Raw genomic sequence first — 71,544 nt, 5'->3', positions numbered from 1 at the left:
GGTAGGTTTAATAGTAACATTGAAGGACTACTCACTTGTACATGTAGATGTCTTTCCCAGGTAAGAGTCTCTTTCTGCAGAGAAAACATTGATGTAGAAACGTTGGAGAGTGCTGAGAAGCGTTCACTGCAGAAGGAGAGTGTTTGTTCATGCTGCTAAGCACCGTCGTTTTGCTAATCACTTGTGGAGTTTTCTTGCTAGCATTACCTTTCTGTGCTTCTAACACTACACTCAGACCCAGCATCTTTCATTCTACGTTTTCTTTCTCACTCTTTTTCTAGCACTGAGAAAATGGAAAATGGAAGATGATGAATGTTGTGGAGGAGATAGTAGAGAAGTGAAGAAAGAGGGGTCAATGTGGTGGGTCCCATACAGCTACGGAGCAGTAACAAAGATCAATGATTTGACTGCTTTAGCTATTCAACTGCCACGTATCTGTTTTTTTTTTCATTTTCTTATTTCTTTTAGGTTAATGTTGGGTTGAAGGTTTTGTCTGCTAGTGATAATGTTCTGCTTGAAACACTTTTCGCTGATGCATGCATCCATCTATTATTAATAAAAACAATAAAAACATTTTTATCTATTCTTTTTATTTCTTTCACAAATATTATTTATTTTATAACATATGTAAATTTATTTACATTTTCTTCTGTGAATATTTTTCTGTAGTTCCTGTTCTTCCAAAATTTGAAACTACTATTCTTAACTTCTTATATTTATTTTGGAGTATAGCATTTATTTACATAGGTTTTAATAAATTTTTTAAGTTTGGTTGATGAAGTTTGCTTAAGTCAATAATAAAATTAAAATTGGTTTGATTTAATTTAGGTCAAATATTTATAAAATGTTTAATTTGTAAAATTATTATCACGTTACTTTTTATACTTAATGGAATAAAACTTGTATAATATATCACTGTAAAAATGTTTTTTGCATTTAGTGTTAGAAATAGAAAAAAGTTCTAATATTATGATAAAATTTAAAAATTAAAACATATTTAACTCTCTTTAATATAATTATTATTTATTAAGGTGAGTTGGGCCTTAAACTTAAAGATGAGTTGATTAAATTTGCTTCTGTCATTAGTAAAGTTAAAATTGGTTTGGTTCAATTTAGATCAAATATTTTTTCCTTGATTTGATTTATTTTGCAAATTTTTGGATTGATTTATTAAAATTCATTATAATATAAGTTAATTAAATTTTAAGTTTTTGGTAAATTTAAGATATTTTTAATTAAGTTCTTATTAAAAAAATTGTCTATTAAGGATTTAAAATTTTATATTTTTCATTTGAGTTTGTATTTTAGCTTTTCTGTTAAGTAAGTGATATTGCTCTAGTTACTTTGCTTCACATGATATTTAATATTAAAAGACATAATTTTATGATTAATATAACATGTGATTTTTATTGGATAAGGATAAACGAAATCAATGAAGAAAGTAAAATGAAAACATAAATATGGTATTCAAAGAGGGACAAGGTTGCACACCAAAACAAACATGGGATGAGATTGAAAATGTGGTGTGAAAACGAAAATCTGTTGAACGGTGTTAAATGAAACCGAAGAGGAAAGTTAAACAAATACTTAAATACGATGTTGAAAGACTGTAAGACAAGGATGAAGTTTGGTGTAGTATCCATTTGTTAATGTGTGAAAAAATTATGAGCATTTAAGCTTGTCTTTCTTCAAGTTTTAAAATTTGTTGACACCAAAACAGTTAGATAGATAACAAGAATTGTGATACAGAATAATTCTAGAAAAGGGAGATTTTAATAGAGTTTTTAAAACATTTCACAAAGCTCTTTTGAAGTAGTCAAATCATCTGTAATAAATTTTAAACACTTAAAGTATTTCAAAAAGAGTATTTAAGAAAACTTTTAGAAAGAAAACAACTTATATTTATATTGGTTCGTTTCAAACTGAGTTACGTTATGTTATCTTTTAAATACTTTTAAGGAATTTTACTAATCTTGAAATATTATAATACGAGTTTAACCACTTTTAGTTTTACAACTAACTCAACTAGTTAGAACAAGTTTCACAACTCCTGATATAAATTAGTCCAATTGACTAGAGCGTTTAACTCCACTAAGTTAAACTTGCAAGTGTTTGAATTTGCTTATGAATTTGAAAACAACAAAGTATTTTCGAAAATACAAAAACATAACATAACTCTTGTAGAGAGGATATGAATTCAATATAAAGTAGTTCTGAAAACTTGTAAAGAAACTTTTCTTTTTCAAAGGAGTCTTAGACGATACGAGCTTTAAAGAGAAAACAACAACGTGAACGTATGCAAAGATAATTGTTGTGTTTCTTCTCTTCCTGCAATCCTTTTTATATAAACTACGTTGAAAAAGATCGGTTACTTAGAGCTTTGACCTTCTTATAGGGATATAACCTTATAGTATGAAATTAAAAGCTATGTTGCATTTTGCAAAGATAACTTGTACAAATGAGCAGAGCGTAAAGTACTTGAAGAAACATTCTAGAATGTCTTCCTATTTCTAAACGTTATTTTGATTATGATGTAAGCTTTTGAATAAAGGCTTTGTATTGAAATGATCTGCACACAAAAAAAGAGAGTACAATACAATAGACAAAAGAGTACTAATACATACATGCAATAAAGTGTTAGACGATCCTAAACGTTATAGATATTATATGTGTTTTTGGCTTTTAAACACAGTCTATCGAGTAACTTACCGCATTTAAGATATTTTTTTATGTAGAGCGTTTAGTGTTTTGCATTTTTATCCTAAACAGTTTATTTTATTAAATGTTATTTCTTTTAGGTACTTTGTTAAAGATTAAAACAAGGTTTATTTAGATGATTTTATCTTAACAAAAATTAGTTAGAATATAGTGTGACAATCATGTAAATATTTTTGAAGGGGATAGTTCATGTGAAACAAATTATTTTTCATTATTGTAATGAGTCATTTGATGCGTTGGACATTATTCCAAATTATGTCTCAATATCAAATAAACATAAGAAACATATTTTCTGGTTAGTTTGCTGTACGATGGCGGTATCTCCCAATACTGTATTTAAATTTTTATTTTACTTTCCTCTTACTTATTTTTACACTCAGCTAATATGTTTGTTTTCACTTTATTTTCAATCTCTTCTCATGCTTATTATGTTGTTCAACCCAACATTTTCTAGCCTTCCAACACCACATATATATGTTTTAGTATAGTTTTTCTTTTTCGTTGTCATTTCATTTACTCCTATCAAAAAATAAAAGTCATCTATTATCTTAATCACAAAAACTACATCATCTAATCTTAACAACTAAGCATATGACGTGTTAATATTATCCCTATTTGTAGATTAGATAGTTTTAGATTAATATTCCAATATATGTATGAATTAAATAAAGTCACGGAAATATTACTTAACAATAACATAATAAAATTTGATAAATACACTAAATATAAAAGAAGTCATATTGGAAAAATCTTTAATGCTTCTCAAAATGAATATTCAAATTTAAGATATAAGATTTAGTAATTTATAACATTGTATATTCATATTTAAAAATAAACCTGTATAATTTTGAAGAGACAAAGTGAGGGGTGGACCATCCTCACCTCAATCCTCTTTTGTCCATTTCACATAAATAACATAGTACATATGGGTTATGTTATATATTTTATCTATTAAAAAAATAGAATGAGACAAAAAGTTATAAATGTGATTAACTTTTTTATTTTTACCACCAACAAAACGAGTTCACTTATTACATTTTGTTCTATTTTTGAAAAAAATAACATTAACATTATTTATTATAATTATTATTAGAACATGAATCATTTATAGTTGGAATGGAGAATTGTTGAGAAAGTTTTAAATTGATTTTGGTTAATTTTATTGAAGTGAGAGGCTAAAATAACAGTGACATGAATATTTGGTTAAATTAAATTGTTGTGCAATGTGGGACCGATGTTGAATGTTCATACAATAATCACACAGCTGCTACAATAAATTACGTACCAAAAATTAATTGTGCAATAAATTGGACCACGGATGTGTGGAGAATGTTCAATTTCAAAATCATTAGAATAAGAATTTAAATTTTATTTTATGAAAAATAACACTAGTTTCTCACATTAGATAATTAGTTTAATTGTAACATCTTCATATTGTGTTAGTATTACTCAAGTAGTCTTAATATTAATAAAAATACATTTTAAAATACCTGTTTGACATTCTTTCTTTTATTTCGAATGACGGTTCTAGAAGATATTTTTGTATTCAAGTATTTTTGAATTTAAAAATATTTTTCAAAATATTTATTCTTGATTTTTTTATTATAAATTGAATGTTTTAAAATATAAAATATTTTTTACTCAGAAATATTATTTTTTATACTTCAGATTAGATGTTTTGAAAGATATGTTACGAATCCAAAAATATATCAGAATATTTAATCTGAAAAATATTAAAATTAAGGAAGTGTGTGATTTTTATTATATCTTTAATTAGGAATATTTTGGAGAGTAAACTTTTATTGGGGTGCAGAAAAAAGAAATAGAAAAGTGTAGGAAGAATACCCAGTTTTTGATGGACCCTTCGTGGGCTAACTGTTCTGCTGGTGTGGTAAATAAAGCAGAGTTTTTAATCTGCACCCTCTTTTTTTATTTCAACATGGATCTCATTTTTCTTTTTGTTTTGACAAAAAAATAGTCCTAGCAGAAAATATGTTTGAGAAGAAAATCACATTACATTTTATATTTATTAGAATTTACACTTCCAACAAAACCAAGCACACTTTTTATCTTGTGTAATTGATTTCAAAAATAAAATATGTACTACATTGGAAGTCTAAGTATAAAATAGGCTTACCGTGAAGGTCATACATAATAGGACAATTATTCATCAAGACAATGAAAATCATGTTAAAATATTTGTATCAATTGTTAATACATTTCTTTTAATTCTTGTCTCCTCTTCTTTACTTTTTTACTTTCTAAAAAAATAACTAAATTCAAGAAAAACATAGTTTAATGACAGAATTTGTATCATGTAAAAAAATCCCAAAATAAATAATATTATATAAAAATTAAAAAAATAACTTGTTGCCATCAAAATAAATAATATTAAATAAAACAAAAATCACAATATAAAGAAATTTAAGAACAAGTCACCTAGGATAAATATAATTGAAGTAAAGATCGTTCATGTAAATACTATGTAAAATAAATAAACTACAAGAAGTCGTACATACAACAAATTTCTATATGAGAAAAGAAATCATAACTAATGTATGGAAGCATGACTATTATTAAAAAGAATAAAAGTTAAACCTGCAAGCATATATGTTAAAAAAATATTAGTACAAAGTCATACATAAAAACATGACTTTTTTTAAAAGAAAAATTTGTGTATCTTAGCCTATAAGATTATAGAAAATTGTGTTTTAGAATTAATAGTCTCTTTAAAATAACAAGACTCAATTATTTTAATATTAAAAGTTGATAGTATAAATATAATTTTATAAACAAATTTTGTTATCTTAAAACACACATTCTTTTTAGAAATCTTTTCTCAGAATTCTTTAAGATATTTCACAAATCGTTCATCATTTTGAAGATCGTAAACCGTAGGATCTCTCTTGGTGATGAACTTATCAAGATCATCTGATCAGTTTCTTCAATAGAGTAAGTTGATTTTCAATTTCCTTCTTAGTCAGTTGGTCCTTTTTAAGCATGTGGTTTTTGATCAATTCACATGTAGTGTTTATGTTCATTTTATTAGTATTTGTTGATCAATGGTCTTAATAATATATCTTGATCGTCTTTGCGTTATTCATAGGAACAAATTGTGCTACTTGTGTGTGTAGGAGTGTTTTAGAGGTCATTGAGTCATAGGGAAGTTTAGTTGCTTTAGTGTGCGTGAATTGTATAATTTTAATTGAAATTGGTATGTTGTTGAATCTGATTGATGTTTGTGTTGAATTGAATGGTATGACTTATTGATTGAAATGAGATTTTGGTTTGTGTTTTGATTGTTGTGATTGGGAGAACTGAAGAGCTACGAAATTGTACAAATTGGTATGAATTTGATGTATAAAAATTATGTTGACCCACTTCTCTGGAAAAAGAATATTAATTTGAACAATTGATCATGTTTCATTTCACTTAAATCACAAATCTAAGGGTGTTAAAATATGGCATGGCGCTGAGCGGTATTGGTGTGGCACTAAGCGCAAGCTTGTTGTGTAAATCTGGAAGCACTTTTGCTCCAAACCATTGAGTGCCCCTTTTCACTGCTAAGCGACCATTTTTGCGAATGTTTTGATGTTGAGCGGTGGTAGGACACTGTTGAGCGCCATATTACATGTAGGTTTGGAACAATTTTAGTTCTAGGATCTTGAGCGGCAAGGTGTCGTTGAACATGACATTTTGCGAGAAGAATGACGCTGGGCAAAAGAACTGTCATTGAACGCCACCTTTGTGAGAGAGGTTTCACACTTAGTGCCACCTCTGAGTGTCAGTTTATATACTTGTTTTGTTTCTTCTTTTTGGCTGTTTGGTACTGATATGTATAATCATTGATTTTTGCTTGCGAGTGTTATAATTGTATGATTGTATATGAGGATCTTTGTTATGATTATGTGTGATATGATTGTTGAGAGAATTTCAAAGACAAATTGTGTGATGGTGATGTTGAGTGCTTTGACATATGGGAGTTTAGAAAGGATGTATTATGATATACTATCAGTCATTCAACTCATATAGAGATGAATGTGGTGGGAGAGAGAATGAGAGGAGGTCTTAGCCTTGGACTTTTGGTCTTAGGTATGAAAAGATTAATCTCGTGAGGAGTAAGGTGATAATGCCTGTGTTTATGACTTTGTAGAGCATAAATACCACTACGAGAGTCACCTTTAATGAAGCCCTATGTCAAAGTACATATCCAAATGATTGAGTCTAAAGTCAATTGTATGTATGTTTTTATACGAGTATCAATACTTTATAAATGTTGAACTAGTATTTGATATGATTCAATTGTCTTATGATATTTTATTTTGCACACTAGCTTATTTTGTTTTCTTCTCTTTTGTGTTTTGTTTTTCTTTTACAATAATCACCTCTCAGTGTGGGCAGAGGAGTTTGGTGTTGACATGCCTTTAGTGGAGGGCGAGGATGATGCAAAGTGATTGTTTAAGTTTTAACTAGTAGCTAATTGTATAAAAGTTTCCTGTCTTTGGAAAAACTTGTGTAGTTTTATGTGTTTTTGCACATATGTTATTATGATTATTAAATGGATAACTTATTAATATTTTAGATGATTTGTATTTATCTATTGTGTATTGTCAAAATTTATAATATTTTATTTAGAAGTTATGTACTATGTTACACAATTTATTCACATTTTTTTTAATTTTATCCATTTATTTTTATAAACATTTAGGATAATTATATCAGTTTGGTACATTTTCTAAGATAGAAAACAAATATGTTGCATCTTCATGGTCTCCAAGTTTAAGAGATTATAAGTAAGTACGGAAGCTTGTATAAGAACTATATTTGTGACAACAATAAATACAGCCTGACGCACAATATGAAAATCACAAACTGGTGAAAAAGTTTGTTAAAAAGATACAGATTTTTAATATTTTTCTTTATTTATTTAGATATTCTTTAAAAGCAAAACCATAACGAATTTATAGATAATATTATCAAACACAACGATCACAATTAAATTTAAAATATTAAACTCTTTGATTTTATAAACTCTATTTCCTTTTAATATTTGACCAAGTCCAATCGTTTTTAGAGTAGATTGATTTTTAAATTTGAAACAAAAAAATTCTTAGTAATGCAAATTTACAAATCACAAATAGAAAGCAAACAGTCAAATAAAGATTAGAAATGGAGAAAGGTAACAAAGTACCAACAATAAAATAATGTCCACGATGTTATTGGTGGAGGTAAAATGTCTAAATACTGTGAAACCTACCTTTTCAGTGCTCCTTTCCAAATAAAAAAAGAAAGTGATGAACTTTATGTTATTCATTTTTCTTATAAATTTTTTTACTAAGGACATTTATTAATATTCCTACTAAATAACTAAAAAAATTTAATTTATATTTCATTGTTAAGAATAAAGCAACCTAAAGATTATATGATGAGGTATTTTTTATAAGGCATGCATATGAAATTTAAGAGATATTTAAGAAGTGAATAAGGCTTGTTGTGTTGTTACTTTGTTGGCGTTTTGTTGTAAGCAGGAATGTTGGACCAAGTTATATCCAATAACTTTATAGGTTAATGATGATGATCATGGTTGTTCTGTTGAAATGAGTTGAGTAGTAACTAATCAAGGAAAGTGGTGATCCCAGAAGAAAAAGAAAAAGAAAAGTTGTTTTGATTTTATTTATGAGTGTGTGGGACATAAAATAGGTGGCAGTTAGCCAGTTAGGTTCCCCTTGACAAGTAACAAAAAGTTGCCCTAGCTTTCGGCTGTCCTCAAAGTGGGGCTATTAGTAGCTGAATTATAGATTAACCATTCCTTCATTTTTTTATCATTTAGCTTTGGCCATTTCTTATATATTTATATCTAGACAAAGCAAAAAAGTCATATTTACTAATCCATTCATATTTCATAAGTTAAGAACTACTATATAGTGATAGGTAGTTATTCCAAAATATGCCTGTTGCTTACAAATTGGTACATTTCTGCCAAACTTGTTCGCATATGTCTATGTCCTGTCTATTCCATTGGAAGTGATGTATTGGTGGGGAAGAGGAGACATGTCATTACATTAGGGAGTTACATTAAAAAAATATTTCTTTTTTTCTATAACATTTTTTCAGCAAAAAAAATAAATTAACATGACACTTTTTTACGTTCATTTGACATATAATATAAAGATAAAATAATTATAAAAGTATAAAATTTTGTATTTTTTAAAAAAAAAAGAAAGAAAAATAATTCTTTAACATTCATAATTTTTTTATATTCATTTGATACTACCATATCTTACTTTTTACTCTCTTTTTTTGTGAGAAAATACAAAAATTTACATTTTTGTGACCATTTTACTCTTATATTCTGTGTCAAATGAATGTAAGAGTGTGTCATGATACCGTTACTTAAGAAGAAAATAAAAAGTAAAGAATGATAATGTCAAATGAATGTAAAAAAAATTATGTGTCAAAGAATCATTTTTCTTTCTCATCTAACTTATTCAATGAGTAATGATTATTTGACACGCTTAAATTTCTTACATTTATTTGATATTATCCTTATTTACTTTTTACTCTCTTCTTTTTTAAAACAATACAAAAGTTTACACTTTTATGACATTTATTTGATACTATCCTTATTTACTTTTTACTCTCTTCTTTTTTAAAACAATACAAAAGTTTACACTTTTATGACTATTTTATCTTTTGCAGTAAATGAATGTAAAAATATGTAATGCTACCATTACTCCTGTTCAAATTCACACTAATTGTTCCACTTTTTTCCTCGATATTAATTATAAACTCATTATTCTTTCACCTTCTGATAAAAAAAAATCATTCTCTCTAACTTAGAATTTGGGACTTAGGAGCTATATAATGCACAGATACCAGAAAAATGTACAGAGTTCTTAAAAACATGAAAAATATATTTATGCATGTATTTGTGATTGACAGACATACATGACACAGATTGAATTATCTGTAAGTTAAGGTTTTCCACAAAACAACACTAAATATAAAATCTCACAAAAGTACAAAGAAATGACATAGGAAAATGATTTTTCGTTTCATAAGAAACCAAAGTACCCTAATATTCCTCTTGCCATGTGTCCCTGCACATGCATACTTCCTCCTAGCTATAACACATGCAAGCACATGCTTAAACCTTCACAGAATAGGGCATCCACCCCAAACAACTCATGCATATCCTACTCGTTTTCAACGAGGTCCAAATTTACTTTTCTCCCAACACTTGTATGCATATGCACCAATTACGTACACTATCTTAAGTTTTATCATATTCAGTCTTCTACTATCAAAATCCTGCTTTTCTCACTGCTTTTTCTTTTACTCAAGAATTTTTACGCGTTATTAGCTAAAGAATTTCCATGAGAACTGTTCATTCAATGTATTGATATATATATATATATATATATATATATATATATATATATAATTGGTTTGTGAAAGCTTATTCCATTAATTTCTCTTGTGGTTTCACATGGATCATATTATGGAATAGAAGATTAATCTGTGTCAAAATATCAGACCATTTTGAATTATAAAAATGAACAGAGGTTACATAATTTTCTTCACTGGTAACTTGTGCTTAAAATGTAACTTGATGATTATGTTTACTGATACAGATACCATTGAAAGAAGAATTGAAATTACATGAATATGTCTTATACTAATCATCAGTAATCAGATAACCCTACTATTACAATTTGCAGCAACGTCACCAACTATAGCTTGGCAAGGGGGGAAAAGTAGAAGAAAATATATTGGTTATGCAAAAACATATACAAAAGCATAATCACAATAAAAAGAAGTAATAGAGTGTAGTCAAGATTCTTAACATTTGGTCCTTCCACTGGTGTCATGATTCTGGCTTGTATATTCCCCTGATGCAATTGGGTGTAGCAAGAAGCATCACTTTAGGGATCTGTTCTTCTCATTGAGAAAGACAAGACCTTCTTCACATTTGACTAGTGTTTGGTCTCCATGTTCCGTTGTGTCACATGAAGTCTTTCCCACCAAGCTTTTTGCCTTCAAGGACTCCCTTTCCCAATCTGTGTTGTATACCACAACTAGAATAGAGACCACACATGCTATCTGTGCTGCCAACAGCCCATAGCAAAGACCCACCAACCCTAGTCTCCAAAAAAATGCCATCACTATAGCCACTGGTGCCCCCACCAAGTAAAATGAATAGAAATTTATCCCTGCCCCAACACCAGGCCTAGCACTTCCCCTAAGGATTCCACAGCTTGTGGTTTGAGGACAGTTTGCTAACTCACAAATCCCAATTATGGGTAAAACACTCATGGTAAGTTCCAACACCTCACTATCACTGGTGAAAACCCTCCCCCATCTCTCTCTCCCTAATGTGGTCCATAACAAACCCAATATTGAACTTGCAAGAGCCATTCCTACTGCCACAATTGTTGACAACCTTGCCCTCTCGGGTTGACCCGCCCCGAGTTCATTCCCCACTCTTGTTGACACTGAAGCACTCAGTGCTGTTGGTAAAGTGTACATAAGAGACGTGGTTTGAATTACTATGCCAGCGGTGGCTAAGGCTACTCGCGGATTGTAAAGGTAGCCTGCTAGAATTGTCATGAACTCGTACCACCACCATTCCAAGCACACTCCTAAGCAACTCTGAATTGAAAACCTTATCAGTGTGCCCCACTCTTTGCCTAACGAGGTTGTTGTTGTTGTTACTGTTGTGGAACTGATAAGACTGGTTAAGTTTTGGTCTTGTTGTCGTGATGACAAGGGACGAGATATTAATAAAGGCATGGAAAGTGACCCCTTTGAGACGCGCATGTAGAGCATGTATGATAGGAGGAAGAAAAGGGTGTTGAAGTTGGCAACAAAAGCTGACATAGCAATCCCGGGTACACCAAGGTGGAGTTTGAAGGTGAAAAAAGTCACGACAGGGATGTGTATGAGAATGGACAGCAAGGTGCACCACAGTAGAGGCCATGTTGTCCCTTTGCTACGTAAATAGATTCGAATTGGGTGAAGGAAGCTGTTGGCAATGAGGTCTGGGATGGAGAAGCGGCAATAGATGCTTGCGACTTTGGTTATCTCAGGGTTCTGCTGAAGCCATAGCATCAGAGGCTCCAGCTTCAGCCACAGGAAACAAATGGGCAGTGAAGCTGCCAGTAACATGAAAATTGTCCTTTGTAAAGTTAGAGAGACCAAACACAAGTTTCTTGAACCAAAGGCTTGCGTGCAAAGAGGTTCCATTCCCATGGCTAAACCTGAGAGGACAGAGAAACCAGTTATGTTGGTGAAGCCTATGGCCAAAGCACCACCGGCTAACTCAAGGCTTCCCAACCTTCCCATGCACACAACTAACACCATGTTTTTGATGTATCCGACAAGGCTCATTGCTGCTATTGGAACTCCTATGTCCCCCATTCTCTTTAACTCATCCACTACCTACCAAACATAACACAAGGAAATTAATGCCATTCTATAGCTATGCTTAATTGCACTGTAATAAAAGCTTTATGATATGCTGACAGAGAAACAATACAAGTGAAGGAGTGAAAATCATGGAAGAGAGTGAAAGCTTCTGAAAACATATATGTGAGGTCTCGTTCGTACCTCAGCAGTTGTCGGGTATGTCTTTTGGGGTTTCTCCTCCGCAACCATCTTAGACATTTGGTTTTTTCTCTTTCTTGTTTCTGTGTGGTGTGAGACAGTAGTATATGATAAAGAGAAACAGTATTAATGAAATATCGGGTGCCTTTTTTCTCCTCAAAGAAAACACTCATCCAAGTACAAAGTGAAGGGGACAAGAGGGAGAGAAGTGAGGGAACAAGAAACTTGGGTGTGAGAATGAGGAGTAAGCTGAGAAACCTTTATATAAGGGTTGGAGATGGTGGGGTATGTAGCATGGTTGATTCTTTAGAATTTAAAAAGCAATATTACATTATTGATGATTCTTATCATCATCAATAGAAAATAATTTCAGAGGCCAACACCCTTCAACTATACATCTCTGTACAGAAATGTTAAGATGTTACCTCAAAAGTTTATACTTTAAAAGAAGGTCCTAAAAAGCTTATAATCTTGCTTGTGACTTCCACATGATAGTCAAAATCAAAGAGAAACTAAAGTGAAATTTTAATGTACTGTTTTTGCAGATAGAGAAACACGCAAACAAGAAAAACTCTGCATAAAGACGGATCCTATATTATATCTACTTTCATAACATCTTATGTTTTTATTATAAGTAATATTAGACAATTTAAAAATTTATGAAATTTCATGATGACCATTTTCACATAAATTCCACATCATCTTAGCCATCATATATATACTGGTGTGGAATCGGCTATATTGAGATTATGTCACCTTAACTAAAAATCAAAACCTCATGTTGAGTTTTATCTATATTTAAACTATGACTTTTTATAGTTAAGAGTATAAGAGTTCAATATAAAGTGATATATATATCCTGTAGAATATACTGCGTATAGAAGAGTAAAAAAGCATAAAGAGCTTATTTAACCCGTGCGGTATATGCATTAATCAAGTGATACCAGAAACCTTCTTTCTTTACTGCTCCTATTTTGTCATTTCCCATATATGTAGAAGCATAGACACCTTCTCTACCCCATAAGAAATGCATATATGTTGTATTACCAGAAATTTCATCTCCACGTTTAAAAAGAAGCTATTTATTGTGCATGTGAGTCAGACTACTGCTATTATAGCTCTACTGAGGTCACAGTTGACGTGTTTCGATGCTGATACAATCCATTATATGATTTTGGGAAATAACACATCTGGCTTTCTTCACATCTACTCCCTCTCTCATTCCTTTTCATTTCTCATGCACAGACGTTAAGAATGTGATAAGTGTTTGATTTTCTTAATGTTCTCTATTATTACTGTTTATTAATTTAAATGAGATTTATAAACAGTAAAAGTGGTAATAGTTTGTACTTTCACATTTGCTTAACAAGAAGTTTAATACTTATATATTACTGTCCATAGAATAAGTGCTAAGTTAGTCCATGTTAACTTTCTTCTATAACACTACTTATCAATGAAAAAAAAACTCTTGAATATCAATAACTTCATGTTATAAATATTTACTTTGAAATCAAGTTTACTGATAAATGTGAATTTAGGTAAGAGGGTTTTTAACAAATTAATTCAATAATTAAAATTATAAAGTGAATGCAAAAAGGATATAATTAGTAACCCATGTCTTGAATTTGAAATCTGACAGATAAAAATATAATTTTGTAGAAAATTGTGATAGATAAAAGAGAATGGATGAAAGAATAACTAAAGAATATGCCAACAAGAGTTTAGATAGAAATTAAGGAATTAAAAAATTGAGTATAATTGTCACTAAGAAAATATCATATAATTCAACAATTAGATTTCTTAAATTCTTTTTATAAATAAAAAATGTTAAAAATATTAAGTATATACTGTGAACCTCTTTTTTCTCTATGCATGTAGTGATCTGTTCATAACCTAAATTTATACTCACTTTCCACTTCATAACCTAAATTTATACTCACTTTACACCTTTCTCTTTTTTCCAGTCCTTTTCTTTTTATGTCTCACATCACATCTATTATTATTTTTCCTCCCATTTGTCTCTTCATCCAACAGAATTTTTTTATATCGCAGGACGTGTTTTTGTACTCCGAGAAATGATAAACGTGAAAAGATAAATCGATTAAGAAAAAGTCGAGTCTTGTTTCTCATTTGTTTTTCACACTTTTCGGTACGAAATACATAGATTAGCATAATTACAGTTTTCCAGGTTGTCTGTTTAACTGTAGATTTGATTTCTGATCAACATATTCATACACGAAAATACATTTTATTTATCACTCTAACTTGACCTAATTAAGACTGCTACATATAATTAAGACCTCAAATGATTGCTTACACTGTTGTGTGTGTGTATATATATATATATATATATATATATATATATATATATATATATATATATATATATATATATATATTTTTATTGAGAGAAGAGAAGACTTTGGGAGAATGGGGTTGCAGAATTTGTTAGTATAAGGTCATATCAGTAAGCTATGAGGAGTAGGGCCTCTGAAGCTAACAGCATTAGGGTTTTGGGGCCTTGGGTTCACATCAGAAAACTGACTCTAATGAAATTAGATTGTATCGTAAGCAAAAAATTGCCTTTTATCACATGTTGGCACCAAGATATTTTTGACATAGATCCAAAATCTCAGAACTGCTGAAACGTCTTTACCATTTCAGCACGCACCTTGTCCACAAAAGTTACTACACCCACCTAGTAATTCGTATTGTACACCCTTAGCTCCCACCATTTACGCTGCCAGCGACTACTTGGTACGTATTTCTGTACATGTTTTTTTCCCTTTAACTTCTTCCATGCACATCCTACACGTACACACATATTCCTTAGGATTCAATCTACGACAGGGACAGGTGGTTTTACACCAATGAAGGCATTATTATAGAACGTGGGCGGTGACTAGTGGAGTGGTCGAGCTTTTGATACATAAGTATAACCGAAGCATGTCGTGCTTATTTTAAGCTGCATGGCTAGTCAAGCATGCATTATTCTTACTCTTTATGACCACATTGTTGAACCGTGACAAATTCATTCTCTTCAAATTAGGCGTGGGATTAAAGTGCTTCCTATACCTTTCAAACTCCATCACAACGCTTCTTTATTAGACCTTTAACTATCTCTCTTTCATACTTAGCATCACTCAAACTTCTCTGTAATTCAATGTTTATCCATTGCCACCCAAAAAGTGCTCCTTACCTTGTCAAACATTCTGACTTCGACCAATTACAAACAATTAATCTCTGCACCCTTTCAACTATTCCTGTCTCCGTTTTCTGAACCAATTCCCTTTAATTATGAGTTCTATAGCTTGTTTCACCCCCCCTCCTAGCTACTACCTACAAGGATCTTTTATGGAAAATTAAACTTATCAGGTTCACACTGTGTATCTTCTTCTTAGATCTATCGCATCATTACTCTCTAGATTGCTACTTCACTTTTACTCACACCTAACCACCCAATTCAGATAGTGCTTTCTTAGTTTCACAGTGCATTGTCTAACGTATGTAATTCAAAATCCTTATAAATCATCTCACCTTCATTAATCTATATTTGTATCTATAAATGTTACCTTTTACTGTTGTGTTTCGAGTTTAACAAGAAACAGAAAAAAAACACGAGGTAATGTGACAAGAAGTAAGAACAATTAGCTAGTATTAGTACGAACAGTTAGCTGTATTCTGGTATCACACAGTTGTGATGATGTTTATAAATCGGGACCATAATCAGAGAGGATAAAGTTATTATTCTGCCTGAATTCGTTGATCCTGTATTTGATTTTTATTTATAAATATATTAATGAAAAAACCGTTTTTTAATTCTTCTTTAGATAAACGTTTCCTCTATAGATGGTCCTTTTTGCTAATTATGTGTTGAGTTTTTCTAAAGAGAGAAAAAAAACAAATGAAAAGCCGTAACATGGGGTAATGTGACAAGTAAGAAACAGTTAGCTAGTGTTAATAAAAAGAACAAGTTGTGGTTATATTTATAAATTATAATAAAATAATCAAAAAGGCAAAAAATTATTCAGCCGAAACTCATTGATCCTGTCTCTAATTGTTATTGATAAATGTATTATAAGAAGATCCTTTTTTTTATTATTTCTTCTTTAAATGAATTGTTCTAGTAAAATTGTTATCCTTTTCGTTAATCATGTCTTGAGTTATACAAAAATAAAGATAAAGGAAAAACCCTAAGATGGGTTGACAGCAAGTGGGAACAGTTAACTAGTCTGCTATCATATAAAGGAGAGCCAAGTTGTGAGATATAATCAGACGGCATACAGAATTATTCTGTCTAAATTCATAGATATAATTTTTTTCTAATAAATACATCTCCCTAAGCAGACCATATATACAGTGAATTCCAGAACACAGTGTCTGAGTATGGCAGTGGCTAGGTTTAGCTGTTCAAATCAAAGAGCAAATAATGCTAAAGTTCTTACTTATTTTCATCACTTTCAAGTTAACATCTTTTAGCACAGAAACACGATATTTCCTCTGTGCAATGTTGTGTTAACTAGTGTGTGTAATATTAGAGACTAATTACTGTTATTACTGATTGTCACACTTAAATGGAACCATGCATGTGCGATGTAGTTACACCAAATGCAGAGGGAACCATCCTGAACTGTTAGGAACCCCACAGAAAAATAATCTTGTCGAGAGTTTGCATCTCTGGCAACTTTTAATCTGTAATGTGCGATATTAAGATGGGATTTTATACCTTCCTAGGGCAATGTGATGTTAACATTTATGATGTATGCATGGAGTGGTTGTTAGGAAGGAATAATAACGAATCCAAGTGTCACATCCCTCATGGTTTTTGAATATGTAGTTGTACTGAACGTGGTGACCTATTCGGTCCCAAAATCTTGGTCATTGTATTGAAAAATTCGAACAACCGACATCTTCTGTTTTCTCATCACCATGAATGACAAGGAGCGCACGTTTAAGCTTCCAATTGAATCATCGCTTCAGGATTTGGTAAAGAGAGATATGTCTATCTCACCTGTAACCAATTACATTATATATGGGGGCCTATCTCATTATACCATTACCCCAGTTTAAAGATAGTTAGATATTATCTACCACCATATTGCTTCTTCTTGTTGTTGCTTATATATATATATATATATATATATATATATATATATATATATATATATATATATATATATATATATATATATATAGATACATATATAGATATAGATGCTGCTATGCTCCACTTGCTTCTTCATTGCTTTTTGGATTGTCTTCTTCTGTTCATCTGTTTTAAAGGTAAAGGGTATGTTCATGGTATACCATATATGTGCAAGCCTGCGTAGAATGCATGTATGGTGATAACCTCATAAGTGAAGCAGAGAATAAACCTACCCTATACCTAGTGTTCTATTTTTCTTCGTCTGGGTAAATTCATGTATAAAATAAAATTTTCTCTTTATTGTATTCAAAATTCATCTTTGAAAACATTGGTTAATTAAGTTAAAATCATTATGAGAAAATCGGTGTATCTATCCCTTGAAGTAAATACCAACTCATGAGAATCTACCTTTAGACTTCAAGATTATAAGAAATATATTTTAAGTACAGTTCAATTTTATAAAAGCAGTTTGTAAATTGAAATATACATTCATTTATATATCGTAAATTTAGTTTATCTTTAATTAATAATAAGACATATATATAAAAGTATGAGAATAAACATTAATAAATAATTTAATAACAGACGATTTTATAAATCAAAATAAACAATAAATTTTATTAAATTAAATTTTGAATGTGTCTGACACTATCTTAAAATATGACTCAAACATTGACTTATAAATAAATTTTATACTTATTCATTATAAACTCATCTTATCTCTTTCTAATATAAAATCTACAAAGCCATTTTAACACATCAAGTTTTAGAACAGCAGTTACAAAGATTGGAGCACAAGGGAGACAGAAAAGATGAACATGTAGCTCCATTATTTAAACAAGTGGTTCAATCAATTGACAGCACTTAGTAGTTTTTTATTATTGTAATTATTGGTTATCTTTTATAAAACAATATTCAGAATATTAACCCGTGACAAAAAAAAAAGTTTTAATTAAGTTCCAAAAGAAGCATTAAAGAGATTTGTGGGATCTTGTGGTAATAATATGTGGCAAGTGAGGGTGTGGGTCCACATGTTTGACATTTTGTCAGAAGATATATCAGAAATTCGCTTTGTTGTGCTAAGTCAAAATGATAATTATTTGTAAGACAAACTGAAAACTCTATGATGGGAAAACATGGTGGATGGAATATCCTTCTCATAGATTATCCACATTGTTCGGTCTCTCTCTTCAGGTACCTTAAAGCTACAGGAATATTGTTGACTCAAAATACGAATATTGGAATGCCATACCTTTTTACCATGTCTGCGTTATTGTCTCCTTCAAACCTTACTCTCTGTCGCATCAAGTGTTTATACGCATTAATTTCACCACTAATAATCAAAATCAATTGCTTTCGTATGCTCACTTAGATGTATAATGATTAGTTGTTAAGGTTAATTACACATGTCTCACATATAAACTTCTTAATTATGACATTTTATACAGAATTGTATATCTAATTTTAAGTTAATATATGATTCTTTTGGTGATCTGGCTTGATTATTTATAATAAACAACAAAAGTTAATTAAGAAAGGGATAATGGTATTTGACAAAAAAAATTTGACAAGATTTTAACGTCATTTACGTGTCATTCTGTGATTGGTTCATGTTGGTGTTTATGATTATTATTATAGATAATGATACTTTGACAACATTTTTTTGACAACATTTTAACATCATCTACGTATCATTCTCTGATTGGTCCAAAATTACTCCACAATCAATAATAATAATCATAAACACCAACATAAACCAATTACAGAATGACACGTAGATAGTGTTAAAATGTTGTCAAAAAAATGTTGTCAAAAAAATGTTGTCAAAGTATCATTATCCTATTATTATTGATTATGGAGTAGTTTTGGATAAATCAGAGAATAACACGTAAATGATGTTAAAATATTGTTAAAGTATCATTATCTTTAAGAAAGTGAGAATTAATGGTTGAGTCGGTTTAAAGTTAAAGAGATGACTTGGAACTTGAACTATATTTATTATATATTTGGTAACCTTTGATTGGCTAAGTTTTTAGATTAAAGAAACAGTTGGACCAATAACTTTTGGCACCCCATTTGTATTGAGAAAAATGTCTGAGATCCTCTTTTAGAACTCTACAATGAAAACAGAATAAACATACATAGATTAAACAAGATTTAACAATTAATGTGATTACCTTTTTGAGAAATAGAACTTAAAAAAATAGATACAACAAGAAAATTTGCTATTATTAACAATTAACATTCATAAAAAAAAATATATGAAAAATATTGTATATAATTAATTATGACCAACAAAAAATGTGTGTAATAAAGTTAATCGTGAGAAGCATTATTAAATAATTTTTTTGTAAGTTTTTATTTGAATTTTTTTAATATTTTATTTTTAGAAATATCTTTTATATAAAGATAAAAATACATTTATTTATTGTTTAGATAAAAAAATATATCAATTATTAATATAAATATTATCACAGCAAGTGTTATATATATTAAAAAAGTGACTTTAAACTTATCACTATTTACATTGACATTTCGGTATACTTCTCAAATGTATAACATTTTTGTTATCTAATTTCTATCAATACCATTAAATCATATCAATGAAGGATATAATGCTTCAAATATAAAAATGATATGTAATTTCAAAACAGGCCGATCTCCACTCAAACAAGAAAATAAACCTAAAAAGGAATTGAAAAAGTTCATTGAAAACAAGAAAATTATATTCAGGTTGACTTTGATATCGATTAAGGAAATACATTAATGGGAAAGTACAGTTCACTAAATCGAATATATTTGTTTTTTTTTATTTTGATGAAGTTCAATAATAATAAAAAAAAAGAGAAACATTAATTTGGTCATTCTACTTAGCTTTCCGTCAAGGAGGAAAACCAGATCATTAAAAATATAATTTTCTATCAAACAAAACTAGAAACTAAAAACTATAAAAGAGCTCTTTATTGTTTTTGGCTCAGTTGTTTTCTTATGAGTTTATTTAACATATAAACATTAACATGTGCATGTTGCTTTTAAATTTAACTTGTTTTTTCTTTTGATTCGAATTTTGTTCTATATTTTATATGTATCTTAGTAAATGATTTCTTTACTTTTCGAAACGTTTTTCGTTTATAAGAGGATTGAGTAGGAAATTCTCAAAAATTATTACTTATTGTTGGTAACTAACTTAATATATGACATACCAAAGAAAATGATGAGATATACGCATTAGTTTTAATCAACTAAGAAATGACACTGAACACTGACAATTAGTAACTACTAATTAGGTATATGCATAATGTGCCATAATAAAGGTTCTATTGCTTATTTATACTAAACTGGTTACACTAATGATATATTAGTTATTATTTATCATAAGTATGACCATTTAGACAGTTAGACGATTTTACATATCAAGAATCTGATCGGTTAGAAAACGTGAATCAAGCGACCTCATTAGTCACATTTTAAATATGGTTTAGAACTAAAGACGATTATGTTAAACCAAAACATGATTATATTATAAGTTGAGCTATAATTAGGTAGATACTAATTCGAAACTCATTTTAAAATCTATAAATATATATTTAAAAATATATAGTGACTTAGCATAGGAGTATCTTATTCAAATAACTTTTACGTTTGATTGAAGGATGACTAGTATAAAAAAATTGAATGAACGAAATAAAGAATTAAGTTGATCTCGATCTTACAAATTGAAACACCTATCATTATATTTATTAACGATAAGATTAATTTATCTAGCTACAAGGACTATTGTTTATGGGCTTCAGAATACTTTTTTGGATCAACTTATGTTAATGACAAGAACCGGAACATTACTTGCATCAACTTATGTTGAAGGCTCCCCATTGAATGAGCAGAACAGCAGTCAGGGTTGTGATTTCATGGTGACATAATCTGGAAACATCAAACTTTCACTTGGAAGAAAAATTACGATAAACTATTCTTTTTAATTTAATATATTATTTAATCATTTAAAAATAATATAAAATATTAACATAATTGCTGGTTGGAATTAACTATAGTATATACAAAACTATAATAAACATGATTATGATATAATTGATGGGTTGTTTTCGAAAAGATTAATTAGAGAGATTATATAAATGGAATTTGAGTTCAATTTTGATATCACTTTTCAATTTTAAAACTTAAACCCATTGCTTAATGCGTTTTTTTATATGATAATGTGATGCGAGACTTCAACTCATACTTACATTCTCAACAAAAACAACAACAAAAATATGGTTAAGATTCTGAACTTTGTGGATATTAAGATAAAGAATCTGGGAATTTGCCAATACTATGATGAGAAGCATAAAATGGAAGAGATAAAAAGTTGTCATAGAAGTTGATTTTCAAGGATGAAAGTCCATCTTCAATAACAGATTTTTCCACCAACACAAGGTACATGGTCTGCATATATATGAGTAAGCAGCATTATGAATAAATAATGCACAACTACAGCGTCCATTCCTCCATTATTAGATTAATATTTAATAACACCATGGTATAGCAGCTATCATCTGAAGAAAAAGGGAACACAAATCATGCTATACCAAAAAGGTTAAAAGAAAAATCTCTAAGGGCAGCAATGAGAACTCCAGTAGCAAACGATATCACAGAAAAAGCGACCTGAAATTCGAGAGAAAACTGTATGTAAGATATATCAGTTCAAGAAAGGAAAAGAACAAAATGCTAAAGTGAAAATGCATCTTTGTCAGTTACCAATACAAAACACAGTACCAAATCAGAAGTCTTAAAACTGCACCAAAATTTAAAGGAAAAGTAATAGATATGTCAAAGAAAACATTTCCTCTCTTTATCTCCTCCACTCTCCAACAAGATATGCTGAATCAGAATTCTGAACTACAACAAGTCTAGCCATTTCACTTTACCTGAGTCAGTCAGATGAAATCTGATCTATTACACAGCCTATATGAAAGGCTAGGAACTAGAGTCATATAAGAACTTAAAGATCAAGGCAACTACCCCCAAGTAAGGGAATTCATTAGGTGAGTCTTGGAGAGAATTAAGACATGGTGGAGGGAAGGAAAGGGTGAGGAAATTCGTATCCAAACTCTACATTGTTATCTCTGGCTTTTTTCTAAATTTCTTCCTACTCTACATATTATTTCTTTCCATTTAATCATTTAGTATTACTGATACATTCGTATGTTAGTCCTTGAGTCATCATGTTATGGTTCCAGTTTATGCATTCACTAGGTAAACTTAAATTGAATAAAAGTTAATGTATTAATCATGGAGGATAGTTAATATATTAGTGGTTAGAGTCTTATGAACAGTCAATGTGTTAGTCCTCAATAATCGTTTTTGTCTAGATCGAATAAACAGAAAAAAAAATATGTGAGTTTATAAATTGTATTGGTGATTGCATGAAACAATAATAACATGTGAATCAAGTTTTTCCAATGAAAAAGTTTGGTTTTCTACATTGAATAGTATGAATAAAAGTTTTCTTCATTGGATGTCCTTAACTTCTGCTTATGAACCACATTAGCACACACTAAATCCGCTCGTCATTGAACAGTCATTCTAGCTTATATGTTTGACGTTCACAGGCTCTAATAAATCCCTTTCCTTAACATTTATCCAAAGAAGCCAATCAAAACCCAGAGAAAACCAGTGCAAACACATACCTGACAACCACACCCTGGCGCAGACAGCGGCGCTCCGGCAAGACGTGACAGCGGCGAACAACTTTAAATGGCATTCATCGCCTGTGAATGTGGTCACGGATTGGGTATGTTGGGGAATAAATTTAGAGTCTTTCACCGCCTAACTGCTCGTAAACTGCCATCAACTGCTCAAAAACTGTCCTTTATAAACTGTCATTTCCTTCACTGCACTGCACTATGAGATTCTCTCAGAAAATGGAGATACTAGCACGCACACTCATTGCCATTTCACTCTGCGCTCTCTCTTTCTTCTCAGTTTATTGTTCTCAATATCTTACTTCAGGTTACCATGAAGCAGCACTTTTAAATCGTTGAAAAAAATAGGTTTTGTTTGCACCATCCTTACTTCTTTTTCTTCATTTGAGACAGATAGATCACAACTTCCCCTGTTCGCTTTTAGTTGGTGGGATGACAAGGGCACATTCCAGGCCGGTGACACAGCAACCATCAAAGTAAAAGTGCTTGAGAATGCTGATAAGATTGACAAAAAAGTTTTCAATCCCACACTAACTGTGAATGGAAAGGAAGGGAACAGTTCCTATGTGTCTACTGTGTTGTCAGATTTCGAAGGAGACCCAAATGAATGGAAGATCTTCTTCACCCCCATCAGGGTTGGATTGTTTAATGTACTCATCAGTGAGGAGCGTTATAAAGTTGATGATTCATCTTTGCATTTCCAAGTTGAACCAGGTTTACTTTTTAAACTGTCTAATAGAACTGAATGATTCATTGGTAGGTAGGTAGGTTTTGATGGAACTAAAACTAAGTACCCTTTTAAATCACTTCAAGGATTCTGTTGAAAGTAAAAGGAAAACATCACTCCTTTGCAAAATGGGAACGAAGATAATTTTATTCATTCTAGTTCATACCTTGGTGTTCTATTACCTATCAGTGTAGGCTACGTTGGTTTTGTATGTGCCAGATAGTAAAGTAATGCTTGATATTATCGTCCTACTGAAGGGAACATGTACCCGTCTGTGTGCGTTGCATCATGGAAAGGAGTGAGACATGAGTACGAAGCTGGTTCAAAAGCTACGCTTATGGTGCTACTTAAAGATGCATTTGGGAACGGTATCTCTAAGACGACTCAAGTGTCCTATTTGCCTGATTTCAAGTTGTCTGTTTTGCATGAAAATGGCGCTGTTGCAAGTGCTCCAGATATCTTTAACATGGGGTGGACTGAGTTTGATTATATAGTCATTGAGTTTATTGTGACGAAAGCTGGAAAGTTCTCATTGAGCTTAGAAGGAGGAAATCAAACCTTGAAGGGTTCTCCATTACCATTGAAGGTGAATCCAGGTTGTGTGCTTTTTGTTTCAATTATAATTAAGTGCTATATATCATATTTGGACCACCTTGATTACATGCTTGAGCTTTATAGACAAACAGTTTCATTATAAATTTCATACGTGGGGTTTGTTTCTTTGTTTCTTCCATATATCATTTTATTACTTTTAAAAGCAAATCTACAATAGCTTGACCTCTCTCTCTTACTCAATTGCCAGGAGCTATAGATGTCTCTAACTGTATCGCCAAATGGAACGTTGCATCTCATGCATGGCAATTGTCTTCCAAGATGGAAATCTTTATACATCAGTTAGATAAATACGGAAATCTGGTTTCTGGACTGTATCCTTTTGATTCTGAAGTTGTTGAAACTGACACAAACTTGTCGATACCAATATCAGATCTCCATTTTCAAGAAGTGGATGCTGGAATTCAGTTGTTTTCGTTTAGCAATTTTGAGCCAGGGAACTTCCTATTGACAATATATGATTCCAAGCATAATAAAAGCATTTCCAACATGCCATATGTTTATACTGTTTTTATAGGTAAAGTTTCATTCCGAGTTTGTCGTTTGTAACATCATTTTGTTTTCACTCTTGTTTTGATCGTTTACTATAACTGATATAAACATTGTATTTTTCCTTCTCCTTCATCTCTCTCTATCTATCTGTCTGTGTAGCAAAAAAGCCGAAGCTGACTTTTCACTATAAGTAGTTTCTTACACTGTAGTTACTTGCATAATCATTTCAGCATGAAAAATCTAATTTCTTTGTCATGTTCCTTTTCAAATAGGTTACTGTGATGGGGTTAAAAGTGTTGTTAATGGATCAGGTTTAAATGATTCAGTAGCTGGTGTAAAGGAAGAATTATCTGTGTATTTGAATGACATCTATCAATATCCTTCCCCTGTCCAAGCAAACATACTTCAAGTACAAATTTCAATAGAAAATGACTCGTACAGAGTTATTCCAGTCATATATCCTGTGCTTGACAATAATGGTATTTTCAAAGATAAACTTCTTGCTACATTCATGTATGAAATTGATTATTTCATTTTTTATTGTTATAATTGTATTTGACATCAGGGAGCAGAATAGCTTCAGGATTGAGATATGATGGTATCGGTCACATGGAAACTGTGCCATCATCTTCAATAGTGTTGAGAAACAATGTAAGGAAGACAAAAGTTAATTTTTGGTGCATAATTAGTAAAGACTCTAATGAAGTTTCACAATGTTTTCAGTCTAATGGGAGTGGGAGCTTTATCATGGCAAGTGATTTTCGAGTCGATTACATACCAGAAAAAAGTGGATTTTATGATATTAATGTATATTGTGGAAACATATTATTGAATGAGGGACATTCTTTCCGAAAAGAGGTAAAAGCAGGTACAATAATGTGCATTATATGAAAAGGAATGATTTTCATAAGGTTGTCCTCAGCTTATACAAAGAAAAAAAAAGTGCTTTTTTATGCACTACTTCATCTCATGGTAAACCCTCCTTATTTGCATGACAATCAAATTATATGAATTGAAGGAATCATAGAAGAAACTCAACCCCACAGAAAGAAGAGTTTTTAGTAAAAGGAGGCTTAGTGATCAAAGGTTTTTTGCTTCCGAAGTAATATAGATATAATTATTCATGTATTTTCCCTCAATTGCTTAAGTTTTTTTATTTGGTCTGTTATAATATCAGTGTTGCCTTCAACTAAGCTATAGTTCTATTGCTGTTGCCTTCATTCTTCACAAGTTGCATTATCCATTCTTCAAGCCTCGAAGATTCTTGCATAGAGGAGTCTGTTACATAAAAAATGATTAATGTGCATTCACGGAACAGCTTAAGCTTATCCTGCAAAATATTTCAATAGGATATAATTTTATTGCAAGGTTTATCTAAGTTTTGCTCTTAATTTTCAGATATATTTATTGTTTTACTCCCAATCATTTCTCATGATATCCCCCTAGCTTGCTGCAGGTGAAGTAAATGTTTCCTTGTCAAGTGTCACGAGCTTTTCTCCAAAGGTGCCAAAGCTGTCCAAAAATGAAATAATTGTCCAGCTTGTGGATTCATATTTAAACCCCGTCCTCTCACAACAATCTAGGTTGAAATTGGAGATTGCTTCTGTTAATAGTTCTGGCTTTTCGACTTTGGACATTACAGACAATAAGGATGGATCATACAGCTGCAGTTACATGGCCAAAGATGTTGGAACTTACGAGATTTGTGCTTCCTTTGATGGCAAAAGTTTCTTATCATGTCCCTTCAGTATCAATGTGTACAGCAGTAAGTTCAAAGAACATGCACCTTATATTTTTATCCTTGTTATTATTTTGGTAAGTATGCTGCTTATTTTACTCAGATATATATGTGTCATAATTATTATATCTCTATATGCTGATATATTGCTGCTGTTAATCTGACCTTTTCTACACACCTTCCATTATCTGACCAGTTTTCAGACCAAGTGAAAATATGTCTGCTTTTAAAGTTTGAATTTTCAAGTTCAGAAATCTGGGGTTGTCTAATTTACTCCAAGAATATCTTTTTTTAAGGATTTTTTTGCTTGGCTTGCAGGTGAGTATTTTCCAAAAGCCAACAATGATACAATATCTATTTGGGAGGACCAATCCGTTGCCTTTGATGTCTTAACAAATGATTATTTTGCTGGTGATAATGCAAGTATAGTTGAATTCTCAAAAGTAAGATATCTTGTGAATGCATACTAAAACCTCTTCATAACAGACTTTTTCTATTATATATATGTTGATTCTGATTTTCACCAGTAAAAATCCTATTTATGATTTACATTTTGGAAGATGATGGATGTTGACAAAGAAATGGTTTATTATCTTCAAATCATTTCATTATCCGTCAGTGATCTAGAATACAGTCAAATAGTAAATATTCGACTCAATATTTATTCTCTGCATAATAAAAAATTATCATTAACTTGCCGTAATTTGTGACGAACTAAGTTTCAGGATTACTGTGCAATGTCCTTTTTAGAGAGATGTGTCTGAAGTTGCTAATAATCATGAATATTTCAATTCTTTGTCTTCATATTTTTTTTAATATGAGAAATGGTTGTTTCTACTGCATTATTTCAGTCAGATCACGGTTCACTTATACAGAATGGAAGGATCTTTCGTTACACTCCTTATAAAGGGTATTATGGAAATGATTCCTTTTGGTATACAATTTCTGATATAAATGGAAATCTTGCTTCTGCTTCCGTGTGCATATTTGTTCTCAATGTTCCACCTCAGTTTGTTTCTGCTCCAAATCAACTGCAAGCAACAGAAGATTCAATAAGTCCTAGATTTGGGTATGTATAAGCTACATATGTATAAATATTTCTTAGAAAATGGTTTAATTGAACTGCCCTTATGTGTACAATCTTGTTGTTCCCCTCTTGCAGTGGTTTCACCGGGTTTGAGATAACTTATTCAAATCCTATGGAAAATATTTCTGTCAATCTTAGTGCTCAATCTGGAATTGTACTTCTGTCTCCTATGGCTATGCAATTTGGGCAAGTAATGTGGAGTGAACTTACATTTGACACAGGAAATGAAACTGCAACCAGTTTAATAATAGAAGGCTCTGTGGAAGTTATTAATTTTGCACTTCAGTCAATTCAGTATCTGGGGTATTTTTTACATATTTTTTTATTGCTTAAATTCACTAAAACAATTCTATTCTTCGAAAAGTTTTGTAAATTCTACGTTAACTAGAGATAAAACATGTTTATAATATATAAGTGGATGCAAATTTCAAATTACAAGTACATTTGGTAAGATTGAGTTATGCTTAAAATTGACTTCTTACATTGTTATCTGTCTTATCTTATCGAGCTGCACTTTCATAGTGACACTTGCCAACATGTTTAATGTTTACAGAATTATATCACATGCTCATGAATCAAAAAATGTCAAGAAACACCAAAATATTTTCTCACTAGTGCTTTTGTATGTCTTTTCTATCCAACTCTGTTGGTCTAAGAAGTAATTCCACATGACTGAGCTTTAGTAAATCAGAAGTCATAAGTCTCATAAAACATGTATTATTACTAGTTTGGAAAACATTTATCACGTAGAAATGTAGATCTGGTTTTCAATTATTGTTTGTTATTACTGTTAATAATCCTGGTGAATTTTGTTCTTCAGAAATGAAAATTTTTATGGAGGAGATACCATTCAAGTCTCAACCAGGAATAAGAACGGAGTAAATTCACTTGGTGTTCCAATTTTTGTTGATCCTATCAATGACCCTCCATTTATTAGAGCCCCCTACTTCATCATATTGAGGAGTAATGAAGATGAGACCCTTATCTTTGACCAAGAGAAAGATAAGTTTGACTTTTTCATTGGAGATCCCGATCTTCTTACCTTCCCTGGTATGGTATTCTTTCAATAAAACTGGTAGTGGTATTGATGGTTATACTAATTGTTTTCTGTATATTTTTAAGAATTCATGGTTCTCCATGTTGTTCTTGACATGATAATGTCAAAAGAAGGTTTGCAGGCTTAACATTCTGCTGATGGATCATATCAGGTGGTCAGGCTCACTTTTTTGTGACGTTCTCCATGGAAGTAAATGATGGATGGTTGGTGACAAACCTACCAGTTCATTTGATCAATACAACGGAATTGAAGCATGGAATTAATTATCAGTGGCAGCCTCTTCAGACATATGTTACTATCTCAGAGCACTTTATGGTCAAAGCTCATGGAATCAGATTTCAGGCCACAGTCAATGACTGCAACAGTGTTATGCAGCAACTGTTCTATCATGTGAGTGAGTGATTCTCTTCAGTTTTTACCATGAACTTTGAGGACCAAACACGGTCTTCAATAGGCTCCCGTCATCAGTTAAATGTAAGAAAAAACATAGACAAAATCATTGTCATGTGTTCCTTCACCACAGGTTCATGACACGTGTAGTAGAATTTATGAAAATTTCCACTGCAAAATTGTCTTGATTTTATACAGGGAGGTGAGCATGGAGCTGTTTTAACAATGACATTAAATGACATGGGAAACTACGGATGTTTTCCAGATTGTGCAGATGGCATGTCAATGCCATTATACACAGAAGCTACTGTAAATTTAATGAGAAAACAACCAATGAGTTCATTTCTGGCTCACAGTAAGTTCTGTATTTCATAAATGATTTCAAAATTAGAGTCCTTCATCTTATCATAATGATTTCCATAATCTGTTTATCAAAAACAGAAACATAGATGTATTTCATTTCTGACTTACAATCTTGTTCCATCTTCTGTAACAGCCTTAGGATCAATCATTGTCATTGAATTTGTTATCATTTTCTCTCTTGGAGCCTTGCTTCTTTACTTCACCTGTAAATGTGCTATTCTTCTTGCACATGAAAGAAGAAACAGAGAAGAAAGTTCTTCAGAGTTATCTAATTCCAAGAGTTTCCCCAGAGAAACTGTAAGTGTGCATATATAGCCAGAAGAATTACTAAGTGTGTTGCGGAACTATTATAATTATTGAGATCAGGATGATAATTATTTTGAAAACTACACTAACATGCAAAATACAGAAAGATTTAAGAGTCTTGGAATATACATAGAACACGTTGACAGAATTTCTTTCATGATTTGGAAGGTAGACATGGAAAAGTTAAAGGAGAAAATGGTTAATGATTTCTTTGCAGAAATAGTGTTTCCTGTTCAGTTAAGTTTACTCTCTTCAGTGATTCAGTAATATTAATAACCAATGTTGGAACTTTCAGGTGCCAAGTTGAAGAATCTATCAGCTAACCAATGTTATTCATGATCTGCTATGTATTTTATCTGTATTTTTATTATGCTAAAACAACACAGTTTCGGAAAGTATGTATAATGTTGTAAAAACAGTTTGAAAAAGAGTATGTGATCGTTATTTTCATGTTGGAAAATTATGTAGTTAATTTAAGTAGAGAAGTGATGAAGTATAATAATATGGTTTTTAAATATTAATTATATTTAGATTTCATTTAGTAATATTATAGAGTAATAAAAAATAATAAATAGAAAATATAAGAAAATGTAAAATTTCTTTAAAACAAGTTGTAATGCATAAATAATAATATACTATATTATTATACCTAAAAATAAAATCCTTGTCATTTTAGTCCAAGATTATTTTGTTTGTTTTCAGATTTATCATTTTATTTTTAAAAGATCTTCAATTGATTTTGAAAAAAATAAATTGTAAATTATGTTTTATTTTAACTCAGTTGAAAAATTTTAGATCCTAACATTAACTGTCTTTCATAAAGTTAACTGATATATACTTATAAACTGAGAACTAATTTAGTATACATCTAGATTTAGCTGGAAAAAAAAATGTAGATAATAACTATATTGTTGAAATTAAAATATTAATTTGAATCCTACAAGTACACAGACAACTAAAATATTAGGTTAGATCTCGTGAGAACAGGATTGGATCTATAAATAGTAAAACAATTATCAATCCTCCAAAAGTTTATTATAAAAAATGCAATATGAAAAAATTGTATAAACAATACAAAGATCTTGTTCTTAAAATTCTCCAACAATTTTTATTTTATTACACAAAATTCATGAACCTAAATTCCCACTAGGTCATGGCAATGCACATGCCATGATAGTTTAGTAATTTGGATTTTTCCTCATACCCTTTCATCATCCATGTTGACGCCAGTGTTTTTCCATGTCCCATGACAATGAAATAATAGGACCTTTCAAAAATAAAAAATCTACCTTTTCCCTCCACCTTTAGCAGCCTCTATGAAACGTTGCCGTTTGGACCCCACAACCTCAATTCCCAACACCAGGACCTCCTAGGGTTGGGTCCAACTTAACGGACAGAAATCTTGGCGCTACGTTGGTAAATGTCACTAACGTGCAAGTAACAAGTACTTTCTAACTACTCTGAATCTCATCATCCTCAATCCAAGAAAAACTGTTAATTAAGAAATTCACAACAACTACCTTGGAATGGTCAAAACCAGTTGCATATATTAAAAGGGAGCAACAAACAAACATCAAAACGATGATCCATCCCAAATCAAACAAACAAACACCTTTGCTTAGGTTAAAAATTATAATAACAAAGAAAAAACAAGAAACACTGAAAGTTTTCTAGGTGACCAAGTATATGGGCATGGCTGAGGTAGACATCCTCCGCTGAAGTTGATGTTGTTGTTCCATGTTGAGTTCTCTTAGACTTATGTAAGGCGTGTCCACATCATCCTTGGCCGGCGGCGTGAGGGTGCCGGCGAGCGGCCCGGAGGAAGGGCGGCTGGAAGTGCGGAGGGGCGTGGCGGAGCCGCTTCGGCTCTCGGTCCAGTACACGGGGCCCGAGATGGAAGCCCGGAAAGCCCGGGCTCGTGCCTGGTGGACGTCGTTTTGGTCAATGTCGTTGTCGCGGGGATGGGTCCAGCGCCACTTGAAAAAGAGGAGGGCGCTTCTCCACCAGCGCTTCTTCCTGGGCCTGTGGGCTTTGCTACGGGATTCGTCCTTGGAAATGGGCTTTTGGAGCTTGAAGTGGATGGAATCTATGGATCTCGCCGTCTCACGCTTGTGCTTCATGGCTTCTTCCAACACCTGTTTTGTAGAAAGCCAAAGTTTGTGAATGGAAAGAAAAAAAAAAAAGACATTTTTCCAAATGGGTGGGAAAGAAAAAGAAAGAGAAAGAGAAACCTGAAAATAGTTTATTTGAGGGTCAAAGCCATAGTCACTGAAATGTTGAGGGTCTGGCATTGGAAAAACTGGAGATTTGTTGGTCATTATGAGAAAATGGGTATCTGAAAAGTATGAACTTTGTTGGTGATATAAAGAAAAAGAGAAGAAGAAGAAGAAGAAAGAGAGAGAAGAAGAAAAGTGAAAGTATGTTTGGTATGGTTTGTGAGTGGCTCAAGAGGAGTTGGTAAACACTAGTAAATGCAGTTTGGCTTCAAAGTTCACACCTTTTGGTATCTTCTATTTAATAACATCATTTATTACCTAAGTTACGGAAAGTGCAGGCAAAAGACAACTACTAATTGCTACATTTTCCAACCCAAATTATACTCAAATGGGACAAATAAATAGCCATGCACAAATTCTCAAACTATTTCTTTTCGGGGATAACTATGAATACAAAATCAATTTTCAATAAACAACCTTATGTTAAATATGGGATCCATTTGCTTAAACTATTTCAAAAAAATAAATCTATAATTCTTTTAAAGAAATTATGTTTTGTTTTGACGAAAATGTTCAAAAAAATTAAATGTTAGTTTTAAAAACTATGCAAATGTTATTTATAATTGAAAATAAACTTTTCCCGTGTCTTTAGTCGTTGTACCAAAATAATAAACCAACAAAGGAAAATTCTAAAATAAGCTAGTGTTTTAATTCTGGATTATTTAACGGATTTCCGTCACATTTCCTTGTCGGGCTATAAGCTTTTTGAAAGTTAATAATATATATTAGTGACACTTTCTTTAAAGTTAAGAAAAAATAAGTTAAATATTAAATGTAGCATCTAAGAAAGCAATTTCTTAATGTAAATCAAATAAATCGTTCATTTAATATTAGAAGGTTTAATCAACGGTCAACATCAAAATTGGTATAAATTTTGGAAGTGTTTTTTTATAATAGAGGGAGAAACAAATAGAGTATTTGAAAAATAAAATTATATATATATATATAAGTTATTACCAAATATGAAATCCGTTGCAAATATCTTTACGAACAATAAATTATTATCAAGTAGGTGGAAGCTTATTAATATTAGAAAATGGTTGATATTATTATAGATAAACAATAACTTTCTAACGGATTTGGGCCCACGATTAGTTGGGCCAGGCTGAATTGCTGGTCCATTTAGTTGTGACTTAGTTAGGTAGGTTGTCAAAAATTATTTGAACTTCACAAATAAATAAACATATATGCTTGGTACTAATCAATTATTGTGATTTACTAATGCTCATTTTCTTAATCAGAACATTCATATCAGTAATATAAGATACTAATAAAAAAAAGGGCACAACGTACTAAAAGGTTTATCAATTTAACAATTAATTAAAAGTTAAATATTTTAGTTTAATCATTCACCAAACTCTTTACTTTTTGGGTATTCATTCATCAATCTTAAATATCTTAAAAGTTAAATATAAGATACAAATCAAACAATATATATCAATATTAACAAAGTCGGATAATTTATAAAACATGGTTAATTTATTTTTGAAATTATTTAAAAAGATTAATTTATTTTAATTTTACAAAATAGGGTGAAGTCGAATAAAGGATGATCAATTTAAAAGATAAAATTATTCTAGCTGACATGACTTTTTTTTATTCAAGATGAAGTCGTAACATATTACATTTTTACTTTTATTTTAAACTAAAGTTGTCATACTTACGTACACTTCAGTTAAAAGAAATTTTATTATAACTGAAATCATATGAGATCTGATGACTTATGTTTTTCTTTTTAACTGAAGTTGTTGAAAACTTTTATGTAAACTTTTTTATCTCGATTGATTTTTATTTAAAGTAAAGTAATTCTTTTCTAATTTTTATTCATAATAAAACTTATTTTTTCTTTTTTATTTAGTTAATATGATGTTTAAAATTGGTTTAATTAATTGAATACACAACGTACAAGAAAAAGTTAGTAACATTAGTAAAAACTCGAGGAAAATTAAAATTAATTAAATTTAAATAATTGAAATAAAAATACATATAAATATTTATTTGTGTGAATCAATGTCACAGCCTTCTTGGTTGTTTTGCATGTTTTTTGTTTTCTCCATATTCGATAAATTGTCATGACAATGCAACTGACATATTATATTGTTGTTCAATATTAATATCATTTTGACCATCGTCGTCTTTATCACCCTATTTTTATAATCATATCGTTGTGAAGACCTTGTAGGTCGATAACAATCCATAGGTAGAGTTAGATTGTAAACAGATAGTGGTGTGGTTGTAGAGATTCCGAATATGTTTCGGTATGTAAGGCCGAGACGTACACCTTTACAATTTCAATTTACCTTTCTGCCTTTTCCTAATCCTTTCGAGTTCATATTATCTATAATTCTTCCTTTTACACAGTCCAAGCCTAAGGGGTGGATACATGTTAAAGACATTCCTACGCTCAAGTTAGTATTAAGTTATCGATCGTTTATAAGCGTTAAGTCTTAAACGCTTAATAAATGTCATATCCTACTTTCTTACCTTACTTCTGTATTTATAGATTTCGTATTGGGTCTTTGAATAAGACTGACCCAATTGAGGCCTAATGTTACTTAAACATGTTTTTACTTTCTTAATCCGAGTAAGAGGTTTTGACCGAACAGTTAAGAGGGTCGTACAAACCATGACACCGATTAAGACGTTCAATATATCGGGTTGTGGTTTTTCTGAGCTATCCTTCTATATCTTTGACCGATCGATAAGATTACACTAGTCGGTTTGTACGGTACAGAATATATTGTGAAATGGGCTTGAAAAGAAGTTAGGTTGAGATGGAAATATGATGTACGTAGAAGGAACATGATGTAAATATGAAGATAAAACATGCCAATTTAAGTACCATACTATGGTTGAAACGATTGAGAATACCTAGGAGAATATCCAATATGATCATATTGTGAAGGAGTTGAAGCTTCTTCGGTATGTCATATTGTTGGAATGTAATTGTTACTTTAATTTGAAAGTCAGATATTAACATTTTAAATGTATTAGAAAATGAACTTACATTGTCGTCCAACGATGATGTTTGTTCTATGTAGCGAATAGTATGTTGTATGTACCATTGCATATATTGTTTCATACCCTATTGAATTCCTCTCCTTCAATTATATGGTTGTATCGATCATTTCATATTTCTATCCATTATTGATGATATTAAGGCCAATTTCTTTCTATTCTTCCTCTCATATCTATAGTATGAAGGTTATCCAAGTTTTATGGTTAATGAAGAATGGATTGACAAAGTCCAAATTGACACCCAGTCCACCTGATGAAACTCTACTATAGCAAAACATTTAAGATGAATAAACACGACTTAAGGGGAGACTTCAACCTTTATCAAAAGTCTTATGTTATTTTTATGATAAGGTGTCCACAAAAATTGAAACAAAATTTGTGTAACCATTAGTGTAACAAAAGAATTTGAGTATAAAAAATATACTTATTGTCAATTAATAACCTCTTTTGGTTTATATGATCATACCATTTATATTGTTTAATAGATTATGTTATTTCAGGTTATTAAATGAAACAATCAATTGTTCAAGCAAAATTATTAGCTATGAGGTTAGAGTTCCCAAAAACGATTTCATGGATAAATCAGTGGACTCAAACATTTGATGTATGCAAGAGATATAAGCACATGACAAACAACCTAGTTCAAAGGCAGTACGTTCATTACCAATTGTTACTCTTGTTAAAACAACATTTAAAAGAACTAATTCTTGGGTTATTAAAAGAGGAATAAAAACAAAATGCATGTTGCAGGCAGGACATCAATACCCCAAAGATGTCATAATATTACTAAAAAAATGAACAAAGATTGACCATGTGTCATGTCCACGGGTATGATTGATAATGTTTTGTGTTTAATGTTCAAGAGATAGCAAATCTCCAACTCCGTCGATGAACAATGTCATACAAAGTTAAGTTAAATGAGTGGTGGTGTGATTATGGAGAGTTTCAAGATTTGATGTTGTCTTATTCTCATGTTATTTCTGATTGTTCTTGTTACCACTTAGAACTTGAAATATTTATTAATCATGCTTATAGTCTAAAAACATTTACAAAGCTTAAGAAGTTCAATTCCATCGTCTTTGAAATGAACATTATTGGTTAACCTATATTGATCCCAACTTTATTCCAAATCCTAAATAATTAAGAAGATAAACTATTACTTATATCCATAGTAAAATGAATCCAACCACTAAAAATAAATCAATAAAATGTTCTTAACGTGGTAACGAATATCAGAATTGGAAAAACTCTCATATAAATAATGATGTTTCATTTTGTATTATTTATTTGCCAACCCTATTAAATATTTTATAATAAAATAATCTCAATTTTATTGCAATAATCTTTATCGTGTCTACAATTAATTAAATTAACTTCAAACATCATATTAATTGAATAAAAAAAATATATTTATTATGAATAAAAATTAAAAAAATTAATTTACTTTAAATAAAATTAAAAACTATTTTGAAATAAAAATATATTTAAATTGAAGTTTTATGACGATTTTAATTTTTAAAAAAGTAATGTTGTTATTTAACTTGATCTTCACTCAGCAGAAGTTGTACTGGCTATGACGATTTTACCTTTCGAAGTCTCTAACCTCCATCCGATTTCATCATGTTTTGTAAAATTAAACCCCTTTAAATAAATTAAAAATAAATTAACTTTGTTTCTTTAATTAACCACCAAAGTCCTAAGTAAAATAAGCTTTATAGAATAAATGACTAAAAATTATATACACGAAATACATTTAAATAAAAAATATATATCAGATTTGACATCAAAATCCACTTATTAGTTTTTGCTATAGATGTCCGAAGAAGAATGAAAAAGAAAAACAAATTGTAATGGATAATCATGTGTAAGAACAAAGTGACGTAGCATTTAGCTTATATTTTCTTTACTTATAACTGTTTTAATCAAATATTATGTTAATCTAAGTATCACTTAGGAGTAGGTTTAATATTTCAACTCGGTAAACGCAATACTACATATTAAATTATTTTTTACAAAAAAAAAAAATTGATAACATAAAGTATTTAAGAGATAAAATCAAAACATTGCGAAAGCAAATTTAGTTTCAAAGTCAAGTTTTACTTGTTTTTATTATCTTAACTCTAGTCATCCTTAAAAATCTTTCAATTTCACTATATTTCATAAATTAAGCATTAACAAATTTAAAAGTTTGTTAGGAAACAATATAAATTTTCTAATGTACTATATTGATATAAATTTTATAATATTACATATTAATAACTGTTTTGATGAGAAATCTTAAAATAATGAATTTATGGCATTTTTATTTTATAAAATATTTAATTTTCTTATATTTATTTAATATATATTTATATTTACATTTACATTTAAATTTTATATATATATATATATATATATATATATATATATATATATATATATATATATATATATATTAACCATGGTTGATCATTGATGAAGATTGATAAGAGACAAAATTATTAGAAACATCATATCCATTACAAAATTTTGTTTGGTTTTTTGTATTGATTGTTTGACTTTCTTTTGTTAAACATTATGTTTTATGGATTATAATAGATTTCGTATATATATATATATATATATATATATATATATATATATATATATATATATATATATATATATATATATATATATATATTCCTTTACTGCGGATTTGTTTAATTTATGGTGATGGATTAAAAATATAGTGGAATGATTTTTTAATAAGAAAGTGTTATTGTGATTGTGATATTTTGTTTAGAATATTTATATTTATATTTATTTGTTCATTTTGGAAATTTTTGTGAATCAATCCAACATGTAATGCATTGGGTTTAAATTTCAATACAATCTTAAGAAGTCTATTCCAACCCAAATTTTAGTGATTAAGAGTACGTGAATATACCTAAAAATGTTGATTGAAAACTCCCATCATACTAAAATCAATATTTTAGAGTAAAATAAAACTGCTTTAGACTAAAAATAGCATTGAAGATTCTAATTAAAATATTTTAAAATCATACATGCACATTTAAATATAAAAGTTCAAAATTTATATTTATTTTGCAAAAAATAGATTTAAAAGCTAATTGATAAGCTATTTTGTGAAAGGTAATTACTATAAACAATTTATAAAATTAAAAAGAAAAGCTATGAAATTATTTCAAGAGATTCATAAAATTACATGATTGTTTTTAATATTACTTTAGTCTAAAACCAATAAAAATCTAATCCAATTTGTTCTTAAATCCTATAAATTTATTTTAACATCTAATATTATAAAAAAACAAAAAGTATTTTATTTTTATATCAAATAACACATTTTATGGAAAAATTTATTGCAAATGGAAGTTAAAGCAAAAAGAAAACTAAGTGAAATTGTATTGTCACACAATCTTAATTAAGTAACTAAGTGAAAACTCCTAAAAACAATAAGAAAACATGACAATCTTATTCTATGAACATATGAACATAAATAAATAGGATATACTTTTTATTAAGTTAAGAACATTACTTAAGAAAAAAAGGTTTTCTTTGCATCAAAGTAAAAAAGTGTAGACAAAAAATTAAGGACTCATTACTTCAGGTTAGGTAAGAACACGTTGACTAACCAATGCACAACTTCACTTCACTTTCTACACTTCAACTTTCCCACACGCTTTGATAAAAAAATAAAAATAAAAAAAAAGAAAAAAGAATGAAAACACGTGTGGGTTCCACTCACCAACGAAGGTGCAAGCCAATTTCCGAAATATAAATTTTGATAAAAAAAACATAAAATTGAAATGGAGAAAGCGCGTCAACTGTGGCAACTGAAGAATTTTGACACAACAAAGGTTGCATATAAAAGGATTACCTAATCCTTCAAACACTTCAGAACCTTCCTGTCTCTTTCTTTTTTCCATTCTATAAACCCAACCCAATCAAAAATCCCTTTTTTATTATTCTTGAATTTTGCTCACTCACTGTCATTCACTCTCAGAAATGGCTCAAGAGGGAGGAAATGAAGCCATACCAAAATTCAAAGAGAGAAGCCCAATCCCAAAAGATTTCGATGAGAAGAGTTACAACCTCAGCGGAAAAATCATGCTTTCTGCCATCGTTCTACTCTTCTTCATCGTCATTTTAATGCTCTGTCTCCACATCTACGCCCGCTGGTACCTCAGACGCGCGCGCCGCCGTCAGCTCCACCGCCACCGCGAGCTCCGCCGAACACAGCTCGTCTTCTACAACGACGCCGGCACCCCCGCCGCGGTCTCCCGCGGCCTCGACGCTGCCGTCCTCGCCTCTCTACCGGTGTTCACGTACGACCCCAAGGCACACCCGGAAAACGCGCCCGAATGCGCGGTTTGTTTGTCTGAGTTCGAACTGGGAGAACCGGGTCGGGTCTTACCGAAGTGTAACCACAGCTTCCACACAGACTGCATCGATATGTGGTTTCACTCGCACGCCACGTGTCCGCTTTGTCGTGCGCCGGTCGAGCGCGCGGCCGAACCGGAGGTTGTTATAACTGTTAGCGAACCGGAATCCGGTTCGGGGGAGAACCTAACCGGTTCTACCTCTTGTCCTTCTTCTTCGGTTGGCTCTAGGAAATCGTCGTTGGTTGGTGTGACCGTTGAGGTGCCTCCGCGGGACGAGAATTTGCGTGACGAGAATACGTCGTCGTTTCGGTCGCCGATGAGTCGCATGTTATCGTTTACGAGGATTCTTAGCAGGGAACGGAGGGGAAACACGTCCCCGTCGTCTAGCGGCGGTGATTGTAGCTCCGCCGCCCAGTCCGAGGCCGAGCGAGTGAGCGAGAGGAGACCCAGTGAGTCTTGACTCGAATGCCGACGTGGCTCTACAAACAAAACCATGTGTAGCGCGTGGTGGTTGGTTTTTGTTGTCGCGTGTGGATTTTAGTGAAGGCGGTGCGTTAAGCGGCGCGTGAGGGTAGGTAGCTGTGACTGGAATGTTGGCGTTGAACATAAATAGGTTTATATTTTTTTCTATTTGTTGCTTACTTTGGAGTTCCTTAAACAATGACAATAGAATACCAAAATTATTTGATAATTCAATGTTTGTATATAGTCGGCAAAGCAGAACAATTTTAAAGATATATTTTCTTTTAATGTGTTATATGAAATTTATTTTATTTTATTTTAATTTTAGTAAAACTTTAATGCTTTAATTGAGTTGATGTTGGACTGATCGACATGAAGCACAATTTGGTATTATAATATTATTTGGAGCAACTTTAAGGATGTAATAATAATTACTTTTGTAATATAACTCTCTTTTTTCTGTTTTTCTAATAATTTTATTCAAATAATTAAAAAATAAAAAATCAAGAGAGACTTCATCAAATTTATATAAAATTATATAGTACACAGATAACAAAAATATGTACTATGAAAAAAAAAGTTAGAAAGTAATTATTAAATTATCCTTATCTTACTCCATCATGAGAATTTAGCATATAAAAGTGACTGTGTTTTGCATTTTTTCTTCATCGAGTTAGAATGTAATGGGAGTTCATCTCTTTCACGTTGTTTTTAACTAAGATTTTGCTATATGTATGCAAATTATTGTCCCTAAATTCAAATCGATGAAGAAAATTATTCAATGTCCTCCAAATCATTATATTGGTACGTGTAAAATTTGTATGGTATGAATAGTCACTTTCTTTAATAGAATGACATTAAATATAAAGAACTCTTTGACAATTTAAAATTAAAAAACATGGTACCACATAACATATCTCGCAACAACCTAAACTAAAACACACTTAGGTGTGTAATATAGAACACCCTTTTCAAAGTAGTAGCAACTTGTTAATTAATAAAATCAAAATTAACTTTATTATCATTTTCTATATTGCTTTTTAATACCATATTTCCTAACATATTGTTTTAATGAGATTTTTCATGTATTAAAAATTTAAGTATGAGGAGGTTGAATATAAATGACGTTGAAAGTAAAAGTCATAATCTTTCAAATAGATTTGTTCGTAAATGATTACTATTAAATCTCTTTAAGACCTTTTAATGGCTTCAACTACCAATAAATTAAAGATTTATTAAATACAAATTCCTACGTAACCGTTTCACTTAAATTCATATAGTTTTTGTTTTTGAACAACTATCTATCTTTTTATTCGAGCTTCCGAAACCATTACTTTTTATGATTTTTTTTTTGTTAAATATGATTTTAACCCAACGTGAAATTAAAATTTGTTACTAATTGACATTTTGGTTTTAAATTTTATACATATAGTCATTTTAATCTAAATACATTAAAAATTTTGTTAATTTATTAAATACATAATTAGATTAAAAGGATTATATACATTCATTTTCAAAATTTAGAGGCTAAACTATTTTTATAAATATAAACAAATTTTAATTTTATATTAGAGTTTAAGAATTAAAAACATATTTAACATTTTTTTATAAAAAACATATTATGTTGTAGATTAATTATAGAAATAGTGAATTTTTCAATTAAAAAATCACAAATAACTTTTTATGAAAATTTTAAAAAAATATATTTTAAGTCCAATTTAAATTTACAAAATTAATTTATAATATAAAATTTGTATTTATTGTAAATATAATTTATCTTGACTTGACATGAGATCTTCAACTTTATATCAAAAATATATACATGAAATTAATTAAATATTAATAAATAATATGGTAGTAATAACAAAGACCTCCACATCTTGAACATTACATATATAACAAACAAAGTGCAACTAAAAGTTAATCTCTTTAATAGTTACTCATTAATGACTGAAATAAATAAATAAATTAATCAAAGAATATATTTGTCAATAATAGTTTGGTAAAAAGATAATATTATTCTTTCCGCAATCATAAGGAAAATTAAATTAAAGGTAGACCATAATGGGTGTTTACTAAAAACTCATACAAAAACAGATTTGTTTAAAATATCACTATATTAGGAATTTAAATTCTCCAGTGAATTTTGGTGTTATCCATTTACTGTACATTCAGTACACTGATTTTGATATATCTAAATTTTTATATTACTCAAAGGATACATCAAAACACCAAGGAAAGCACACACCAAACCAAGAAGTACCCAAACGCTGATCCAAGAGCGCTGATTGGTTCTGCCCACAGCTCTTTATACTGTTACTGAGAATCTCTGGTTTAATTGATCGTGCTGTGCTTCAAAAGCTACAATAACAATTGCCAAGTTCCATTACTTTCTTCTATAGAGAATTTACTGCACAGCAATTGAAACTTATTTCCAGTTTGCAACAAATGCGTATGCAAACAATGTCATATACAATGTTATGGTTAATTAAATAAACCGTGACATTTTATTATATATTTCAGATTCCCGCATGAGAAATTCAAAAGTACTCCCGGAGTATTATTTGTTGTGGTTGAAGATTAGATCTAAATTTAATCCTGCAGTGGTTTCTATATAACATGTTAGATATTTGAATAGTTCTAACTATTGGGCAAGGGCAAAACGTTATTACAATAATAAGAATTTACGGTGTTACATGTGAATATCATTACATCGATGTGTTAATGTCATCAACAATAATAATACAGGCTAAAACTGATGGATGTTAGTATTAAGTGATAAATAAGAGTTACAGAATGACTACTTAACTTCACTAAGCCCAAGACATCTAGCAGATGTCTTGAATCATTTTGGGAGAAGGGTGGAATACGCAGATCTTGCCACTGTCACCCTGCTGAATGTAAATTAACTGGTTCAACATACTGTGATCTACGCCTTCTTTTGGCTTCAGGGGATACCTTTATCGCACTCACCTTTCCAAGCTTTACAGAAAGTTTACAATTTGCTGGTGGTGACACACCAGTAGATCCATTTCTCCTAGAAGATGTGGGAGATTTTTCTCTTTCAAATTTGTTCTTATGTCCTTTTGTAGAGGGTGTTTTTGGAGACTTTGCTCTCTTTTTTGGCAAAGCAAACTGTGCATCCTCCCGTTCCTTACCATGCTTAAGGAGCTTAACATGAAAGGGATTAACAGATGTGTAGCAGACAGATTTCCCATCAATTCCATTTCTTTCTAGAGCTACTTCTCCATTGTTTACCTGAAAATGGTAGAACTTGCATGATGGATTGGAAAAGTAATCCAGTGATAATCTGATAAATTGGACTCTTCAACGTCAAACATCATAACATGAAGTAAAAGTTCAAGAACTGTACTGGATATTGCCAACAAAGGAATTACCAGTTGAAGAAGGGAAGAAAAACTTCGGGCCACGTCATACTTTTCCTGACCCTTGACCAAATCAGAAAAGGACAGGACACGGCTACTGCTTGCTTCAAGGGAGAGCAGAGAGAACTTGTCAAGAATTCTCTCACCATAATCTTGGATATCAAATGGTGGATGTGATTCCTATCATGCCAAAACAGTTCATTCAATTTAAAGAAATAAATAGAGGAAGGCCACCCAAAAGATGAATTCACCTGTTCTTCCAAATTATGTTCAATTCTTTGTTTCCACGTTGAAACCCTAGCAGCCATTTCAGTCTGCTTCTCAGTTTCAGCAATGCTTGCTAGGAGAGCATTCTAGATGAGGAAAAATTATTGTCGGTACTAGTGCAGTGAAAACAGAAACTGAAGAATTTATCATACAGGGCTACAAATCTACAACTCGTTCCTTAAAACTTCTCGGTAAAAACAAACGACTGAGTATAGATACTGTTTAATTGATATTTGACTACATTGGAGTGAATGGTATCTTTCCTCCAAACCATAAAGCATATGCTTATAAGACTTAAATTTCTCTACGGTTTTAGTAAAATAAATTATGACCAGGGCAGGCGAAGGGGGACTGAGACGCCCTTTTTAACATAATTCTAGAATTGATAAATAATTACTTTTATATCCGAACAAGTCATAATGACACTCTTACCAGATGAGAGCGGCAAAGATCTTCCAAACTTGCCTGAGAAAGATCTACGGCTTCATCAACATTGACATCAGCATCATCAAACTCAGGCTGTTAATTCAAGTAGAGATATAAAATTAGTTTCAAATGTCATTAGAATATATAGATAGTCATATTACTAATCTCCTTTCCTAACCTCGTTATTGAAAGGTGCTAGATTTTCTTCCATGAAAGCATTGTCTGGCATATCAAAATCAGGAATTCCACTGTCATGTTCAATGTCATCATTGTCCCCTTCAGTGTTAAATGTTACACCAGTTTCATTCCCCTCGTTAACAAGAGACTGCCTCAGCTGCAATTTTCAAATCACATTTTATATCGTAAAAATTAATATACTGGTAAATAGAGAAACCATGAAAAAGTACCTTCTCATAGAATGGAGCTTGAAAATCCCTTTGTCTTTCATGGGCATTATGTTGCCTCTCCCACAGTTCCACGAGCTCTGGACTGATAGGGCCATGCAATTTTGCAACTGGAAACAAGGAGCTCATAGGAACTGGTTGTCTCACATTAATGTTACTCTTTTTTAAAATTTTCACTGCAGGAACAGCGAAAAGATAAATGCAGATAAGTTACACAGCTAAGGTAAGGCAAGTTGTTGAAAGATTTTGAGGAGTTGGGGGGACCTTTTCTGAATGGCTTCACCCTCAAGTTGCCCTGTTCATGAGGATTTAGAGGTTTCCATGGATCATCATTATCGTCATCTGAATTGTCTGAATCCCTAGATGCCTCACATCCCTGACCCATATCAAATCCATAATTGCAGTCATCAAGACCATCAGAAGCAGGAAAACTGGGCCGGACATTTTCATCATCAAAACCACTATTAAGTTTAGGGGAGCAGTTGGAATTCGCACACTGACTCTTAGCAGCAGATAATCTACGAGCACTTCCACCAGAACGTCCAGGAGAAAGAAAGCTTTTACGACCTGGGGTTCTTCTACTAGCATCATTTCGAGTTTTGGCAGCTTTGGTACCCTCCAAAAACTCATGAACTGCAACAGCATCAGATGTGTCCAATAAGATGAAGTCCTGGTATAGGTCTGTGGTGGACAACTGCAACAAATCATCGTATTATTAGTGAATAAAACTATAAAAAAAACATCATTGTGCAAACAGCTGCAAGCAATTAAGATACCAGAAAAGACTCCAATTCTCCTCCATCACCACCAGCATCCAAGCAGTCACCTTCAAGAACAACTAGATTTGCAGGAGGTTTTATAAAGTGATCCAAATTTACTTCTTTGCCAGTTGTGCCATCCAAGGAATTATTTTCTTCAACTGCATCATAACACAGATGATATAACCATTTGCAAATATTTATACTGAAATGAAACAACAGTTATTATTTTCACACACTTCATGAAATACTGATAGGACTCACAGAAGACAATTTGAGGGAAGGAAGAAGTCCAAGAATTAAGATATTGCGAATAAAATGAATAAATGTCTGATTTTGACAGAGGTCCAAAGCAGAGAGAACCAGGTTCCACCAATAACATGATGACCGAACTTAATTGATGATATTCTGTCCCAGAATCCATTAAGCTAAAAGAATCTTACCATATATAGATTTATAGATTTATAAATGTACATTTTCAACCTTGGTATGCAACAAAACTATTTTGCCGGTAGACTAAATATTGCTACCTAATATTAATAATCATAAGAATAAATCCTTTCTGCCAGGTTCTTATGTGATCATTCAGTCATCTCCATTAAATAGGGTACCTTGGATGCCATCTAAGCCCCAGAATTGATCATTTTCCTCATCAGCAACAGCACGGGAACCCATTTCTTCAGGTTGGACCGATTCCCCATCTTCATGATCTTGCTGTCTGCCCAAAAACACTTAGCGAGATCAAACATTGCTGTTTAATTTTCAAAAGCACAAATAAAAGTCAATCAAAACACACTATTACTTTGCAGTTCACGTCACCTACAATACGCTGTTGGCTTTGTCAATTAGCAGCGCTCCAAAAAGGTTTAATCATTAGGTGAAGACAACACATAATGGGTTTCAATTTTTGTGTTTACAAGAACCAAAATAGATAGGATCATATTACTGACCACATAGTCATAAAGGACAATGCAGTTTCAAGGATGAGTTTTCCCAAAAGCTTAAACTGTAATGTGAAGGTCCACAATTGATTTCATATTCTTTAGCCTAATTGATTTCATAGTGAGGTATAACAGAAACAAAAGATAAAATTACAAACTTTAGTTAGAGGAAATGGATGGGAGGACTGGGGAGAATGAGAAGGCTGAATCCCTTCCTTCCCATCCCTTCCCACCATTGAACCAAACACATGATTAGAGCCCACACACTACTGTTGACAGTGACAGTTCTGACAAAGGTGGATCTACTTCTCAATATCCAAATTTAAATAACAAGAAAACAATGGGTTCTTTAAATGGACACACCAAACAGAGTCAATACATAATGGTGGAGATTTGGATCTCCAATTAATATAAGAGATTTGATGCCAGCTACACACCAAAATCTTAAGACATTATGTTAGTGGGTCTTTCTCCTTATATATTGCTCATCTCATTCATCTCCACCCAATGTGCCATAGACATTGATTGTCCTTTTATAATAAACTATAGAACAGTACCTAACAATCTTCATACATCAAATATTGATCCCAGGCCATCAAATATTGAGTGCAGAGACTTCTCCCATTTTAATTTAACATTATGCTTCACAATTTTAATTGTGCATAATAAACTGTCCAAGTCCGGAACTGAGTACATCAGCCAAACGTTGAGTTCTATTTCTTTCAATTGTTTCCAACCTTCCAATTCTTTAGAAATATCTCAATAAATTGCATCAGACTCAGTGGACTAAAAATAACAATCCAATACACCTATAATATCACTCAACACCTTATCCACTTGGACTTTTGCATGCTTTACCTAATGCACATATACTACAAATACCAGTACCCATTATCTGAGTACTCCTGGCTAGTGGGCACATACCAGATGCACAAAATTTGGGTACCTCACCATTGATGAATCAAATTGAGGTACACAAATTATAGACAAAGAATGATGATATTAAAATTATTATTATTTACACTAATGGTGAACATGGAAATGAAACGAATAAAACTGTTAAAGGGAGATATCATGTATTTCCTCATTTATACATTAAGCCATGAATATAAAAAATTCTATATTCATTTATCCATAGTTGTAACCAACATCCCAAATCATATATTTTAAAGTCTTAAATTAGTATATTCGTGTCCTATATTTCTGAAAAAAAAAAACAGAGTATCCCATAGTTGTAGCCAACATCGTATCCCTATCTTTACGACACTTCATTTAGAAAAAGTGTGCCTAACCACAATTTCAAATTCGACCAACCTAAAACATCAAATGTTGTGCACCTATAGCACATCGCGCGCGAAACTTATTTACCAATTAACCCAAAAACAGAAACCAGATAGAAAAGGAAAGCCACCAAGAAGTAACCGCTGAAGTATTGTAAAGATAGGGAATAAAAACGCAATCGTAACTTTGGCCACAATGTCAAAGATTCAGAGGGTGACCATCATCACAACTGCATATACTCTTTTCGAATTTTCCCATTATTTTAAGGACCACGACAAAGCTGTAAGCGCAAATTTAAAACCTACTCTTCGTTTATTAAAGAAAAAAAGGGAATATTACCATGTAACATAATAAAATGAAAAATGGGTACATAGATACAAAAATCAAATTACACAACAGAAGACAGATAAAGGCTGAAACTTGAACTAAAGAATCAAACCTTTTCTGGGAAAGGAACTCCAAAGCACGCAAGACCAAGGTGTAGAGATACTCCACCTTTCGACTATAGACCTGTATGGAACCCTGAAGCAGTAGAGCAGCTACAATTACCCAGAAACAACTAACTCAGTCGAACACAAATCTTAAACATTAAATGGGAACTTTCAAAAGACCAACGGGTATGATGAACCAAACCTTCGGCAAAGTTCACAGGAATATGTCCTTCTTCCTCGCCGGTGATCTCCCCTGAACAAATTTTCAGCAAATACTCCTCGAGTTTTTTGGCGAGGTCAACTTCCCAATTAGATTCTAGGTCACGCTCCGCGTGAACCGCGTGGAAGCCACCGCCTCCACTCCCCCCGGGTTCCAAGGTACTCTTAGTCATTTTCAGCGGACAAAATCCTCTCGAAAATCATGGTAATATCGAAATTTTCGATGTCAAGAACCTAAAGGAAGAAGAATCTAGGGTTTAAGTTTTCCGGCGAGGACATGGGAAATTCCGAAAACTGAAAATAGGGTTTTGAAATGTCCCAAAAAAACGTTACGGTATTGTCAAGTTCGAACCCGGTGAGTTATGCAGAGAGAGAGAGAGAGGAAGAGAGAGAATCGATAGCGTAGGAGAGAAAGAGAGAGGGAGGGAACGTTTTTTTTTCAAAAATCTTTTGATTTATTTTTCCCGCTCCTGGACAGAAATCAAAGGTAAATTGGGCCGGGTTTACTTGCTTTCCTAAATCTAAGTCGAAATTAAGGACTATTTCTTCATGCACCACCCTTTTTTCTTAATGCATCCCATAAAATTGATAAACGCTAAATTATCCTTGATTAAAATTATAATAAAAGGCTAAAATTTACATCTGCACCTTTTCATTTTTTAATAAATTTTGGATTTTACAACTTCGAAAGTATTTCTATTTCAAAATACATAATGTATTTTCAGATTAAAAAATAGTTTTTAAATTACATAATCTAAAATATATTTTCCAATCTAAAAATACCTTTCGAATTGCAATTAAAAAAATACATTACACAGAATACAAATTGCAAAAGATATTCCGAAAAACAATTTTCTGATTATGCAATTTAGAATTCATTTTTGACATTAAAAAAGTTCCAAAGTATATACTTTAAAAGTCATTTTGTAAGTATTTGATAGTACATAAAACAATATAAGTATGAAAACAAATATGATTCTATGTACACATTATTGTTTATCCAAGCACATGGTTTCAAAGTATACCATGGCAGCTACCACCACACACACTTCCAAATCAAATTTCCTATTCATCTTTAAAATTGAGTGTTGCTGCAATTGTATAATAAGCAATTACGAATGTCAGTGAAGTTTACAAGAAAGAGTAGTAGATCCCAATATATCCCATTTTGACACATTCACCTATCATTTTTACAAGAGAACATTGATAATATACACAGTAGTAAAATAAGAATGTATATATCTTTCAGAACTAGACTATGTATGACTGTAACCCCTCTGATGTAGATGAGTGACACTAGAATATCAGATAACCTTTTTTTTTTCTTTCTTAGTGACTAGCTACTAGGGAGAAGGGCCAAGACTGTAGGGTGCCCTAGATCTAACAATCCAATCACCATCATTTGGAGAATAAAGTTCAAAGAACCTGGAAGGATAATAATCAGCTGCTTCTTCTGCTGTTAGACTCCTAACACCAGGCCATTTGACTCTGAGTGAAGTGTCAGCATTATTGCCTCTGTTATTGTACTCTAAATATGTACAAGTGTCCATGAATTCAGTTCCCATCCACCCCATGTACCCTTCTGGTATGAAGATGTCGTCAAGTTGGGAGTCCATGATGATTACCTTAGAGTATGCCCTCCATGGCCTTCCTAGGTATGTTACCTTTTGTGGCAGGCTAAACACTTCCGGCTCTCCTGTGAACAGACAACCTTGGAAAACTAGGGCAGTGGGGCTGTCGGATTTCACTCTCCCACCAGCTGTCACCATGCACCGTTGTTTGCCCAACGGTTTTTTCACAATCAGCGTGCAGTTTTGGAACACTCCAACGGCATCTCCAAACACAAAATCAACCGTCCCAGTCACGGAGCAATCACGGTAGAATTGGCGTTGTGACTGAGCATATAGGGTGTCTTGGAACCCGTCCATGTGGCAATTCAGAAACACAGCTTGGTCTGCTGTTACTCGCAGTGCCACTGCTTGATGTTTCTCAGACCCTGCCGTGTTCTCAAATCCGACATCCTTCGCCATGAAGTTTGGAGCATTAACCGCTGTCGTTTGATGATAATGGCAAGTTAGTTAGGTATGGATCGATGTATTCAATAGGGTAGAATTTAAATGAAGCAGTTCTGAGATACTAACCAAAAGTTGCAGTTTTGTAGGTTTGGACGCCATCATCGTAGTTTAAACTACCACTGAATCTGGTCTTTGTTGGACCATCTCCGACGATTGTGACATGAGTCATTAGTACAGACATTTCAACGTTTTCCCTGTACACACCTTCTTTGACGTAAATCACAAAAGGTTTTTCATTGTTAGCAGGAACGGACTGAAGAGCTTCATTGATAGATTTAAATTGGCCAGAGCCATCTTGGGACACAACTGCATCAGGGTTTTCAGTTCCCATCTCAAGAAGACGCCGTTTTTCTTGAGTCACCCACGAAGGATAATCGTTCAAGGTTGGTGTGTCCTCAGAGAGAAGCCTCCTATTGCCAAATGAGGTGATGTTAAGGTCCTTCATCAGTCCAGAGATCACATTCAACATATCCAACGCATTGCTGCTAAGCTCCAAAGAGGTATTCAAAACCTTAGTCATTGTCTCACCAGCCTTCGTGCTCGTGTTCACAAAGCCTTCCAAGCACGTGTGCTGGTGAGTGAGACTCCCCGCGACCCAAACCCTTAGGTCATAAATATATTCACTCAACTTCCCATATTCAAACTTGTCTATTGTATCAGCAGATTTCTGAATGCCATTAACAGCATACTGAAACACTTCCCTACAAATATCCATGGCTTGTCTTGTCATGTTGTCCTTCCCCAAGTCTTTATAAAGGGATGAGTTCCTTATGTGGCTCAAAAGTTCCACCGCTGTGGCATTGATCGCAGCTTTCACCAGAGTCTTTGTGTCTGCGGTTCCGTTAGCAGCTACATTTTTAAGGCTTTTCTTGCAGGTTTTCGCGTATTCTGTTGAATGGCAAAGTATGTCTACACTTGTCCTTTGAGAACTAGCGATACGAGCTGCTTCTTCTTCAGGTACATCTCCTTGGTTTAAAGTAACAGCTATCACAGCCACCACAGCCACAAGGAGGATCGAAGACACGCCAAGAATGGCGAATTTTTTGTTTGGGTTGCGATTCCTACCTTCACCCATATCCCTCTATACACATGCAATTCCACCCTATGAAACTTCCTTCTGTATTCCTTTCTCCCTCAACAAGATCAGAAACGATGATCAGAACTATTATTTTCAATCTTTTGGGTACTTATTCTTTCATCAAGGTGTGACGTTATTTCATTTATACATGCTCTAAATACTCGGCAAGTTCTCGGAGGTACTTCTGATGTATATGTTCTCTACGTCCAAGATATCAGGTAATTCCTAAACTCTGTGCACAACATCACTTCAAATATATTTAGTCATTGTTTAATTTTGGCATCTGGTTGTTAAGAAAACAATTTAAAAAAGGTATAGCTGAGAGGATCTCCTTGAATCAAGAACATTGGTGCTAATATAAGTTTTTGATGTGTACGCTTGATGTTTGTTGTTGTTTTGAAGTTATATATATATATATATATATATATATATATATATATATATATATATATATATATATATATATATATATATATATATATATATCAACCTTGATTTTTGGTTAAGTTATAAATTTTACACTATCTGTCATATTTATTAATTTGTCTCTCCAGTGAGGGTGGGAGAAAAACTTTTTTTTTCTTTTTTTAGCAATTATATTATAATTTTTTTCACACTTATTTCATAGAAAATGAACAAGGCCTCTGTCATAGTTTATAAGAACATTGTTCTCCCACAAACTTCAATTCCCCAACATTGATGTTTCACCGTTCTTAATATTAATTGATCCATAATAAGGTTGTGAGTGAAAACATGAGATATCCTTTTATACACGTTTTGTTGGTATAAGAATTCCATCGTATGTTAGTGGAGGATGTATGGCTAGTAAAGTCCTTGTTAACATTGAAGGCATTTTCCTTTTTATTTTTTCTTCTTTATTTAGTATTATTTGTCAATATGGTTATTATGGAACGTAAAGTAGCCCTTTATTTATTTAACTTTTGTAGAAAAAATTAGTAGAAGTTAACTCTGGTGAATACATTAAAAACCATATTAAATAACATAATAATAATCTAATTTATAAGTATTAATGATTTAAATTACAATATTATTATATATTCATATTTTTTAAATAATAAATTTTAAAATTTTAAATTATATTTTAATAATTAGAAAGGAATCCAAGAAACAAAATGAATGATAATTAAACTTATTATAACTAACCCATCTTATTATTCCTAATTAAAGCTAAGCTAAAATTGCATGATTTTATTTGAAATATCATTAAGAATGTAATAATGTCTTAACTTGACTTTTAACTCTATTTGTAGTAAAGTTTTGGAATTTTTTTAAAACGAGGTCACATTTATTATTAACCATAGCTTTTAGAATAATATCATTTGCCATTCAAATCCCATTATTTGATACAGTTTACCAAGCCAGTAATCTGTATCATATGATAAATTAATAGATTACAAATGGTTTTGAATATTATGAAGCATGGATGAATTGATATAATTCATACAGTAAATTGTGAGATCCTTTAAGAAACTTGAGTTTCTTAGTCCGAAGGAAAAGATTATCAAGCTGCTTAAAATAGGAAGGTGATATAGCATTTATATTTTGAATAATGAATTATAGTAAATTTGCATAGTATAAAACACTAAAAGTACGCTTAATTTGAATATTATTTTGGCTTCCACTGCTTGTGGCAAAATAGATGTTTTTACTTGTTTGTACAGGAGAAAAGACTTCCACATTTATTCTATATACTTTTTTATATGCTTATTAAGCCATCCAGGTTTTTACTATCAACTTAAATAACATACTGCATACTCACGAATTTCTTCTTTCAGTAAACCACTGGGTTGTGATATTTAACTAAGGAATTTAAAGTAACAATTTTCAAACCTGATTTTGAATAACCTCCTATGTAACATAATGCTTCCAAAAGCATTTTGAAACACGGATATTTTTCTCCTAGGAACATTTTCTTGGTGTAATTTGATGACTTTGATTTAGCCCTGAGGAGAAAAGTGTTCAGGATTTCAAAGCTTGGCTTTCTGCAGTTCTAGCTTGGCAATGGTCCCCAAGTGAACTTCATCTGGACCATCAGCGATTCTCAGTGTCCTTGAAGCTGCCCAGAGATGAGCAAGAACGGTTTCAGATGAAACACCAGCTGCTCCATGCACTTGCATTGCCATGTCAAGCACCTTCAGTGCCATGTTCGGTGCAGCTACCTGCTCCCATGCCAAACCGAGTGTTGAAAGAATCAACATCAGAGTGAAGTGATAGGAGCCATAGAGTAGAACATTATGCTGTGCTAAAAACAAATTACCTTTGCCATTGCTAGTATCCCCCGAGCATTTTTGTTCCCAAGCCTATCAAGTTGGTCAGCGGCTTCCAACACTAACAATCTGGTCCTCTCTACCTCTATTCGGCACTGAACATCAGAAGCTAAGTAATCAGAAATCTTAATAATGTAAAACATAGCCATTTCTATTCCTGCCACTTCTGGTTAGTTTTTTCTTTTACCCTTTCCAACAAATTCCTAATACCTTGGCCATATCTGAGAGAAATGAACCATGTTGAGCAATGTACTTTCCAAATGTTTTTCTACTGATGGCTCTTTGAACCATCAACTGCATGCCGCGCTCAGCAACACCTATCAGTCTCATACAATGGTGCAGCCTTCCAGGACCAAGCCTACCCTGTAAGAATAGTAGTTACAAGCACATTGAAAATATACTATCTGGTACTTCAGTAAACATATAAAAGATAGGCAGATGTAAATTATGCAGTCACAGACCAAATAACTTCCATACATAACCCCGCAATTCCTTGTATAGTAGAATATATTAAGAGTTTATTTGGATAAACTTCTTCAGAAACACTTAAAAGACAAAAAAAATCCATAAACAAAAATTAAGTTATATACAAACTAATTTGTAGATGCTCACTTACATTAACTTCTCCAGAAAAAGTACTTTTAACTTATTTATAAACTACTTTTAGCTTATAGAGAAACTCTTTATTTTCTCCTCTTTAAATGTTTTCGGAGAAATTCTCCAAAAATATCCTAAAACTATTATTGGTGTGTCCACTTTTGAATGATAATTCATACTTATGAAAGTCCCTATCTAAATATATTGAGCTGTTGTTGATAGGAACTAGGGTATTATGGGAGTGCTTAAGTCTCACATCAAGTAATATGGTACATCCAGGGGGTATTTAAGTGTTTGACTCTCTCCCTTAAACAGTTAGCTCCAGAGCTGAGTTTGCTAAGCGCTTAGAATACTTATCAATTGGTCTGTAGAGTGAGGTTTATGTGCCAAACTTATCAGCTGGTATGTAGAGTGAGGTTTATGTACCAAACTGGTGCAATTTTTTCCAAATTTACTACAATTGGTAAACTTTAAAAAAATTACAGAGACGGATAAATCATGTTTGAAAGTACAACTTTGCTAACTGTCAAGTTTACTTAAAGAATTAGCTTCCTTGACACTTATTAGTTTGAGTTTTAAAAGGAAGCATCTCCCTTAACTTAGTTTTATATCTTGTTACGAGTTGACAGACGTTGCAGTCTCAAAGTCTTGTTTTGTAGCAGATTTCTATCAAAGTTCACAAGGCTTTCAAAATCAACCAAAGGGTTGAACTATTTTCACAGTCACTCAGCAAATTTGGGGCAACAAATAACATTAACACCGATAGTTTTTCACCAAGTGAAATCAGAAATGGTGAGCAAAAGTGAACCCAGAAAACAACAGTACATAACAGAGTTTACTTTAAGCAGGTATTATTCTTTAAGCCAAGGGATGGAAAGGATCAAACTAACATTAGATTCCAATATTCAATAGTAGATAACAGAGTTCAAACCAACATCAGATCCCAATATTCAACCTAAGAAATATTTTCTGACTTACCTGAGCAATCTCAAATCCACGTCCTTCCCCCAGTAGGATGTTTTTCGCTGGCACACAAACATTTTCAAAAGTTATTTCTGCATGCCCATGAGGAGCATCATCAAAGCCAAACACCGTCAATGGTCTCTTTATGTGAACACCAGGAGTCTGGACATCCACTAAGATCATCGATTGTTGTTTATGCTTAGCTGCATTGAAGTCAGTTTTCCCCTGCCCATATGTTTTGATCACACTTGATTATTGACATGAATAGTAGATGACTGTTAGTGAAATAACTTTCAATCAAATGCTCACCATGACTATAAGAATTCTACATCTTGGATCCATAGCACCACTTGTCCACCATTTTGTCCCATTGATAATATATGAATCTCCTTGCCTATAAAAGATGAAAAATTAAGAAAACAACTAAATAAGATGCCCATACTCTCATATATGTCTAAATTGTCTTCTACCAAGAAATTTGACTCAAACCTACATTTTTTAAAGTAGTTAGCCAATGCATTTACATTGCTAAATGAAAAGACTGAACTCCTGAATTACATAAGATTATCTATAATACTACCTTTTAATAGAACACTCAATATTGGTTGCATCAGAAGATGCAACCTGTGGTTCCGTCATAGCAAATCCAGACCTAATTGTCCCCTCAAGCAAAGGAACTAGCCATTCTTGCAGTTGTTCTTTATTTCCATAACGCAGTAATACCTAATATGCAAAGTAATGCTACCAAATTAGACAAAAATGCAACATCGATAGAGTGCATACTGAATATGATCAACTCCAGAGAGATCCAATTAGTGTTAGTCAGTTAAAGATCAACCAAGCAAATCGATAAGTTCCATCTTACCTCCATATTACCTGTGTCAGGTGCACCACAATTAAATATTTGTGGAGCCCAAATGGAACGACCCATGATCTCACAAAGGTATCCGTATTCGAGATTAGTGAGACCAGCCCCCAATAACAAATCATTTGCATTGGAAGAGAGATGATTATTGCTCCCATCAAAGATAAGGCTTCTTGCTCTCACTGCACTATCAAGCTGCATACAAACGAATGCATTCAGAGGACTTCTTTTTCAAGAAAAGAAATAGTGACAATGAATTTAAGAAATAATCATATATGATAAACGTTTAATAATTCAGTACTCCATCTAGCTATTCAGGCTGAATATTTTCTCGGCTGTCCTGTTGAGTTATAGCAATGCTCAACCCTACGGCACTTCAAGCATCCACAAGTTCTTTTTCCATCTATGATCCACTAAACCTTTATATTTCTGTTATTTTATTTTTAAGTATCTTTTTTTAACAAGCTTAGATTTTATCAAGTTTTATTTTGAGAGGGTGGGTAGACAGGGTAGAACATCTACTAAATAACTTAGTCGTGTCTTTTAGAATGTAAGTTTGAACCTAACTCAACTCCACCAAATTGCCTTAATATGGTGAGGGATCGCCAACAACATCTTTTAATTTTTATTTCAATGCTCATAACTCCTCAGAAGCTGTAATATATCAAACCTGATGGATGGACGAGAAAAGCTTCTGAAATCACAAAATACAGAAAAAAGAAAGAGGAAAAGATGCATACAGGAATCCATAAGTTCCACAAGCCTTCTTTCTTTGCCATCTCCTTTAACTTTTCCTCTGCTGGGTGAACAGTCCAGCGTGAGTCTGATTGGGCAAGTTCATAAAATTCATTTTCCATGGGGTAAATGTGTTCCTCCATGAACTTAATTAATTTTTTCCTCAGTTCCAAAACCTTTTGACTAGGAACAAACTTCCCCTGATTTGAGCGGCCCTGTGCATCATTCCCATTCACAAACTCTTTTGAATATTCTCGTCCATTTGCATCTGATTGTCAGGTGTGAAAGGGCCTCAGCTGTATTTTAATACTAATAATCTAGTAATATTTTTAGCTTCCACTGGAGCAACAAATTATATTTTAGATACAGTACATGAGAAGCCATAATGTTTACATGTTATAGCTACCTGAAGGAGGATGCTGAGGAAGCACGGAATTTTGTCCAATAAATTCCCAAGCAGCATCTATAAGGCCATTAGCAAGTACTCCAGTGTATCGAGCACGCTCACCTCCTGATGCATTACCCTATTGCAACACAAAGAAGCCACAAAATATTAGATCTTAAAACTATAACAGCAGCAGCATCACTAACAAATTTAGATACCTTAACCCATCTATTATAAACTCCTGCATAAATTGAAGCGCCTCTGAACAAAGAAAAGGCAATATAGAACTTCCATTCAGCAACAGGCCATTTTCTTTCCTGGAATCCAAAAATCTTCTGTTAGATCTTCAAGAATAGGCAAAGATATGATACAAGACATGCCAAAAGCATCCCCGGCTAAATGGCTAATGTTAATGCCAAAAGATATGATACAAGAAGCTCTTATCCTTATCCTATCTACCACAGTTTTCCCGACATTAAGTGTCTTCCACATATATTAGAAAATGGGGATACTTTTCTCCTTAACACACAAGAATTCTTCTTTTTGGTTTCTTTTAGGAAAAATTATAGCTTTCATGTCAACTTTCTAGGCAACCCTATACCCTAATATCTAGATGGATATATTGTGGAGGCTATTATCTATCCTAACTGTTGATTTGAATCTAAATTCCACACATACTTAATAGCAGAATTTCCAATTCCCAAGAAGTCTTAAGGTAAAGGTAATAAATAATGCATAAATTTGTTTGATGTATATTGTTAGGAAACCACAACAAGAAATGAACTAAGAGGAAAAGATAGTATAAGAAAGGATCATAGATCCTGTTTCATTGAAATAAAAGCCAAAAACAGAAGGAATAACCTACTGTCCAGAGCTAGGCTCCTTAAGAGACCAAAACGGTACTCTCCACTCTATATTTCATTCAACAACCGAATGCCCTCCCCACACACACTGTCCTGACAATATAAAGGTAATAACGAAAAGGTAAATCTTCCTAGGATCCTCCAATTCTCTCTCTAACTAATTTTGTCCACCTCAGCTCCTTTATTTTGTTTTCTCCTGCTATAAACTTGTCCCCACTTCTTTTGCTCTTTTGTTTCTTTTTCCAATATATTGTGTGGCCCAACAGGTATTTGGGCTGTATCAATACCGCCCTCTTGAAAGATAGTCTTGTCCTCAAGACTAAAAGTTGGAAATTGGACCTTCATTGACATCTCATCCTCCCACGTTGCTTCTTCTGCTGTTTTTCCTAGCCAATGCACCAACCATTGGTTAACCCTTTCTCCCCCTTTAGTATGCTTCTAGTAGCCAACACTTTCTGGGGTAACCATACCTCTGATTGGTCCTCTTCTAGCCTTGTGGGCAGTCCTTCTGCTGTTTTATACTCCCCAATGGCCTTCTTGAGCAGCGAAACATGAAACACAGGGTGGATTTTTGAATTAGGTGGTAACTGCAACCGATAAGCTACCTCTCCGATCCTTTCAATGACTTCAAAGGGTCCGTAGTACCTTGCACTAAGCTTAGGACTAATGCGCGAAATAACCGAGTGTTGCCTGTGAGGTTTCAGTTTGAGAAACACCATGTCCCCTATCTCAAAACTTCTCTCCTTTCGATGTTTGTTTGCTTGTGCCTTCATACGTTCCTGGGAACGCAACAAGTGTCCCTTCAGCTGACGAATAGCTTCATCTCTATCAACTAATTCACGTTGAACTGCCTCTACTTTCACCTCTCCTCTTACAACTGGAATAATCCTTGGAGGAGGCCTCCCATAAACTGCCTCAAAGGGTGTAGTTCCTATAGATTCATGGTAAGTGGTGTTCAACCACAATTCTGCCCACGACAGCCAATTAATCCACACTTTCGGTTGATCAGTGATGAAACAACGTAGGTATGTCTCCAGGCATCGATTGGTCACTTCCGTTTGACCATCGGTTTGTGGATGATACGCTGAACTCATCCTTAACTTAGTCCCCTGTAGCCTGAAAAATTCCCTCCAAAAAGCACTTATGAATGTAGGATCTCTGTCACTTACCACTGATTTAGGTACCCCATGTAAGCGAACTACCTCTCTGATAAAAATCTCAGCGATGCTCTTAGCAGTAAAAGGATGTTTTACTGGAATGAAATGGCTATATTTTGTAAGTCTATCAACAACCACCAACACCGTATCAAATCCCTTGGATTTTGGTAAGTTTGTAATAAAATCTAAGCTTATATCCTCCCAAACTTCTTCCGGAATTGGCATGGGTTGTAACAATCCTCCTGGGGCAGCAGTTATATATTTTTGACGTTGACATGTGTCACATTCTTGAACAAATTTCATGATATCCCCCTTCATCCCTTTCCAATATAAGTTCGCCGTAGCCCGTCTATATGTTCGGTAGAAACCAGAATGTCCGGATTGGGGAGATGCATGCAACTCTTTCAACAATTCAGGAATCCAAGGTGATTGACATGAAATGACTAACCTGCCTTTATACTGCAGTACACCTTGTTGATAGCTGAATCCTGTATACTTACCCTCAACTCTTCCCTCTTTCAGTGCTGTAATAATCTCCACCAGCTCCCCATCCTTATGCGCCTCATCAACTATTGCAGGATAATCCATCCAAATTGGCTCTGTGACCAGTTTTCTTAAAGCTGCAGCGTCCTTACTCCGCGACAGTGCATCCGCACCTTTATTCTCACAACCCGGCTTGTACACTATTTCAAAGTTATACCCCAACAACTTTGCTACCCAATTTTGTTGGCTCCCTGTTGTGATGCGCTGCTGCAATAGTTGTTTGAGGCTTCTCTGATCAGAAAAAACCTTAAATTTTCGCCCCAGCAAATATGGTCTCCAATGTTGGATGGATAGAACTACGGCCATCAATTCTTTCTCATACGCTGATTTGGATAGATTCTTTGGGCTTAAAGCCTTGCTATAGTAGGCGATTGGTTGCATGTCCTGCATCAAAATGGCCCCAACCCCAGTACCTGATGCATCACACTCAAGTTCAAATTCCTTCTCAAAGTTGGGCAAACAAAGACATGGAGCAGTTGTTATCAATCTCTTCAACTCATCAAAAGCTTTGTGGGCATTTTCATTCCAACTAAAGTTATCTTTCTTCGTCAATTCAGTTAATGGGCGCGCCACGTTTCCATAGTTCTTCACAAATTTCCTATAATAACCTGTGAGGCCCAAGAAGCCCCTCACGCCTTTTACATTCTTTGGCACGGGCCAGTCAACCACACTTGTTACCTTCTCAGGATCTACAAAAACTCCTTTCTCTGATATCACATGTCCCAGGTAGTTAACACTACTTCTCCCGAAACTACATTTCTCTTTATTTGCAAATAAAATATTCTCCCTTAACAGCTGTAATACCTTAGTGAGGTTTGTTAGATGCTCTTCCCAATCCTTTCCATATGTCATCGAAAAATACCAAGACTCCCTTTCTCAACATCTTCTTAAAAACTTCATTCATTAAAACTTGAAATGTTGAAGGTGCGTTCATGAGTCCGAAGGGCATTACCAAGTACTCGTAATGTCCCTCATGGGTTCGGAAGGTCGTCTTCTCTATGTCTTGTTCCCTCATCCTGACTTGATGATACCCGGAAGTGAGATCTAATTTTGAAAAATACTTAGCTCCATGCAACTCGTCCAAGAGCTCTTCAATTACGGGGATTGGGAATTTGTCAGGTACCGTCACCTTGTTCAACGCTCTATAATCTACACACATTCGCCAACGCTTGTTTTTCTTTTTCACCAGGATTACCGGGCTTGAGAAAGCACTTTGACTATGCCGAACATGCCCCACTTCCAGCAAGGAACGAACCTGATTCTCTATCTCATTTTTCTGGTGAAATGGATACCGGTAAGGTCTCACGTTAACTGGTGCACTTCCGGGAAGCAAGTTGATGCGGTGCTCCTTTTGGCGTTTTGGAGGTAGACCTTCTGGGTTCTTGAACACATCTTCATATTGACCCATCGTCTGTTTTAATTTTTCCAACAGAGTTTGATTAGTTTCCTCTTCCTTCTTAGCCTCCCCCTCGATTTCGAACTTGTAAAGATTAGCACTCAAAGATTCACTTTGCTCTGTCCCTCGCAGTACTTTAATTCCTTGGGTCAAATTAAGCTTCATGATTTGCTTCTTCCAATCTACCCGCATCTCTCCCAACGACTCCAACCATGCCATGCCAAGGATAAGATCAATATCCTCAAGTTCGAATAAAAACGCATCCACTACGAACTCCCCTGTCTCAAGAACAATCTTCAACCCCCGACAAACCCCAGCTGTTTCTGTTTGATGCCCATCTCCCATCAAAATACGCATTTTCCGCGTATTTTGCCACTCCCATTCCATTGCTTTCACTAACCTTCTCGAAATGAAGTTGTGAGACGCTCCGGAATCTATCAAAATGAGAAGAGGTACTCCTTTGATCATCCCTTTTAGTTTCATCGTTCTGGGCGCATCTCGAGTCTCTTTCTCCAGCACGAAGAGACTGATTGCACTACAAACTCCATCGGCTTCCTCCGTTTCACCCTCGTCGTCACTTTTTTGGGTTCCTTCTTCATCTTCACATTCAATCTGAATCTCATTCTCGGCTACTATGGCCCTTAATTGTTTAATTGGGCATTGATGATTTGGCCCATACGGCCCACCACACTTGAAACACAGCCCTTTCTTTTTCCTATCCACTAAATCCTGATAAGATAAGTGACGCACACCCCTTTCACGTGCTCCCCCTGATCCCTTATCATTTGCACCACTCTTCCAGTTTGGGCCTGACCGGTTACTCCAACCCTTAGACCCATACCCTTTTTGACCCACTCGTCCTATTATGTTGGATCCAGTTTTGTGACCCGAATTGTCACCTCCTATTACCTGTGCTTCGTTCCGCCTATGCCACCCTCTGCTTCGTCCCGACACCTCCAGGTCAACAGCACGAGCAACGTTCATCAAACGTCCCCTGGTTAGAGGGTTTGCGATATGTAAGCTTCGCACCTTCGCTCGGACCTCCTCCCTGAGCCCATGGGTAAAATATGAAAAATATTGTTCATCGTGGAGCTTAGGAATTTGGGCGACCAGGCATTCAAATCGTCCAATATATTCATCCATGTTCCCTGTTTGGTTCAGCGTCGTCAGTTGATCATATACACTCCCTTCCCCCATTCCTCCGTAACATTCAAGCAACTCCCTCTTCAAATTATCCCATGACAACACCTCATAATCGTTTAACAACGAATTGAAAAAATGGATTGTCCCTCCTTCCATGCACAAATGAGCCAGATGTACTTTCACCGTCTCGCTAGTCTCCTGGACCTTGAAGTAAATCTCCGCTCTCGAAATCCACCCAGCCGGATCCTCGCCCGTGAATGTTGGTAATTCAATCCTTTTTACTGATTGTTGAAACTCTGCCAAAGCATCCCCTTCTAGGGCTGTAAAACTCGCTCCACCCTTGGTATTTTCCTTAGTCTCTGTTTTTTTGTTTCCCACAGAACCTTCACCCTCTTCATATATTCTCTTTTCAAAACTCCTCGTCATCAACTCCATCATTTTTGTTTGATTTTCTGCAGCTTCTTTTCTCATCTCTTCTAGTGCTGAGTAATTTTGAGTTGCTTGCAGACGCAACTCTTCCATGATTGCTTTCATTCGAATAACTTCTTCTTCTACATACCCTACCCTCTCCTCCATTTTTCCTGAAACCACTGGTTCTCCTTGTTTTCTGCTGTCTGCTCGAGTGTTAACCATTCACCCTCTAATGAAGTTATCCGGCAGGTCGGACCAGAATTGTTAGGAAACCACTGGACAAGAAATGAACTAAGAGGAAAAGATAGTATAAGAAAGGATCATAGATCCTGTTTCATTGAAATAAAAGCCAAAAACAGAAGGAATAACCTACTGTCCAGAGCTAGGCTCCTTAAGAGACCAAAACGGTACTCTCCACTCTATATTTCATTCAACAACCGAATGCCCTCCCCACACACTGCCCTGACAATATAAAGGTAATAACGAAAAGGTAAATCTTCCTAGATCCTCCAATTCTCTCTCTCTAACTAATTTTGTCCACCTCAGCCCCTTTATTTTGTTTTCTCCTGCTATAAACTTGTCCCCACTTCTTTTGCTCTTTTGTTTCTTTTTCCAATATATTGTGTGGCCCAACAGGTATTTGGGCTGTATCATATATCGTCATAACAGCATACACAATAAATTATATCAAAATCTATTGAGACATATATATTCAGAACACTTACTGCTAGGGAACAGTAATCAGCCAAATATTCGGGTAGTGAAGGAATCCCCTCAGGTAGTCCAGAACGCTCCATACCTTCATGCACGTTTTCAGGCCCAATATCTGCAATATAAGTCTTCCAGGAGAGCAAAAGGAACATGAATTGAATAGGTAATTCAATTAATCAAATACTTAGGTAATCTGAAACAGTGATTCTACTATCATCAGTTTAACAAGCAATCAGACTAAATGAAGATGCTAATCATCAAGATTATATAACTCATTTATTTTACAAAATCTCGATTCAGAAAAGTGAGTGTATGGTACATACCATACAGCTATATGCAACATCACACATTTGGTTACCGAGGGTAGACAGTTCCCAGTCAAGTATTCCAATTACTCGATCCTGCAGCAGAAAGAAAACTTGTAAGGCACAAGAAGTGGGTTCTAAGATGCCAATGAATTTAACAGTCTTAAATACTAATATTGAGTCTTCAAAGACAGTGTCCTAACTCCAGAGTAAAGAATACATGGCATTGAGAACATAAATTTTGTTCTTTTAGCAAACTAGTTATGACACTCTAAATTTGAGTATGACCAGAACAAAAATCCATGCATTAAGACCAGAACAAAGAAAAATACTATATAAATCTTACCTCTGTGGGATGGAACACAAGATTGTCAATGCGAAAATCTCCATGAACCAGACCACCTGTTGCTCCTGAAGAATCTTCAGAGGGGATTTGATGTCGTAGCCAATCAATCAAGGCAAACATTTTTGGATTACTTGCAGGTTTACCCTCACTGGTTGAGGCAACATATTGCTTAGCCCACCTCTCAATCTAATACAACAAAAGAAACTATCATTAGCAAAATATTTTTAATAAAACAACTATTTTGATCCTAACCCTTCTTTTCGGTCCTGGCACAATAGCAGGGGTGGCGATACAACATGGAGTGGAACCAAAAAATGGACACAGGGCAAGGAATTGATCAGTGCATCCTCAAACTTTTTATAAAACCAAATGCAGTGATCGATGTTTTCAAGGTCTCCTCAACATTTACTTTCATAAATTTTACTGTGCTGTAATAACTTTTCAGCTCATCCATCTATGTTCAGCTTTCTATCCCAATACATATATCTCCACGTGAAAAAAATTCAACGCACAACAACAAAGTCTTATTTCACCAATTGAGTCGCTAAATGGATCGTACAATGTCATTCGGCACCATTAAAAACCAAATTTTCATGTAAATTGACCATAAATAATCATATATAAAATAATATACCTGTCTTTTGCAATAATTATTGCGTTGTCCATATTTTCCCAAACCAATGGAGTCCACATTAGCAGAATGTATGGAAGCTAAGGCTTTAGCAGTTGCCCTGTAAATTGCGCTCCTCCTCTCAGGTGGCACACCCTGATTATTTACAAGTCACATGTCACTAATCAAACCAATGACAATTCAGCAATCACCAAGGAAACCAAAATTAACTAGAAAGCAAATCATACCGGTAACTTAGAGTCAATAAATATGCGTCCCTCCAAATATTCCATGATATAAAACGCGGTTCCAATAACACTTGGATCGTTGCACAAACAGAAAACCTTAGGAACCGGAACTTTGGTATGAGCACCCAATGCCTGGAGAACCTGTGAATAATAGCGGCACACAACTAGTCATTTTCTCACTAATATGTTATTCATTGCCCACACTTCAAACACTTAAGTGGGAGTTTGGATGAACTTTTAGAAAATTGATTTTGAATTAAACATAATTTTGAAGTAATGTGATCTATATTTGAATGCTTTTATTCTAAAAGATAGATAGTAGTAAAACTATCAAGTTTACTTTTTCAACATGACTCTATAACAAGGTATGGTTGTTTACTTCTTCAAATTCAAAATAGCTCAGACTTCAATTTTCATCAATGTAATATAAAAAAACCTGAAATTCTCTTTCAACGGCATGAGCTGAGGCGAGCAATTTCCCGGCAGGTTTCTTCCTGAGAACATAGCGCTTCACGACGGAGTCATGAGAACCCGCTTCCAACAAGTAAGTGGGGTTGGATTGTCCATGCCCAAACTAAAACAACATTTCACCAGAGAATCACACGGCCAAAATAAAAATAAAAATCAAATTTTGACGAAAACCCATGTGACCCAGAAGCACGATAAAAGTTCCGAAAAAGACAAAAACCTGCGAAACGGTGAACTGAGTAGCGGGTTGAGGGAAACCCGAAATGTTGGAAGAGCAGTAGCCGAGGAGAGAGTCGTAGGGAAAGTGATTAGCAACATCGAGTTGCGCTACAAGGTCTGCTGTGTTCCGCGCCATGTCGGAAATCTCGATCTGTGACAGGTGAAAAGGTTGTGGGTGAATTAGTTCCGTTTTAGAACCTCTGACATCATTACGATGTGGGACCTATGTCTATTTGAATTGAAGAAATAGCTTGAGAATTGCATTACGCAAAAACTAGCTTGAGAAGCTTTGGATTAATCTTCTTTACTAACTGATACAAGAAGATATCTGGAATATTCTAAAATAAAATGCTGAATTACAATTAAGAATTAAAATTGTAACAGTCGTAATATAATTATTACTCTTATCAATATTTTATTGGTAATTTTTCAAAACAAAATTAGTGTAAAGGAATCAAACTAAATGGCGGCAGATAACTTATTTGGCTTGTGGTGTTTGACATTTTTGCAAACTATATTTTCCAAGTTTTTATGTTGAGATTGGTTCTTTGATTTGGAAGTTATTTATAATTTTTTAATTCATTTTATTAAAATAGTGGATTGACAATCAATTTCTTCAAATGAGTACCACTTTTTAATAACCAAATATTAAATTAAGATTACACAAAAATAATAAATTATTATATTGATTAAATTAGATATAACAGGTAAAAAGATTATTAGTATCTAAAATAATTTTTATTATTAATAAAAAATTATAATTGATTAGTGAATTAAAATTTAAATTTGTCTATAATATTAATTATCATGCTTTAACTACTTATTATTATTATTAATTCTAAATTAGCATAATTTTTAAAGACAGGTCAAGTCCTTGTTCACTAGTGCAGAAAGGGCTATAGATGTCCGTTCTGTGGGTCTTTTGACGTCCGACGTTCCCCCGACGTCTATGCTGATGACGTCTATGTAGACGTCTGTTGTGTCAGGCCGGACGTTTATATAGACGTTCGTGTGTCTGGCCAGACGTCTATATAGACGTCCGTTGTGTTAGCCCGAACGTTTATATAGACGCCCGCTATGTCAGGTCGGACGTTTATATAGACGTCCGCTGTGAACCCTCGGACGTTCATATAGACGTCCGGCGCCTCTCCCCCCGGACCTACTTGGCTGAATTGTTAGTGGTAGGGTCTAGGGGGTTGGACGTCCGTTAGCTACTTAAGTTTCCATAAGGATTCATACCATCAGTTGCAAGTGCAAGCCTTAAGTTTCTTGGATCTGCACCAAATTCAGGGAATTTGTCATCAATCTTTTTCCATTGTGGAGAATCAGCAGGGTGTCGAAGAAGATTATCGCACTTTCTTTCGTCAGAGTGCCATTTAAGGTTCTTTGCATCTTCTTTAACAGAGAACATACGTTTGAACCTAGGTATTATAGGCAAATACCACATCACCTTAGCAGGTGAACCATCATTACCTTCATTACCAGTGACTCTGTCATATTTCTTTTTAAAACGGGATAAACCACATGTTGGACAATACTTTAACGAAGCAAACTCCTTTATGTACAAAACACAATCATTAGGACAAGCATGTATCTTTTGATATTCAAGACCCATTGGACATAAAAAAAATTTGGCCTCGTAATTACGAATAGGTAGAGTATTATTTTCTGGAAGCATCTCCTTCAACAACTCCAACAACTCGGTGAAACTTTTATCGGTCCATCCATTCCTTGCTTTTAAACTAAACAACTTTAAAGTTGAAGACAGACGTGTAAAGTTCGAGCATCCTGGGAACAACGATTGCTCTGAATCATTAATAAGAGAATCATACAAATTAGCCCTTCCAAAATTATCTTCACCGACATCACGTATCATGTCCTCTAAATGGTCACTCATCCATTTTTCCACATAATCCGTTCCTTGTGACGTGGTAGGCTGCTCCATTACTTCTCCATGCCAAGTCCAAACGGTATAAGTCCTCATTATGCCGTACATGAATAGATGGTCACGCACATTGCCTAAGTCTTGCCCTATTTGATTAAGACAACGCACACAAGGACAAAAATATGTCCCGTTGACAGACTTAGCATTTTGTTCAACGTATTGCAAGAACTTCGAAACACCCTTCTCATATTCTTCACTGATGCGACGTTCGTTCATCCAGCTTCGATCCATACTATGTTCGTAAAATCATCAGTTCAAGTGTTTTAACTCTCACAAGGTTAGGCCCTACCCATTCAAAAAAATTAATTTTCATAATTTGCCCAGCCACGTGCATTGAAGTCTACATCATAAAATTGATAAGATTTCGGCAGCATTTTGCATTGGTCTCCGAAATACACGAAATGAGAGTAGTCAACGATGACCACAATCAAATATGCATCCGGAGAACAACACAAGTACTGAACCGAAATTTTATCAATCTTATCCTTAAACTCCAATTGACATGTTATTGCAAATTATGAAAATTAATTTTTTCAAACTGTCCAATCGGACAATTCAAAATTTAACACAAACGATTAAAAGATTAATCGTTTGTCTTAAATTTCAAACGGGAACTAAGTGTCACTCAATGATTTGATACTAATAATAACACAACTAATACACATATATTCAAAAGCCAATAACACAGTCACATTTTAGAGTAAAAAACATGCATACACAAAACCCAATTACATGCATACAAAAAATTTTCAATCAACAAGCTAACCTGAAAAGTAGATTCGAAATGAAAGGGAGGGAAATCGAGGAGGGAACGGCCTAAAACGCAGCCCAAAAACAGTCAAAGAAGCCGCCCAAGAACACGCAAGAGACTGCAAAAAAACGGACCGAAAACGATTTTTAATCGGTTCAAATCAAAGGTATTTCATCACAGAGCAATGTAATCGGATTGAAAATCAATTTAAACGGTCCAAAAGAGAGAAAACGGACCTGGAAAATCAATGGCGCAGCAGCGTTCACGGAGGAAGACGATGAACAGTGTTTCACGTTTCCAAAACTTAACTGGTCACGGGTTTGCGGGAGCAATATTAATACAGTTAGACGTCCGATACTCTGGGGCACGGACGTCTATAATATTATAGACGTCCGGTTCGTCACTAATATGACGTCTTTGGGGATTTAAAAATGATATTCGCGGGTGGGTTTAGACGTCCGTCCTGGGTCGAGCCGGACGTCTATAATATTATAAACGTCCTTTTGAGGGGGACGGACGTCTACTAAACTGAACAACTGAACGTTTCAACTCCCCATGTCAGCCCTTAAACGTCCGTCCTGGGAGGGCCCGGACGTCTATAATATTATAAACGTCTGTGTGAGGGGGACGAACGTCTACGAGGCTGAACAACTGAACGTTTCAATTCCCCATGTCATCCCTTAAACGTCCGTCCTCGGAGGGCCCGGACGTCTATGATATAATAAACGTTCGGCCCCCCATATTGGACGTTTAAGGGGCTGAAGACAATTAAATCTCCAATCACCCTGTTAGCACATTAAACGTCCGATATGGGGGGCCAGACATTTATAATATTATAGACGTCCGAGCCCTCCGAGGACGGACGTTTAAGATCCTGACATGGGGAATGGAAACGTTCAGTTGTTCAGCCTCGTAGACGTCCGTCCCCCTCACACTGACGTTTAAGGGCTGACATGGGGACTGAAACGTTCAGTTATTCAGCCTAGTAAACGTCCGTCCCACTCACACGGACGTTCATAATGTTATAGACGTCCGTCTTGACCCTGGACGGACGTTCAAGGGCTGACATGGGGACTGAAACGTTCAGTTGTTCAGCCTAGTATACGTCCGTCTCGACCAAGGACGGACGTTCAAGGGCTGACATGGGGACTGAAACGTTCAGTTGTTCAGCCTAGTATACGTCCGTCTCGACCAAGGACGGACGTTTAAGGACTGACATGGGGACTTGAAAACGTTCACTTGTTCAGCCTATTAAACGTCCGTCCCCCTCACACGGACGTTCATAATATTATAGACGTCCGTCTCGACCAAGGACGGACGTTTAAGGGCTGACATGGGGACTTGAAAATGTTCACTTGTTCAGCCTATTAAACGTCCGTCCCCCTCACACGGATGTTCATAATGTTATAGACGTCCGTCTCGACCAAGGACGGACGTTTAAGGGCTGACATGGGTACTTGAAAGCGTTCACTTGTTCAGCCTATTAAACGTCTGTCCCCCTCACACGGACGTTCATAACATTATAAACGTATGTCTCGACCAAGGACGGACGTTTAAGGGCTGACATGGGTAATTGAAAACGTTCACTTGTTCAGCCTATTAAACGTCCGTCCCCCTACGACGGACGTCTATAATATTATAAACGTCCAGCTCGACCAAGGACAGACGTCTCGAGTTTCACTTATTTACGAATATGCCACCGGTGATTTATATACGTTGGAGCTTGTGTGGACGGATGTCTATTAGGGAACGTTAAAAGCCAATTTTGCACTAGTGGTTTTTGAATTCTGACCAGCATCTCCTTCTCTAAAGCACAAACTTGATCAAGTGTATAAACAATATGTCCATTGTGAGTGACATTAAAGAGTTACAACAGATTAGTAGAGGGAATTTTAGTTCTTAAAGAGTTATTATAAGCTAACATCATAAACACAATTGCTTAATTTTATCAGTAAAATCTAATCTATCTTTATGTTGGAAAAATCTCACGATACACACACATACAACATAGATATCTCTACAGTAATAAGATATGGAGATATGTTATAAGATATGGAAATATGTTATGTATATATAAACTCATGTTCATCTCTTATTTTATTCGATGTGAGACTTTATTTGTACCCAATAAATTGAAGCTTGGATATGTTACTATATTAAAGTACTACTACATTTGAATGTATTAGTTGAATCAAGTTTTGATATTAAAGCAGGGTGATTTGAGAAATCAAATGTTATGATTCAATCCTTAGATCTTCTATATTCAAGCTTGAACTTGCAACAACACTGAATAAATATATATTATATCAGGAAAATATGGGAGAAAGGGAATAAGCTCAATCTCAATACTCATTATATAATTTTTATTTTATTTTTGAAGTTGAAATCATTTTTATGACTAAAATCTTGAATAGATTTTGTTATTAAATACTATATTAAACGAATTTGAATTTAGTATAACTATTTTGAATTTTACCCAAATCCTGTAGATATTAAACGAATTACATGGATTGTTATTTTACAAGAGTAAACTCAAAGTCTTTAGACATCGCTGTTAGATTTTGTTAATTATGATGAAAAGTTAATTAACATTCACCAAATTTTTAAAAAGAGTAGAGATCAATTATATCTGTAATATGTTGAAGAGAAGTGATATAACTATATAAAAAATTGATTCTATATAAACAGAAATATTTATATTATATATATTAAAAATACTTTTATTTATTTTTTATTACTTTTTTTATTAAAGGATGTCAAATCTCGCCTGTTTAATGAATTCATAATTTCTTCTCAATGTTAACAAAATACCTTGACTATCATATAAACTAACGGTTTTATTAATATTTCACCAATATTTCTTTATTTCTTAAAGTTTCACATTAATAAATTAGAGTGATTCCTCTAATAATCAATTAAGCAAGAAGATATTATATATTTATTGAACTAATAATGAACATAGTATGGTATTTTATGCAATGTCAGTGTATACTGATCAAGTGATCATATAACTTTATGAGATGGCTTACAAACATCCCACATTATATATACCTATATATATATATATATATATATATATATATATATATATATATATATATATATATATATATATATATATATATAAACCAAAATGGAGAAGGTTTTTAAATTGTAAATCTTTGAATAACATACAACTACCTAAATTATTCATATATACAAAATATTTATTAAATTAAGATAATTATTCTTAAATCAACACTTTATTTTTATAACAATTTTTTCTATT

General features: G+C 33.3%; 8 protein-coding genes across 8 annotated transcripts in view; 2 read left to right on the top strand and 6 right to left on the bottom strand.

The window, feature by feature from the left end:
* The window catches only part of LOC108321120 (FCS-Like Zinc finger 15), a 973-nt gene extending 674 nt beyond the window's left edge, over positions 1-299 (bottom strand). Inside the window, exon 1 of the mRNA XM_017552768.2 lies at positions 36-299. Within this exon, the coding sequence (XP_017408257.1) occupies positions 36-244 (209 nt within the window). The 5' untranslated portion in view covers positions 245-299. The remainder of the gene's footprint in view (positions 1-35) is intronic.
* Positions 300-10,340: 10,041 nt separating this feature from the next.
* Positions 10,341-12,537, bottom strand: LOC108321069 (protein DETOXIFICATION 55). The gene is made up of 2 exons (XM_052876757.1): positions 12,328-12,537; positions 10,341-12,159 (listed from the first exon to the last, which is right to left on the bottom strand). Exons 1-2 carry the CDS (start codon positions 12,382-12,384, stop codon positions 10,639-10,641), a joined length of 1,578 nt encoding a protein of 525 aa, XP_052732717.1. The 5' UTR covers positions 12,385-12,537; the 3' UTR covers positions 10,341-10,638.
* Positions 12,538-23,388: 10,851 nt separating this feature from the next.
* LOC108321070 (protein GAMETE EXPRESSED 2) lies at positions 23,389-30,352 on the top strand. Its single transcript, XM_052875945.1, has 15 exons — positions 23,389-23,476; positions 23,563-23,883; positions 24,154-24,492; positions 24,699-25,025; positions 25,273-25,521; positions 25,722-25,868; positions 26,457-26,765; positions 27,057-27,181; positions 27,590-27,807; positions 27,901-28,128; positions 28,646-28,875; positions 29,034-29,272; positions 29,471-29,627; positions 29,769-29,932; positions 30,237-30,352. Exons 1-15 carry the CDS (start codon positions 23,389-23,391, stop codon positions 30,246-30,248), a joined length of 3,153 nt encoding a protein of 1,050 aa, XP_052731905.1. The 3' UTR covers positions 30,249-30,352.
* Positions 30,353-31,458: 1,106 nt separating this feature from the next.
* LOC108321107 (uncharacterized) lies at positions 31,459-32,444 on the bottom strand. Its single transcript, XM_017552756.2, has 2 exons — positions 32,173-32,444; positions 31,459-32,076 (listed from the first exon to the last, which is right to left on the bottom strand). Exons 1-2 carry the CDS (start codon positions 32,257-32,259, stop codon positions 31,612-31,614), a joined length of 552 nt encoding a protein of 183 aa, XP_017408245.1. The 5' UTR covers positions 32,260-32,444; the 3' UTR covers positions 31,459-31,611.
* A 6,619-nt stretch (positions 32,445-39,063) lies between these two features.
* Positions 39,064-40,349, top strand: LOC108321083 (RING-H2 finger protein ATL2). Its single transcript, XM_017552727.2, has one exon. It carries the CDS (start codon positions 39,223-39,225, stop codon positions 40,057-40,059), a length of 837 nt encoding a protein of 278 aa, XP_017408216.1. The 5' UTR covers positions 39,064-39,222; the 3' UTR covers positions 40,060-40,349.
* A 1,938-nt stretch (positions 40,350-42,287) lies between these two features.
* On the bottom strand, positions 42,288-48,623 carry LOC108321072 (condensin-2 complex subunit H2). The gene is made up of 11 exons (XM_017552716.2): positions 48,158-48,623; positions 47,964-48,063; positions 45,914-46,020; positions 45,321-45,463; positions 44,809-45,238; positions 44,548-44,720; positions 44,319-44,474; positions 44,147-44,233; positions 43,699-43,800; positions 43,460-43,627; positions 42,288-43,319 (listed from the first exon to the last, which is right to left on the bottom strand). The coding sequence occupies exons 1-11, from the start codon at positions 48,345-48,347 to the stop codon at positions 42,948-42,950; spliced, it is 2,028 nt and encodes a 675-aa protein (XP_017408205.1). The 5' UTR covers positions 48,348-48,623; the 3' UTR covers positions 42,288-42,947.
* A 648-nt stretch (positions 48,624-49,271) lies between these two features.
* LOC108321110 (pectinesterase/pectinesterase inhibitor) lies at positions 49,272-51,580 on the bottom strand. The gene is made up of 2 exons (XM_017552759.2): positions 50,316-51,580; positions 49,272-50,224 (listed from the first exon to the last, which is right to left on the bottom strand). Exons 1-2 carry the CDS (start codon positions 51,322-51,324, stop codon positions 49,518-49,520), a joined length of 1,716 nt encoding a protein of 571 aa, XP_017408248.1. The 5' UTR covers positions 51,325-51,580; the 3' UTR covers positions 49,272-49,517.
* Positions 51,581-52,937: 1,357 nt separating this feature from the next.
* On the bottom strand, positions 52,938-65,858 carry LOC108321128 (probable acyl-CoA dehydrogenase IBR3). The gene is made up of 17 exons (XM_052876756.1): positions 65,582-65,858; positions 65,330-65,467; positions 64,894-65,034; positions 64,670-64,801; positions 64,036-64,221; positions 63,708-63,785; positions 63,399-63,512; positions 57,379-57,477; positions 57,182-57,299; positions 56,781-57,043; positions 56,041-56,235; positions 55,756-55,898; positions 55,485-55,569; positions 55,191-55,400; positions 53,826-53,978; positions 53,606-53,710; positions 52,938-53,507 (listed from the first exon to the last, which is right to left on the bottom strand). Exons 1-17 carry the CDS (start codon positions 65,714-65,716, stop codon positions 53,316-53,318), a joined length of 2,487 nt encoding a protein of 828 aa, XP_052732716.1. The 5' UTR covers positions 65,717-65,858; the 3' UTR covers positions 52,938-53,315.
* Positions 65,859-71,544: the final 5,686 nt, after the last annotated feature.

Source organism: Vigna angularis, chromosome 4 (assembly GCF_016808095.1).
Source record: "Vigna angularis cultivar LongXiaoDou No.4 chromosome 4, ASM1680809v1, whole genome shotgun sequence".
Lineage (NCBI taxonomy): Eukaryota > Viridiplantae > Streptophyta > Magnoliopsida > Fabales > Fabaceae > Vigna > Vigna angularis.
Note: the sequence above shows the minus strand (reverse complement) of the source record. Positions and strands in the feature narration are given on the sequence as shown.

Bases quoted from the DNA above. Each gene is read 5' to 3' on its own strand.
- LOC108321072 (XM_017552716.2), bottom strand. From the start codon at position 48,347: ATGACTAAGAGTACCTTGGAACCCGGGGGGAGTGGAGGCGGTGGCTTC. The intron at 44,475-44,547 runs GTACTTTTTCAT...TGAAAATTGCAG, and splicing joins AAGCTCCATTCTATGAGAAG to CTGAGGCAGTCTCTTGTTAA. The intron at 43,801-44,146 runs GTAAGAGTGTCA...TTCCTCATCTAG, and splicing joins ATCTTTGCCGCTCTCATCTG to AATGCTCTCCTAGCAAGCAT.
- LOC108321128 (XM_052876756.1), bottom strand. From the start codon at position 65,716: ATGGCGCGGAACACAGCAGACCTTGTAGCGCAACTCGATGTTGCTAAT. The intron at 63,786-64,035 runs GTAAGATTTATA...TTTCTGCTGCAG, and splicing joins TTGTGTTCCATCCCACAGAG to GATCGAGTAATTGGAATACT. The intron at 55,401-55,484 runs GTGAGCATTTGA...ACATATGGGCAG, and splicing joins GTAGAATTCTTATAGTCATG to GGGAAAACTGACTTCAATGC.
- LOC108321110 (XM_017552759.2), bottom strand. From the start codon at position 51,324: ATGGGTGAAGGTAGGAATCGCAACCCAAACAAAAAATTCGCCATTCTT. The intron at 50,225-50,315 runs GTTAGTATCTCA...ATCAAACGACAG, and splicing joins CTACAAAACTGCAACTTTTG to CGGTTAATGCTCCAAACTTC.
- LOC108321069 (XM_052876757.1), bottom strand. From the start codon at position 12,384: ATGTCTAAGATGGTTGCGGAGGAGAAACCCCAAAAGACATACCCGACA. The intron at 12,160-12,327 runs GTACGAACGAGA...TATGTTTGGTAG, and splicing joins CATACCCGACAACTGCTGAG to GTAGTGGATGAGTTAAAGAG.
- LOC108321107 (XM_017552756.2), bottom strand. From the start codon at position 32,259: ATGACCAACAAATCTCCAGTTTTTCCAATGCCAGACCCTCAACATTTC. The intron at 32,077-32,172 runs GTTTCTCTTTCT...TCTACAAAACAG, and splicing joins CTCAAATAAACTATTTTCAG to GTGTTGGAAGAAGCCATGAA.
- LOC108321070 (XM_052875945.1), top strand. From the start codon at position 23,389: ATGGAGATACTAGCACGCACACTCATTGCCATTTCACTCTGCGCTCTC. The intron at 23,884-24,153 runs GTTTACTTTTTA...GTCCTACTGAAG, and splicing joins GCATTTCCAAGTTGAACCAG to GGAACATGTACCCGTCTGTG. The intron at 29,273-29,470 runs GTGAGTGAGTGA...GATTTTATACAG, and splicing joins TGCAGCAACTGTTCTATCAT to GGAGGTGAGCATGGAGCTGT.
- LOC108321083 (XM_017552727.2), top strand. From the start codon at position 39,223: ATGGCTCAAGAGGGAGGAAATGAAGCCATACCAAAATTCAAAGAGAGA.